Raw genomic sequence first — 72,089 nt, 5'->3', positions numbered from 1 at the left:
TGCCCTCTGACCCAGTAATTGCTAGCACAGCAATATTCATGTTTATGCCTTTTGGAAATGTACTTGAGAAGCAGGTGCTTATCTGCTAGGTCAGGAGAGAATGAATGAACAATGCTATACCCTGTAAATGTAATGATTCTAAACAATCAACTCTGTTCGAAGTATGAGAACATGTACAGCTGCAGAAGCTTAGAGATAATGTAAACAAAGGATTGTTAGAGAAATGAACTGCTAGCTTTGAGCTTGAATTAACCATAGTACCTTGAATGGTAACATTGCATGTATCTAACCGGTGGTAACCAAGGCCACGTTGTTTTCCTTAGGAAGTTTCTCACAAAAACTGATAAATCAGCAGAAATTCATGAGACTAATTGTTAATAAATGATGATGAAAAGACTTGTGATCTGTTACGTCAGCTTGGTAGGCAATGTCTTATTAGAAAGTGTATAAAAATGAAAGTATTTCCTGTTTCTAGTTAGACAAACTCTGTATTAGCACGTTTTTGTCTCCTTGCTGCAAGAGTAAAGTGCCTTAACCTGAACCTACCGTGTTTTGATCATTTTTAAAGTATATTTTTCCTTTGACAGTTTGGTCCTTCGGACTGGACAGTACCTCTCACTCTAGGCCTAGGTCAGAATGGGGCCCGGTGGCATGTCCCCATATGGAGAAGAGGCCACATTGGCTCTTCTGTTTTGAAAGACCTCTGACTGAATTGTCATTCGAAAGAGGCCAGCCACTGTTTCTGATCTGGGATTGGAGGACGAGTCAATGATCCGGTGGATCAACTCACGGAGGGTCAGGTAAGGAGGAATTTACCTTTTTTTCTGTTTTAGATCAGGGACTAGTTACAGAACTGTTTTTGTCAGGGAGATTTGCATGTGCAGATCAGGGACAAAAAAGATTACTGTCTTGTCATAGATCAGGGAAACAGAATAGGTAGACAGTTATTCTAGATAAACTGTGAAAAGGTGTAAAATCGTGGTACCACGTGATAAGAAGGGTTACGTAACAATTTACAGCTTAGCTAAGGCAACATGGGAAATCAGTGCATGAAAAGTTCCTGAGACCCGCCCCTAACCGAAGACGCAAAATATATGCAATTACAGCGTGCCGATAATGTTAAGTACTATACGAAATGGGTTGATAAATACAAATTTGATGGTAATTTAGATAAATCTTCACTTATTAAACTTGTCAGACAACTTAAAACAGACGCAAAAGGTCAGCTAAAAAAGCAACGGCAATTAGGAGTCCCTCAGGCACACAGGTGGCTTGAGGAAGCAAATCGCAGGGAACAAAAGATTAAAAATTCAAAAGCAATGTTTTTAGACAAAGAAGATAACTTGGTAGGAGCAACAGCCCCCCCCCTCCGCTTCCCTTACCAGAATATGAAGCGAGTGGACAAGCTGATCCACTTCCGCTATACCCAGCTGTTCCTGCAAAATCGAAACCGTTTGTCAGGGATCCTATCGAGACTAGGTCTCGAACACGTAACTTGAGAGGGGATATTGAATTATATGAAATAAATAGAAATTCACAAGCTATGAGTGAAGAAGAAATATGTCCACTCATAGAAGTACCAAATCCACAGGCAGGACAGGCAGGACAGGATCCGACTCTTCTAGTATATAGACCGTGGACACCGGAAGATATCCAGAAAGCCACAGAGGGAATTCCCCATCCGAAAGTTAATTTTAGAAAATTCTTAGAAGACTTACAGGGCATGAGGTTAAGTTATCATTTGAATGGAGAAGAAGTAGAAAAAGTAGTTAGACAAATTGTAGGTCCAGATTGGCACATGATCAGTGGCAACTGGAATCCCCGTGACGCAGAGCTCAGACCACTCCCACATAGTAATGCAGAACTGGACAACAGAGTGAAAGGTCTGATGGACCGAATCTCTGAAAAATGGAAGCCTAGGGCTGATTGGACTTGCATTAATCAGTGCATACAACAGGAAGGTGAAACTGTTGATAGATATTATGCTAGATTATTAGAATGTTTTAATAACCATTGTGGAATGCAAGTACCTGAAGATCAAACACATGATTCCCCATATGAGCAACAGCTAAAGAATGCATTCTTAAAAGGCAGAATTACTCCCATTAGCAGCTTTATTACAAAGCACATGGTAGATCATCGTACAAGTAGGTTACAGTCATTACTTGAATATGCAAGACATGCCGAAAGGCATTTTAATAGCAAAAAGAAAAAGAAAGCTCAAGTATTTGCAGTAGAAGATGGGTCAGAAGTCTTTGTAGTACAAACTGGGAAAAAGGGTAAGAAAAATGCCCAGGGAAACAAACAATCTGATAAACGATCAGAAGATTTTGAAGAAAGAAAGAAAAGGGGTGAATGTTTTAAATGCGGGAAAAAGGGACATTTGGCAAGGGATTGCAGGCTAAATAAGAAGGTAACTACGGAAGATAAGGAGGGTGAGGAATGACTATATGATAGTCAGGAATCATTGGATGAGAATAAGCAGGAAAAGACAAATGCAAGTATGGTAGCAAGGGTAGAGGATGTGACAGAAGGGATAGAGGATGTACATGAATTCATAGATGATGAAGAAAATGAAATTTTAGACTTAGCATTATTGAGCCTAGAGCTCTACTTAGCAGACACAAAACCGGAAGTTACTCTTCTGGTAGAAGGAAGGGAAGTCAAATTTTTGTGTGACTCAGGGGCTTCATGGACCCTGATACATCCTTCCAAACTACCAGAAGATTCAGAGTCACCAGATTACATACTGGTGAAAGCAGCTAATGGACAGCTGTATCGGGAGTCACTCTCCCATGACATAGCAAGGAATGACCCAGAAAAGTAAAATTGTTGTTTCTGCAAAATGGCCAGTAAATCTCTTGGGCAAAGACTTGATGCAGATATTTGACATAGCCGTAGTTCCAACCATGCAGGGTATGGAAGCACAGCGACAAATGGATACTTTTGTAGTGCGACCGGAGGGTGAAACATATTATTGGTACAGCCAAGACTTAGTTACGACTGGTCCAGGGGCAGTAACCGAAGAACTGATGAACGTAGCCATCAGCAAATCCCCCTCCCTTGATACTGACAAACAGCATTTGTTGCATTGTACTCTATATTACTGTACTAGACCAGGACCTGATAAAGAATATGAGCAAGAGTTGTTTAAAAACCAGGCTAATAGGCTAGTATTACGAAACTTGTACAGGGACACAGAAGGAAACAGTGTAATAAGCTGTTCATTGCCCCAGGAATTTTTAGCATTTTACAAATCTAATCGATTGCCACATGTAAGCTTAACTAAAAATAAAAATTTGAAGTGGGCAGACCTAGGAGAAAAAGTCACAAGGTGGAAAAAACAGACAGAGTTAGAACTCTCTGAACAAGGAGTACAGAAGCAGAAATTGAATTGGATAACACAGACACACCCAGCTGTGCACTCACAGGCAAGTGAGGATAGCTGAGTATTACTTTTACTGGAGGAAGAGGAAAAAGTCTTGTGAGACATACCAGAGACTCTCTGGTCAACAGGGAAATCAGATGTAGGACTTATTCGTACAGCAGGACCAGTTACTCTTATGCCAAAATCAGCATTTAGACCTCAAAAAAGACAGTATCCCTTGAGAAAGGATGCAGAGATAGGGATCAAACCTATAACAGCAGCCTTACTTAAGGAAGGAGTCTTAATAGAATCTCCCGATTCACCATGTAATACACCCTTATTTCCTGTTAGGAAAGCAAACGGGGAATGGCGTATGGTCCAAGATTTACAAGCTGTGAATGATGCAGTTATACCTAGGGCACCAACGGTGCCAGATCCACACACCTTGTTGAATGATTTAAAACCTCAACAGAAGTATTTTTCTGTGGTAGATATTAGCAATGCATTTTTCTCGATACCGATACACCCAGACAGCCAACATTGGTTTGCATTTACATTTCAGGGGAAATGGTATACATATACGAGATTACCACAGGGATATTGTGAAAGTCCAACGATATTTGCACAAGAAATGGCAAGTAACCTGGCGGGATTTATCCCACCGAAAGGTAGTCAGATTTTACTTTACGTAGACAACATTCTGCTGGCAGCCCCCACCCAGCAAGAATGCAGAGGAGATACCATAGCATTATTACAATTTTTAGCTACTCAGGGACACAAGGTTAACAAGAACAAACTGCAACTTTGGAGAGAACAGGTTAAATACCTGGGATACGTAATATCCAAAGAGGGCAGAATATTAGATGAAGACAGAAAAACGGCAATATTACAAGCACCTAGACCAACTACCAAGAAGGAAATGATGTCCTTCCTGGGAACTACTAACTTTTGTCGGAGTTGGATACCAAATTATGCTTTGGAATCTGCTCCGCTGACTAATTTGATATTCAAAAAGCCGATGGCAGCACAGGATTTATTACAATGGACACCAGAAGCAGAATCAGCTTTCTGCAAACTGAAACAACTGATAGTATCTTCCTTAGTTTTAGGATTACCAAACTATCATAAGCGATTTTTTCAAACTGTAGACTGTAAGCAAGGATATATGACATCAGTGTTAACACAACAGCATGGGGACAAACAACGCCCCATAGCTTACTGTTCATCACAGCTAGACCCAGTGGAACGATCCTTGCCCCACTGTGTACAAGCAGTAGTCGCAGCTGCAATGGCAGTGCAGGCTTCAGCCTCAGTAGTATTGTTCCACCCTCCCACATTGAGAGTGCCTCATGCAGTCGCGATTATTTTACTGCAAGAAAAAGTAGCATATCTTTCTCCTGCTAGACATCTTTCCTGTATGACTATACTGTTGAGCCAACCTCATATGACAATTGAACGATGCACAACTTTGAATCCGTCAACCTTGCTCCCAACCCCTGCAGATGGCAAACCACACTGCTGCCTGCAGGAGATTGAGCAAAAGACACTACCTAGAAAAGATCTTACAGATGTTCCCTTGGATGATGCCGAGGTGACATACTATGTGGATGGCTCGTGCAGGAGGGGTCCTACAGGACAGAACCTAGTGGGGTATGCAGTAGTATCTGATACTGAGATTTTAGAAGTGAAGTCTTTACCATACAACTTATCTGCACAAGCAGCAGAATTGATTGCCTTAAAGAGAGCATGTGCCTTAGCAAAAGGCAAGAAAGTGAATATTTTTACTGACAGTCAGTATGCTTTTTCAACTGTACAGGTTTTTGCGCAACAGTGGAAAAATAGAGGAATGATAACATCTACTGGTAAACCAATTAACCATGCGCAATTTATTTTAGATTTATTAGACTCTATTCAGTTACCTCAGAAAGTAGCTATTTGCAAATGTGTAGCTCATACCAAGCAACAGGATAGAATTTCAAAAGGTAATGCGAGGGCTGATACAGCTGCAAAACAGGCAGCTTCAGCTTCAGAAGTTTTTCTTTTGAGCGAAGAATTACAACCTTCTGAGATTTTAGATTTAGAAATGTTAAAAACAATGCAGACACTTACTACAAATATAGAAAAACAAAAATGGATAAAACGAGGAGCAATCCTTGAGAAGGGACTGTACATCTCCAAAGAAAAGAAACCAATTTTACCATCTAACTTGTTTAGATATGCAGCTTTGTTGAGCCATGGGCAGAGCCATGTCTCAACAGGGGGGATGGTACAGTTAGTGAATTGAGTGTTTACGACGTATGAATTTACTAATTACACAAAAAATTTTTGTGCAGCATGCCATGTTTGTAACAAGCATCATGGACAAGGGGCATTGAAACCTAAGCAAGGGAGTTTCCCTACACCACCGTATCTGTTTCATACTATTTGTATGGATTTTATAGAATTGAACAAATGTGAAAATAAGAAGTACTGCCTTGTCATTATAGATATGTTTTCCAAATGGGTGGAAGCTTTTCCAACTAAAAATCCAGATGCAGCTACTGTTGCAAAAGTTCTTGTTAAAGAAATTATACCTAGATTTGGCATACCGGAAAAGATTTATAGTGACAATGGCACACATTTTGTAAACCAAACAATACAACAACTTAGTCGCTATTTCGGGATATCGTTGAAAAACTACTGTGCATACCACCCCCAATCTGCAGGATTAGTAGAGAGGCATAATGGGGTGTTGAAGAATAAACTTAGGAAATTAATTAGTGAGACACAAAAGAACTGGGTGCACTGTTTACCTCTGGCACTGTTGAGCATGAGAACTGTTCCAAATGCAAAAGGATTAACTCCTTTTGAAGTTTTGTTTGGGAGGGCATATTATACACCTCAATGGAAACCTCTCATGTCCGCAGAGCAGGAGGCTGACAGTTCACTTGCAGGGTATATGAGGTGATTTTTGAATAACAAACTTTTGCAGTTAAATTCTGTTTCAGATAAAGAGCAAACAAAATCGGAAGCAGCAGTAGCCCCAGGCACCTGGGTCTGGGTGAAGATAGTGAAGAGAAAAAAATTGGAGTTTTCCGAAGTGGGAAGGGCCGTACCAGGTACTACTGTTGACACCCACTGCAGTCAAGATCGTGGAGCGAGCGTCCTGGATTCATTTGACACACTGTAAACTGGTTAAGAACTTTGAACTGGACAAAAACCTTGTTACTATTGTACAAAGAGAACAAAATGACCAGGTATAGAGTGAATAGAGACACTGAACAACCTCAGAAAACTTGCATGATTATTTTGATAGCTATGCTAATAACATTGTTCTTTTTGTTGTGGCCTTTCCTTTTTCCTGCCACAAAAGTTGAACTGATTAAACATGATGAACCAAACATAGACTGGCACCCGAACTTTAACACTTATCAGGCAATTACACGTGTGTATGCTGAGACTTTTAATGTTTCGAACTGCTGGATCTGTACAGCCATACCAACAGCATACGGGGGGTTATTAATGACTGCTATCTCCCTAGGGGTCAATGAGACCTGGGAAAATCTGTTTTTTGACACAGTATCTATTAAAGCATATGATAAGGTAGCACTGTATTTGCCTGTGACACAAAAGGGAATTGTATGTTTCTACAAGAATGACACAGTACAAGTGGGTTGGAGCAAGTGTAATGTGACTGTGCAATATAAATGTTATACTAAAGTAAACAATCTGGGTGGAACTTGTGGTTCAGATTATGATTCATTTCTTAAATCCATGCATAAGACTCTTGATCAAGTGCAACGTAATCCTGTACTTTTTAAACAGTTATCTGTAATAGATAAGAAAATGTTTCATGCAGAGCAGTCATTTCGTAACAAAGTAACTACTAAAGTAGAGGATTGTTATTTTGTGTGTGGTAAAAAAGCATATAAATGGTTACCTGAGAATTGGTCCGGCAGTTGTTTTTTGGGGTACCTGGTCCCGGCCATACGACACACTGCAGTCTTGCCTCAGGGAAATATTCGAAATACCCGAGATGTGACCAGGAAAACTGTTAAAAAGCCTGAGAGTCCAATGGGACAGATCGAGGTGGGCTGGAAAGACCATCATACTGTGGGTACCAAACTTACGCACATGGACTTGAGTGATGCTGTTATATCGTGGGCAGGCATATTACCAGCATATGGCGCAGTTAAATCGATTTGGGAGGTGTGAAAACTGTCTAAACTTCTCGAAGTGATGAGTAATGCAACTTTCTCTGCTCTTGAACTGATAACTGATGAACTGAATGCTATGAGAACTGTAGTGCTCCAGAACCGAATGGCTCTTGACTTCACCCTAGCAGCAAGGGGTGGAACGTGTACTTTAATCAAAGAAGAATGCTGTGTGTTTATACCAGATCATCAGCATGAAATTAATGACCACCTTGAGGTGATTCAGCAAGTGTCGGCCATGACCAAACCAGGCCCAAACCATCTGACGGACTTTTTCCAGAATTTGTTTGGGGGGTGGGGTTCCATCCTTATGAACATCTTGATTGCCATTGGTGTGGGATTACTCCTAATAGGAGTTTGTGTTTGTTGTGGAATCCCCTGCATGAAGAAATTAATCAAAGAATTTATAGATATATCAGTTTCTGAGACTATGTACCAGAGTACTGAATTTGAAGATCTGCTAGAATGTGAAACACTTTCATAAAAGTTTAAACTGAATGACTTTCTTAACTGCAAATCCTGAATGGAAGAGGTTAGGAAAAGAAGCAAACTGTTTATTCTTTTTGAAAATAGAATTAAAAAGTATTAACAGGGGGGAAATGTCAGAAAAATATGTATTAATGTGTGTATGCTTAATGCTAATTAGAAGCTAAATGAGTTAACACGTTTTTCATTCTATTTTATATGCACTGTTTTATATATATAAATTGAGTTTCATATGAGACTGAAAAGATGCTTTTTGAAACTGCAGTGTGCTTTCTGAAACTTGCAAGATGCCCTCTGACCTAGTAATTGCTAGCACAGCAATATTCATGTTTATGCCTTTTGGAAATGTACTTGAGAAGCAGGTGCTTATCTGCTAGGTCAGGAGAGAATGAATGAACAATGCTATATCCTGTAAATGTAATGATTCTAAACAATCAGCTCTGTTCAAAGTATGAGAACATGTACAGCTGCAGAAGCTTAGAGATAATGTAGACAAAGGATTGTTAGAGAAATGAACTGCTAGCTTTGTGCTTGAATTAACCATAGTACCTTGAATGGTAACATTGCATGTATCTAACCGGTGGTAACCAAGGCCACGTTGTTTTCCTTAGGAAGTTTCTCACAAAAATTGATAAATCAGCAGAAATTCATGAGACTAATTGTTAATAAATGATGATGAAAAGACTTGTGATCTGTTACGTCAGCTTGGTAGGCAATGTCTTATTAGAAAGTGTATAAAAATGAAAGTATTTCATGTTTCTAGTTAGACAAACTCTGTATTAGCACATTTTTGTCTCCTTGCTGCAAGAGTAAAGTGCCTTAACCTGAACCTACCGTGTTTTGATCATATTTAAAGTATATTTTTCCTTTGACAAGATGCAAATGAGGTCTGAACTCATTAGAATTGCTGAATCCCAAAAAAATGGATCCATGTAGGGATGTAAACATAGTGCAGGTACTCCGTCAGTGTTTGTGTTTAATGGATGGCATCTGTGAATGACTTACAAAGTGTTACATGTATGCCTGCCAAGGTTGGAAATGCAAGTAAGCAGCACACAGTTCTGTTTTATTAACATCCAACCTACTCTTCATTTGTGTGTAAATTGTGTTTTCTCTGTCAGTTTATTATTATTTTTTGGCCATTGCTTGCATGATTTGGTGCTTAGTGCAACCATGGGCAGTGGAGGAATGGATGGAAGGTTTGGCTGTGCTTTTTTTTTGAGTGGTTGCATGATGGGCAAAAGGGAGATCTTAATAATGACTAGTACATAAGGGAATGTCATGTAACTATTTCAGTGGCAGCATTGCTAAAGTCTTAACAGTTAGTATCAAGTCTGTGGAATATGCCTGCTACTTAAATGACTCTGTGGCAGCAGGTGTTAATGCAGTGATACATTATTTTTTTGGGCCAGATGGTACAGGGTTGGAATGCAGCTGTAATTAATACTTTTAATTACTTTTGCTTTACCGTTGGTGCATGTTGGTGCATGAAGTGCACCATCACGCAATAATGCATTAAAGAAAATAAATGGGGAAGATAGGATAGTGGTGAAATGGGGATGCTAAAGTCTGACAGTATTGAGTCTCTGAAATACACCTGCTACTTAATTGACTCTATGGCAGCAGGTATTAATGCAATCATACATTCCTTTTTGGGGTCAGATGGTACTAGGTTTAAATACAACTGAATTTAACACATTTAAGTACTTTAGTATTACTGTTGCTGTGCGATAGTGTGATACACACCATTACACAATAATGCATTAATGAAAAGAAATGGGAATGACAGAACAGTGCTAAAATGGGGAGCAAGCAGGGGGAAAAACAAATGGAAAGCAATACAGGAATGTGCAGGGGGAGGTAGGAAAGAACCATAGCTATCCATTTCTTCAACAGTAAAAACTAATAATATATGTGGAATATTAGCTGAATTTGGGCTGTCACCTCCAGAAAGAGAGGGGTGAACACAACACAATCATGTTGTATAGCCAATTGGACCAAATCAAGTGTGTCAAGAAGATCCAATAAATATAAATGCCGCTATAAATCCAAAGGTTCACTCGTCAAGAAAGAACCAGCTGACCGATTGTGAATACCATATACGAGTAGGAACCACCACGATAAAAAATATATAATAACTGCTAAATAAAATATCAACTCATTTATTGTATGAAACAAAAGAAAAAAAGACAGATGAGCGCTTTCGCGTACACACTAGTACGCTTCTTCAGATCTTAACATCTACATTTTACTGACCCCTTTTATACAAGAATTCACATTCAAATGCAATGATTAATTAGTCAATTAAACAATTAAATAATTCATTAAGAATGCAGTACAACAATGGGCGTTTTATAGCTGCCTGGTATCACTGTTAGTTCTAGTGGCAAGAAATCTGAACAAATAGATAAACTAATAAATAAATGAAACATCCTTAAATTGCTGTCACTCTAAAAACAAGAACTATATGTTTCATAAGACAGAGAACCAAGACAAATACGTTTAGAAGTACTTGCTTACGGCAAAACAGTATTCATCACTTCTAACACATATTTACCCCCTAATATGTACATATGAAACACATATAAAATAGAAAATATAAGATATAAAAAATGTAAAATATAGAATATATATTGAGATCACTGCATAACATGTATAAGTACCTTATATACCACATTATTTCATATGAAAAATCTCGTTGTGAACTAATAATAAAATCTATTGCTATGTAAAGACATAAAAAAAAAATATATATATATATATATATATATATATATATATATATATATATGTATAAGTATATATGTGTATGTAACCAAATAAATAAATACATAAATAAATACATAAATAAATAATAATGCATCATATAAAACAAACTCATAACTACATGATATATATAATATGCTGCAAAATAAATAAAATAAGGTATATAACAATGTATATATAATATATCTAACTTTACTTATTACTACGTGCTTCAAGTATCGGCTTTATAGTTATAGATTGATTAAGGCCAGATGATAAATGTGCTTGCAATTTAAAAATCCATTGTAATTCCATAGTTTCCAAATAATTCATATTACTGCCCCCTCTTTTTCTAGGGGTTATTAATTGTAAAACTCTAAATCTAAAATCATGTCCCTCATTCAGCATAACATGTCTAGCTAAAGCATTCTGCTGGTTAGACTTCTTGATTTCATATGAATGATTATACATTCTATCCTTAAGTCTTCTCTTTGTCAAACCAACATAGAATGCTTTATATTGTGTACATGTAGCTAAATATATGAGATTGGTACTATTGCAAAGAAGCAAAGAACCTAGGTTCAAAAACATAATCTATATCTGGATGTATAAATACCTGTGAGTCAGTGATCAAACTACACCTATTACACTTCCTACAAGGATATGTGGCCATTCTCACATTATATTCTGGACATTGTTTAACTAAAGGCTGTTCATGTTCTATACAAAGTAACCGCTTCAAATTTTTACTATTTTTGTAAGTGAACTTGGGTATTTCACCTACAATATCCGCAATAAATGGATCTATTGTTAGTATATGCCAATTCTTTCTTATGATCCTTGTTATTTCTTTATTATCATTAGTGAATCTAGTAGTAAAAGTTACTCTCATGTCCTTCATCTCCTCAGTAGCTGATGTGTAGCCCTTGAACCCAACATACCCTTTTCTATCTATATTACTATCTTTGTTAAGTATCAGGTCCATGATTTCTTTCACCATAGCTCTATCATATCCTCTCTCAATGAAAAGATGTTCCATTATATCAGCCTGTTCTTCTAATTCATTGCTCACTTTACATAACCTGGTTAATCTAATAAATTGACCCTTGACTATGTTAGAAAAAATATAACGGGGGTGCATACTACTAAATTGAAGTAAAGTATTTTTCCAACATGGTTTTCTATATATAGATGTTAAAACTTTACCATGTCTATCTATACTTATATTAATGTCTAAGAAACTTATAACTTCACTGGAATAATCCATCGTAAATCTCAAAAAGCTGGTAGTGGACTCTAAATAGAGAACAAATTCCTTTATTTCTACCATGGTTCCCTTCCAAAACATAAGGATATCGTCCACAAACCTCCTATAGAGCAAGATTTTATCATAATATTTGCTGTTAAAAAGATGTTTTTTTTCCCAGTAACAGACCACCAGGTTAGCATACGTATTTGCACATGGGGTGCCCATGGCGACGCCCCATTTCTGCAAATATAACTTGTCTCTGAACATAAAGACATTATTTGAAAGAACAATGTCTAATAGGGCGCATATAAGTATCTGTTGATCCTTTCCAAAAACTGACATCATGGTTCAACAGATCCCTAATGGCTTCAATGCCATATTCATTAGGGATTGATGTAAACAAATTTTTTACATCTAATGTCACTAAAAGACAGGTATCCATTTTCCAATCAATAGAAAACTGTTCAAGCATATCTATTAGTTGGTAAGTGTCCCTTAGTATGGTGGAAATCATTCTGACCATGGGACTTAAGGTCTTATCTATATATACAGATATTGTCTCCATAGCCCACCCCTCTCCAGATACTATAGAGTGCATGGGTAATGGAAATGTCTTCTTATGCACTTTAGGAAGTCCCTTGATACATGGAATAACAGGTTGTTTAACATAAGAATAATCATACAGTTCAGTGTGTCAAGAAGATGTGTGAAAAATGGAGTGCTATGTATGGGATGATTCTTTTTTTTTTTTTTTTTTTGTGGGACAAGTGCCCATTTTTTTTTTTTTTTGGAGAGAGAGAGAGAGAGAGAAATGGTGGGGAAGAGATGTTGGTATGGCTGGATCTGGTAAGTTGAGTAGGTGAGGAAGCAATTGCAGACAGACAAGATAAAGAAGACAAGACACAGGGATGGTAATGTACTCAAGAGGTTGGTGGACACCATGGATGGGGTGAGGGTGGGGACATCCAGGATGTCAAACTGGTTGACAGAGAGAATTAAGTCCTCACCCACAGGACTGTTATCTCTGTCACTTCACTCCACCACTGGCTGGAGCACTTGATGTCTCCTTCTCCTCCTACTGGTTCTACATAAAATGAGGGAGAAACCCCTCCATTCAGCATAGGCATGCACCAACAGTGCAGTGCACAACCCTACACACCATCCCTGGCAGTTCACTGTGGGTGATAATCTCACCACCCCTGTCACTGCTCCTGGAAGGAACCTCTGGCCTATCCTCTGGAGCAAAACTACTGGAGGGGGCAGCTAGTGCAGGGGTAGCAGAGGTGGTGCTGCCAGGTCAGCTCCCATATATGCTGGGTAACAGTGCCAGGCTGGGGGAATGGGAGCAGATGGATATTGTGGGGCAAGCCTACCCCGATGTGCTGTGGAGCATTTTGTGATGTAGTATACATGGACACATTTTGGTGACACATAATAAAAATAAAATAAAATAAATAAAAAAAGAGAGATAATAGTTGGGGTGAGAGAAAAAAAAGAGACAAGTTTAGTAGCTACATATATAACATACACTGCATTAATAGAATTATTTGAGTCTGCTATCTTAACATTTACTGTTAACTTATTACTTTTAAGACTAGCAGCTCCTAACAGATGTACACTATACTACATATTGTAGCAAGTACTCCTTTACATGTGCGTATATTGCACATACATGTGTTCCAATTATCCAGATTACAGTTTCCAGCAGGGCATGTGTGCCACTGGTATAGAGTGTTTACTTTAAACCTTTAAGTTACACATACTTGAAGTATTAACAGTTATTGTATAGTTGAGAAGTATGGTATTTGAATCCAGCACCTCTGACTAAAGTCTAATATTGTACTCTTAGTTTGTGCTACAGACTAATGCATGCACACTTACTTTTTGCACTTAGAATATGCATGTTCAGTTTGATACAATGGTATAAAATACCAAACAAGTTATATTTGTTTGTGCTATAGACTAATGTATGCATGCTTCCTTTTACAGTTGAGCTATGCATATTCAATTTGATACAACTGTATACAATACCAAAAAACATATCTTTAACCTTCAATGCTACAACAATACTAGTCTTCTGCTGCATATATACCACATGTCTCCCTCATCCTTTCCAATCTAGTGGCATGGGTCTTAACATTGCATTCCCTCTCCATGACAGCTGTGGAACAAACATAACTGAACAGAATACCATTATGAATACCAGTTTTGTCTATATTCAGCTTTTAAGCCTTACAAGTACTCTCTGTATTTGATACTTACACATCTGTGGAATGTTTTCTGTCCTAAATTCCTTGATACAAGCATCAAGGGTACCATTTTTCCTCCTCCAGAGGTCATTGTAGTACTGCCTAAATTGTTCACCAGTGCAGGGGATACCAGTGGCACTGGTCACAGCCCGAGCCAAACTATCCCAAGCCTCTGACTTATACTGGGACCCAGTGTATTCCCCTGTGCAGCAACCTGGCACTGTGGTGTTTCACTAGGACTCCAACAAAAATCTTGGACTCCTAGACACCCCATCTCTGAGCACTAATCTCACACCCTGTCCATGAATGGCTGCCATGTTTATCATGGATCAAGTGCAATGGAGAATGATGTTTTTCCACCAATTCCAGTTATTGTGTTTACTGGGAGTGTGAAAACTGTATCAAATTGTTGTGCACCATGCACCATTATGCAGGCATGGTGGGCAATGGTAAGTGGTACGCAACAGTGGCAAGCAATGCAATTTCAAGGTTATTTGATGTACAGAAAATTGTGTTTGTATGTTTGACAAATGTGAAGGTCATGGCAGTCCACAGGGCAGAAATATATTCACAGGAATATACTACACAGTATACCCACAGTCATACATTTGATAATAAGTGTGATAATACATAACTAAATAACACAATATTAGCATCTCAGCCCTCATACATATAATTAATATGTACACTATGTCAAGTGTTATAAGTGAGAGTGACTATAATGGGAAGTGGAACAACAGTAAAAGTGTATGGCATATGCTGTATTTGAACCCAGCACCATGTGCATGACAGTCTTAAACTAACACTTGTTACCACAAGAGACTTGAAGTAACATCTGTTCATGTTTCAGTTCATTGCTGTGAACTGCAATATTAAAACAGTAAAACAAAGGTTGCACACACTGTACTAGAACCAGGACCATCTGTACTTCAGCCCTACACTTTTACCTGCTGCCATAGGCAATAGCCTAGATTGAATGTATCCGGTTTCTATTTTTGGCTGTCTACTTTCTGTGTGGTCTACTTATCCATTTAAAAAAGCGTGAAATACTTGAAATGAGGAAAAGCAATTTATGGCATACACAGTAGAAAATGTTAGTGAACATGAGATATTTCTACATAGGTCTAGATTTCAACTCTCATTCCAATGCACCTTCAGAAAAGATGGATGGGTGCCTTAGCCCTGTTTGCCACAGAAACAGCTTTGCAGCAAAGAACTGAAGTCATTCTTCACACAACCAACTGCAACAGAATGTACACTGATATCAAACCATAAACTGTTATTTGTACATGTAGTGCACTTAGTGATCAAACAACTTGTTATGATTATTGCTTGCAAATATACAGCTCTGTCTTACCTTTCTGTGTTTCTTGGTCATTCATCAGTTATCTGACCAGTACTCTGACACATGCAGTGTGTAAGTCATTCTATATCATTGGCTTTAAAATATGTGAGGATATTAACTGGGAATAATATGATATGCAGTTGTCAGCAACTGAAGGGCACGTTGGCTGGCACAAACAAGCATAGTATGCTCTTTTGGGGGGTAGAGCAAAGGTGAGTTACTGTTATGGCACATACAAGGGTACACTTCTTTTAGGAGGAACAAAGCTGAGTTACTGTTATGGCATAAACAAGCATAGACTGTTCTTTTGGGGTGAGCAAAGGAGAGTTACTGTTATAGCACAAATAGGAATGGACTATTCTTTTGGTGGGGGCAAAGGTACATTACTGCTATGGCACCAATAAGGATTTGTTGCTCTTGTTACTCTCCTTGTTTTGCATCCTGCCTGTTGTTTGATCTTGTGAGGGTTGTGAAGTCAGAAACTGCAATGTGTATCATTACTTTCTAACTTCTCTCTTTAATGATTTTCCATTACAAATGTATGGTGCTAAAGTGAGGACATGCAGTGATCAGTACTTTTGAGAGGTATGACTGTATGAATCTTTGACCTGAAGCCTACTACTTACTAATGGACACATATAAGTCAAATAAGTGTTTGCTGTCACATGTTAAGGTAAGTTCTGTACAAATCCCTCACCTTTTACTTGCTTACTGTACCAAGTGATGAAACACAAGTATATGCCATAATATTATATGCCATAATATTATATGCCATAATATTATAAAACAGAGCTACAAATCAGCACTGCAAACTTTAAACCACCTTCTGTCAATAATGCAGAAATCCTTATCTCCAAACTTCAGGTAAATTCATGCAAATCCATATACCTCATTTGTATTTATATCCCCCCAGGAAATAACATTAATCACATTGAAAATGTCCTTAACTGGCTCTCTATTAATATCCCACAAGAAACTATAGTCCTAGGAGATTTTAATACAGACTGGAACTCCTGTAGTGATGTACATCCTACTACCCACATTAACCTTTATGGCTTTTCACAATATATCAACTCCCTTACTAGAATTAACAAACCTACTAACAAACAAAGTACCTTAGATTGGATTCTCACTAATACTCCTCACCTAACATATAAAGTAGGTACCCTCCCAGATGACCTTAGCGACCACTCACTAACTTATATTATCAGGCACAAAACTAACCTAACTTTTCCCAATACTTTCAGGACAATACGCACCAAAAAGTACTTTAACCCAGAACTCTTCCTAACAGAACTTAGACACTGTAACTGGTCTCCTCTTAAATCACTCCCACTGAACAATGCTGTGGAATACATTAACTCCACATTTTTAAACATCCTTGATCAACATGCCCCAATTCTCTCTGTTAGAAATAAAACTAAGCCTGCCCCCTGGCTCTCTAACACTACTAAGCAAAAAATCCTTCAGAGAAACAAATCTTGGGCTAAATGGCGTAATACTAAAAATCATACAGATCGCCAGACCTTTAGACAACTAAGAAATCTTGTAAAAAAAGCCATCCTCCTAGACAAAAAAGACTACTATTACCAAATACAACAAACTAACCAAAAAACCCCACAAATGTTTTGGAAAAGCATCAACAAACTACTATACCCAGGGCAATCAAGTACACCTAACCCACAAGGCACTAACCATGAGAATCCCTCTCATACTGCCAATGCCTTTAACTCTTTCTTCACACAATCCATCCAAAGTCTTGGTAGTCAACGTTCTCCAGACACCTCAAAACTGCACTCATCTGCAACAATCTTACCTCCACCTTTTCAATTACAACCAGTTTCTACTTCCTTTATCTGCTCCCTACTCCAGAAACTAAAACCTTCCACCCCCTCAGCAGACCAACTCCCAGCAGAATACCTGCAAAAAGGGGCTAACACCTTAGCCTATCCCATCTCCATCCTTATTAACCGTACAATAAGTGAAGGTACCATCCCATCCATCTGTAAGATTTCTCATGTCATCCCACTACACAAAGGTGGGAACTCCTTTGACTTTCTAACTACCGTCCTATAGCCCTACTATCTCCCCTTGCTAAAATAATGGAAGAAATGCATTCATAAACAACTACTTAAACACCTACTTCAAAATAACTTAATGGCCAACTGTCAGCATGGATTCAGACCTTTCCATAGCACCACCACTGCCCTCCTATCCTTCACAGACTGCATTAACAAAAATCGTAATAACAATACCCTTTCCTCTGCAGTCTTTATCGATTTATCTAAAGCATTCGACATGGTCAATCACCAGCTCCTCTTAAACAAACTCAAATCCCTTTCACTTGATCCCCTAGCTATTTACTGGTTTACATCTTACTTAGACAATAGGTAACAGGCTGTACTATGGAACAATAAACTATCTAACCTCCTTCCCATTTCCCTTGGCATTCCTCAGGGCTCAGTACTAGGCCCACTCCTATTTTCCATCTTTATCAATGACCTTCACTCTTCAATTCCTCAAACCACCTGCATTCAATATGCAGATGACTCTACTATTATCTGTTCAGCCACGTCTACAGCTGAATTACAGGTCCTTACCCAAAATGCATTTAATAATCTAGAACAATAGTTTCTAAATCACTGCCTCCTACTAAACCCTAAGAAAACTAAACTTCTACTGTTCACTCCAACATGAAAGTCCACCCAAATAAACTTCTGTCTTACATCTAAGAATGGCACTCTCATATCGCCAGAAACCACCACCAAACCTCTGGGTGTAACAATAGATAGCAACCTTACCTTCGATAGTCATATAAACAGCACAATCAAAACAATCAACAAAAAACTAGGATCAGTCTATAGAATCAAGCCCTTTCTTACTCCTGTAGCCAGGACCGCTATTGCTAGAACTCACTTAATCTCCACTCTTCTCTATGCCTCACCTATCTACACTAACCTCTCCAAGAACAACCTAAATAAACTGGCAACCTCCTACAATAACATTGCCAGATTTGCTACTGCATCTCTTTTTAGAACACATCACTGTCTCAATCTAAAGCAACTTGGCTGGCTTGAATTCCCAAACCAAGTTCTATTTCACCAGCTTACTATATCCCATAAAATCCTTTACCAACCCACCAACACTCCCATCCTCACTAGCATTATTTCCCCTTACAACAATCTTAAGAACCTACGCTCCTCCAAAAAATTACTTATCAATACTTGCATAACCAATAACTTGGCAGGAGACTCACTCTTCTCTAACACTGTTGAAAGCACTGGAATCTTTTACCTACTGAACTCATCTCTCTGTCTTCATTAACTCTTTTTAAACAGAAGCTAAAACTATTCCTTCATACCCACTGGTTTTGCCCCTGCACCAACCCTGACTAACTTTTCCTTCCTTATACTAAAACCAGCTCCTCAACTTTAAGACTTACCCTTAAGAAACTGAAAACTGTCATGACAATTATAATACTTGTATAGATGTATATAGTAACATCTCACTTTTATTTTATTTATTACTTTTCAAGTTATACTTATGATAAATACTGTACTGTGTATTATCTACAGAAGTTTATGTTTGAATGTTGCAACAACTGTATACTAATTATTGTACCTGTCTCGGAGCTTATCTCCTCTCTTGCTTTACTTTTCTTTTTTGTAACTATTCTGGAGCTTTTCTCCCCGGGCCTCTACTGAAAATGGACATGTATCCAGATAGACTAGCCCAGTCAACAAATGTAAAATAAATAAAATAAAATAAATAAACCATATACTCCACATTCAGGAATTACCGTTTAATGCAGCAGTTGCCACAGTGTTACTTCAGGGCTGACTCTGTCTAATGCAAGCAGTACACAGCCAATACATGGATAGGTACAGGATGTGTGAGTTGTCTGGCATCAATGTTAATATATGCATGTGAGTAGGAGGAAGGTTTAAGGCCCCAAGGTGGTGAGTGAGTGTGCTATGTGTTGTCTCTTAGCCAATGCAAGGGCATGCTAAGCATGCCTATGTCTGCCTACACCCACATCAGCTGGTGGTTCCCCGTCTGATTCCTCATCTGCCTGTGACTGTGGTGATCTTGGCATTGGTGGTGTGATGTGTGCCCCTTCCCCTTGCTGATCCTTCTGCAGCTGTTTCTTCAGGATTATGCTGTATAGCATGGCACATCCTGTGAAGATTTCTGTACATGTCTGTGGATTGCACTGCAGGGCTCCCCCTATCTAGGCATTGGAACTATGGCTTCAGGAGCCCAAAGACATGCTCTATGACATTTCTGGTTTGAGCATGTGCCTCATTATGGAGTTCTTCCGTGCTTGTGGGTGCATTTTTGATGGGTGTTATCAGCCACAGTTCCAGTGCATAGCCTGCTTACCCCAGTAAATGACCCTGCAGGATATCCCCCCTAGCAAACGTCTGATACAGTTGGGAGGTGTGCCAGATATGTGAGTTGTGGAACTGCCAGGATTGCCAGCACACATGTTCAAGATGATTCTTTTGGCATTACACAACTTGGTAGTTGGTAGAGTGGTAGCCCTTTCTGTTAATGTAGACTCTACCCTGTTCCTCAGGTGGTGCCTTAATCTATACCACCCAGTACTTCAGGGTAATGTGCTACCCTGTAGAAGTGTTTCATATTTCTGGCCCTCTCCTCAGAGCTATGGGGAAAATATATGTGCTCAATGGCATGTTAGAGCATAGCATCCAGGAATTGGTGTAGGATCCTAGATGCTGATGACCGTAACACCCCCCAGCATGTCCCCTGTTGGTCTCTGAAAGGTACTTGTAGCTAAGATTCTAAAGGCTACACATACCTTAGTTTCCACTGGGATGGGTTCCCCTCTGTTGTGTTTGGCTCTGAGTTGAGGGCGGCAGAGGTTGCAGAGTTCCTGTAGAGAGTTCCTCTCAACCCTGTAGCACTCTACAATTTCCATGTCATGTAGGTTGAGATAAGTTACATGTGGCCTGAAAACTCTCTGCTTTCTTGGTCTAGGCCTATTGGCAGCAGCAGCAGCAGCATTGGTTTCACCCTCTAGCACATACAAATGGATAAAAGCAGCAGGAGCCCCTAACATTTTGTCTGTGTAGACTTTCATTGTCTGTACTCCAAAAGGTTTGACATCTAGAGGAAAAACCAGCATGGAGTCTACATGGATGCTTTATAGCTTGTTGAATAGCTCCACTGTGTTGGATTGCTTGATTAGCATGCAGTTCAGCTGCTTATGCTGTAATTAGCATCTATGAAACACAGAAAAAAAAAACAGATGCAATCCACTAATAATCTACACCATTATAAAAAGCAAATGTGTAGCTAGCCAAACTGATGGTGAGGAGAGCTGTATATGTTTAGAAGATTGCAAAAACACCTTTTCTTTAGGATATTTCTGTGCAGAGGAGTATTGAACATCAGCAGGTATGCTCTCATTTTGACGTGCTGGAATGTATTTTAGAATAGTGTGAAGCAAAGGCTTTTACACTTTTATCTGTATGCATTAGTTAGAAGTGTACTGATGGCATGGAAATGTTTGTCAAGCCATTCTAGAGGTGCACGATTGACAATGTATGGAAATGGAACGTTGTGTGATAAATATGTACAAATGTTTCAGGAACAGGTCCTTTAATAGCACCTTTAGCATTTCAAAGATGTTTTATTAGCAACATGGGTCATTTGCCTCTTCTTTTGTGGGTGCTGTATAATGAATATATACAAATGTTTTAGAGACAGGTCGTTTGATAGCACTTTTAGCATTTCAAAGATGTTTTGTTAGCACAATAGGTCATTTGCTTGTTCTTTTGTGGGGGGGGGGGTGGCTGTGTGATACATATGTACAAATGTTTTAGAGACAGGTCCTTTGATAGCACTTTTAGCATTTCAAAGATGTTTTGTTAGCAGAATGGGTCATTTGCCTGTTCTTTTGTTGGGGGGTGGTGAGCAAAGATGAGTTACTGTTATGTCACAAACATGAATGGACTGTTTTTTTTTGGGGGGGGCAAAGGTGAGTTACTGTTATGGCACAAACAAGGATATGATGCTCTTGTTACTCTCCTTGTTTTACATCCTGCTTGTTTTTAGTATTTCACATCTGTAGACTGTTTTATGTTTCTCCAGTGGGTAATACTGACTGGCCACCTTTTCTGTTTCATACGGAAAAGGTTATTTTGTAGTTATGTAATACTTATCTATATTATACTTTTGTTGTCTTTTAGGACATGTACAAGTATGCCACTCAGGCCTGTCAATCTCCTTCGCCGATGCAGAAAATCAAATAATTATGGGTGGATTTTGGCAACATGGTGCTTTTCTCCTGGAAAGGGGACAGGAAGACATGGCATGCTGGATGCAAATATGGCAGCAAATTGTACAAAATGTGATTGCCATGGGTGGCCATGGCAGAAAATATGAAGAGGTGCACCACAGGGCCACTGACATGATCACTACTGCATGCAGGCGACCAGCTGCAGTGGGCCATGACAAAATGGCTGCTGGGGGATAGTCTGCTAGGCAACATCCCAGTAACCCCCAATTAATAGTTCCTCACCAATATTAGACATCCAGACAGCTCCCAGGAGAGTGCAGGACAGCATGTAGTGGATGTTGGCCCAATATCTTCCGAGACATGAAGCATGTCCCAGGAGGAGCTTCAAGGTAGGCTTTATTTTCTGAACAGTTGAATACTGTTGTATAGTAAAACAATTGAAATGAATAAGTTAATTCTGTGTCATGTGTCTTTTCTGGGGGATTGAAGATTGCTACAGTTATAAGCTTAGGATGGAGTTTTCAGCCATGTTGTCGACATTAGACTTAATACACATATAAAGGAGTAAATGTATTACCCCTGTGTTACTGTTAAGTGTGATGATGTTGCCCTTACCTCTTGCTTAACTTTTTCCAGGACTGTCTGGAGTACAGTGCAGTATATCTTCTGCAGAAGGTAAGCCAAATATTTTTATGTCAGTACTGTTGAGCAACTTAAAGAAATATTGTAGTGTGTGAATTTGATCTCAGGTCTGTTGTGTCTATTGCTGTACTGTCAGCATATATTGCACTATAGTACTGGAGGTATTAATGTATTCCTGTGCTTCTTGCTTTTTATTACAGGTGATCATGACAGCGAGTGGGAGTGTGGGCCTTGTGCCACTTGATGTCAGTGGATCAGCAGACTCTGATGATGATGGTGGCCAAAGTGAGGCACAGTCAGAGGATGCAGAGGTTGAATCTGACACAGAAGTTAATAGACAGCCATCCCCTACATTTCTGTTGGACACAGCCCATAGACCTACACCTATCCAGTCCACAGATATTGGACAGGTGGAGCAAGAGGACATTGATCAAGGAAGTGTGGCTACTGCAGCTTCAGTGTCTGTTGAGTCTGGCCATAGCCAAAGTGTGGATGAGGTGCCACACAGGAAGATTGATAGGGGTGCTCGGAGGGGACCTGCTGCCCCTCCTCCATCTGGTGCAGGTGTCACTTCCCATGTCACTCAATGTATGTTTAGGGCTGTCATGGAGGTACAAGCACATTCCCATAGGTGCTGTAGACAAATGCTTAGCATTGTCGATGTGGCACAGTCTGAAATGTGTAACTACCTCCACCATGTTGATGATTCACTGGATCGGATGAATGACACGGAACAAGGGGTGTCTGTGATGGACCATGGAGTGTCTGTCAGGGAACAAGCAATGTCTGTGATGGAACATCTGCTGGGAGGGGAATGGCATCCTCGAGGGTATAGTGTGATGGAACATCTGCTGGGAGGGGAATGGCATCCTCGAGGGTATAGGTCAGTCACATTATCTGCTGTCAGCCAACGTGGCCATACCCGATCACACTCCTATAGTGGCAGTACGTCCACTGCTCCATCAGTGATTATGCTGTCCACACTTAGACATGGCAGACCATGGGGTCATGGTCCTGGGTGTCCCCATGATGGGAGCTCATCCAGTAGACATCGGTCACATTCAGATAGCAATGCATCTAACCTTGGGTTTTTGAGGTGACAGTGCAACCCCTGGCAGATCTAGTTCTCATGGTCGGGGATGATAATGATGAACTGCCACATCTATCATGCATGGCTCACATCTCTGCAACAGACCAAGACATAGAGCTAGCACAGAGCTTGGCTGTGCCAGTTCAGACACTCACACACCAATTTCACCTGGAAGACACCTATAGAGACACACACACACCAGTTACTCATTTTGTCTCACTGGCCATTTGTTGGTTTATTCCAATGTCTGCCTTCTTCTCTATCTTGTGCACACACACACTCACCAACCTTCAGCCTCTAGGCTTCCTGCCCCCCACACAACACCCTGTGCAAGTGATGATAACTGTGCCATATCCCTGTTTGCTATCTTTTGGACTCAGAGATATAAAAGATGTGTCTAATTCTCAGGGTGCTTAGCTAACTTAGTGCTTAGTATATCTGCATTTGTGTTGTTGAACTGCTCATTGTACCTTTGATTTATATTGACCTTTGAAACTTAGACAGTTGATAACATCAAAATTTCACAACTGTATAGTGAATGCTCTTGTTATGGTTGAGAAGTCGGAAACTGCAATGTGTATCATTATTTCCTAACTTCTCTCTGTAATGACCCCCGCACACACACAATACCCTGTGCAAGTGATGATAACTGTGCCATATCCCTGTTTTCTGTCTTTTAGATTCAGGGATACAAAAGTTGTGTCTGATGCTCAAGATGTGTACCCAACTTTTAGTGCTTAGTATACCGGCTTTTGTGCTGTTGAACTGCTCATTGTACCTTTGACTTATATTGGCTTTGGAAAGTTAGACAGTTGACAGCATCAAAACTTCACAAGTGTATAGCGAATGCTCTTGTAAAGATTGTGAAGTTAGAAATTGCAATGTGTATCATTACTTTCGAACTTCTCTGTTTAATGATTTTCCAGGACAAATGAATAGTGAACATTGTAAGTCATGCCATCACATTCAGATCTTAGGATTGTATGACAGCACTGTAGTCCAACTTCATCAGAACAGTAATACAGTATAATGCTCTCTTTTGCATGTACCTCAACCGACACATGCAGTAGCTGGACAGACCACAGGGCTTTCTCAGCAAGATAACACAGGGCCTACAAACCATGTCATGATGTATGTGGATAAATTAAAAGCCATGTCACTGTAATCTGTCTTGTATAGAATGAGGTGACATCTGCCTGCCCTCCAGACCAGTGTCTGACCATGCCCTGGTGGGATGACTGGATATCCAAAAATATGATATAGCTAATGACATCAGCAGTGTCTGTTGAGAATATGTTAATAACAGTGTACCACATGCTGTGGTAAAAGGCACTCTGTAATGTCAAGCAAGAGCTTGTGTGTGCATACACGCACACACACAGTTGACTGTAGTGAGAATAGAACCCCTAGCTAAGTACACAGACTACAGAACACAGTACATAATGCAAGCACCATGGCACATGTCTGACTTTTGCAAGACTGCAGTTGAACCTATAGTACATGACTTCAACAGGACATGTGTGAGACAAGATGTTGGCAGGCATGCATAGGTTCATAGCTTCCTAGGGTCATATGAGGTTACTACCATAACATCCCTAGGTTCATAGGAGGTTACTAGGCTAATGGCCATAGGTCCTTTTCAAGCCTAGTGAAGTTGTATCATTGTTCTCTTATAGACCAAGATATGTAGTCCATATTTGTGAATCCATGTCAGCACTAGTTGCCCCTGTTTAAGAGTGACATAGGTGAACCCCCCGGATAATTTTACAGTTTCCCATCCAACTGTCCATGTTACACCTAAATAGGGTTATAAATGAGCTCAGTTTCATGTGAATTGGTAGTTTGTTCCATAGCAGTGGCAATCTCTGGGAGACATATCTGTCTCTCCAACATGTCTTATTGATGTCACAGGCTAGGTTGAGGTCCCTACAGTGAGTGAGTGAGTTTTGTCCTATTTGTTTTGTGGAGATGCAATCTTTCCATTAAGGCAGGGTTCCAGAATGCTCTGTAGGCCAGGCACAAGTCACCTCTCAGTAGTCTGTATGATACAGACTAGAGTGACAGGGCCTTCGGTCTCTCCATGTAGGTCATGTGTTGAAGTCCCTGGATTTTCTTGGTGAGAAACCTTTTTGGTCTCTCCAGCTGCTGCTGCAGGTGTCTGGTGAGGCACATGTAAAAATGAGCATTGTACTCTATTACTGGTCTGATGATGGATGAGTACAGTGGACTGATAACATCCTTAGTCTTGGATGCTATGGCCTTACTTATGAGGTGTGCAACATAAAAGACCTTCCTTACCACTGTGGATGCATGATGATTAAAGTTGACATTGCTATCAACCTGCATTCCCAAATCTCTCACCATTGTATTGAACTTAGGGGGTTATTATTAATAGTGTGATTTGTATGTATCTCTCCTTTGCTGAAAGGGATAATAGTGCATGTGTTTTGGATTAAGTTTAAGTCTTTGGCTTTGGCAACAAGCATTTATGTATGTAAGCCCATTTTGTAGTATGTTGACATAATTTGGGGATTCAGTAATTGCACACAATCATCAGCGAACTTGGTGAGCCACAAGCCATTTGTTATCACCTGAATTTCTGAAAAATAGATTCCAAACAGTAGGAGGCCAAGCACAAACACTTGTAGAATACCACTGTTTACAGGTCTGCTGGTAGAGGTGGAATCCCCAAGTATGACTGTATGCTTTCTGTTGGTGAGCCAGTTGGCTACCCATCTAATGACGTATGGGTTAATTCCCAGCTGGGTGAGTTTCTCATGGATACCTGAGTGGGAGATTGTGTCAAAGCCCTTGGCGAAGTTGATACAGACAGTATGTACCGATTTGCCTTCATCATGGGCTTTGGAGACACAATCAAAGAATTCCATTAGGTTTAACAGGCATGATCTGCCCTTAAGGAAGCCAAACTGGGTCTGCTCAAGAGTATGAGGGTCACAAATGTCCTTGTTGATAGGGTTAAAGATCATTCTGTCCATAGCTTTACAGACAAGGCTGGTCAGGGTTATGGGTCTATAGTTCCTGAGGTTGGTTGAGGGACCCCCTTTGTACAGTTGCTGTTTTTCCACTCTGTCGTGACAGTCAGTGCTCAGATTGTGGTTGAAGAATGTACCCAGTGGTTCTGCAAACTCTTGCTTTACACTGTTTAGTAATCAGCCTGGGATGTTATCTGGTCCCATAGAGGCTGTGTTTTTGGCCTTGGCGAACGTGTTATGACCTGTTCTTTAGAGATAATAGGTATAGAATTGGTGACAGGTATGCCTTGGGGTAGAATTGCTGGAGACAGGGGTGTGAAATTTTTGCCAAACCTATCTGTTAACAGGTTGGCAATATCCTCAGGTACAGTATGACTGGTACTGTCCACTATGAATTTGGTGCAAAGCTGGACCTTCCCTTTTACATTACAGGCATAGTTTAAAAAGGCTTTATGATTTTCCTTAACTATGTATGGTAATTTAGTTTCATAATTAGCTTTAAAGAATTTTACAAGATGTCTCATATGCTTGTTCAAGCTTTGGAGGGTGTTGTTCTGCTGAAACTGTTCCCTCTAATTCCTGGGCATCAGTTTATTTCTGATGTTGTATAATCTATTTATGCTAGATGTCTACCAGGGCGGCTTATTTTTTTGTGAGCAAGTTTTGATCCGTTCTGGTACAGCTAAGTTTATACACTTATAAAATTGTTTGTACAAAGCATTTGTGTACACCTATGTCTTTACTGAGGGGGGGGGTGGTCAGGTACGATTGTTACATTGAATGTGACTGATTTTTGGTCAGACCTTACCAGGGAGGGTCTCAGACATGGGGTGGTGCAGCGATCTCCCAGGTTGGTAAGTACTAGGTCAATGATATTCCATGCTGTTGTGGGGGTGCAGACTAAATGTTCCAGAACATTTGTGTTTACAAAGGGCAGGGACCTTAGGGGAAGCATGTTGAGCTCATATATCTATCCCAATCAATGGAAGGGTAGTTAAAGTCACTCATGCCTAGGGTGTTTGGCTGTGTTATGAGTGACTCAAGTATGTCCAGGAAGGCACTATGTTGTTTTCATTGTTCATGTTTGTGGATCTGTAGCTAACAATGAAGTAGGGGGAGGGTCTTTCCTACAGTTAGTTGGACTTGGAGTAACTTTAGGGAGTCGTAGTGCTTAACCACTCCTGAGGTGTATTTGTCTTTCTTGAATATGGATACACCTCTTGCTTTGTTTCTTTCCCATTTATTTTGCAGCCTGAACATGTGGAAGGCATTATAGCCTTTTGTGGCCAGAGTATTCTCTGTGGCCCTAAACCATGTCTCTGTGACTGGACAAACATTAACATCTTCCCAAATAAGTAGTGCCTCCATTCAGTGTAGTTTCTGATTTACACTCCTAGCATTAATCAATGTAACCCTGAGTTTGTCTTTTGAGCATATTTTTACATCAGGAATTTTGTTCTTATTACATTGCCTAAAAAGGCACTATGGGGTAGGCAGGTACCTTGGCCAGTAACCGAAAGGTAAGAAGTGACAGATGAAGACCATCCCTGGCAAACCAGTGTGGCCTGTCGACCATATCATCCCAGGCTGACAAATACTGGATCCCCCTTGACTGACTCCAGTAGCTAAGCCAATTGTTGAAGTCAATAATTATTTTGTTTGTACTGAGGCATCAACCTGGGTGAAGGTAGAATGCTGCTTAGGGTTATGGACATACCTATCTGTGATGGGTCTATATTAGCTAGTTTAAGTGTCAAAAGAGCGAATGCTGTTTCATCGACTGCTAATATATGAACAAACACAATGTTGACCGACCGGAACAGCGATTTTTTTCCCAAGGAAAAAAATTGCTGGGCCATTGTTGGGACATTGCCGTTTCCTCCACTGTGGTGCAATCTCAGAGTTGGTATATTTAAGTGTGGGGGGTGGGGTGGGGGGGGGCACAGCCTCCCACTTTATTTTGTTTGTGGAATTTTTTTTTTGGGATACAGCGATTTTTTTCCCTGGGAAAAAAAACTCTCTGTTCTGTATGTTCAACTTTTTAAGTTTTTGAATATTAGCAGTTGATGAAAGAAGGTTCGGTCTTTTGACACTTCAGCTAGCTAATACAGAACCTCTGGGACAGATAATTTGAGAGCTCAGTCATATCTCTCTTCATATAGCTCAGTGAGGTATGTTTCAAGTCATTCTGCAATTCAGGTTTAATTCAGGACTCCTACGCATCTACACTTCCAGTTAATACAGTTACAACTCTAAACCCCCCTCCCTCCAACAGAGCCAATAGAAGGGGCTGACTACTGATAACTTATTATTATAAAGTTGTCAAATGTAGCTGCTGGCAAGTGTTAATACATACTTCTAAACTCTGATGTAATTAGCTTTTCTAATGCATTGAATTAGAGCTGAATTGCCTTATTTACTTTATACAATTACTGTTTGATAACTATTGCTCTATAATTAGTCTCCCATTTGCTTCTGGCAAGGTCCTTATGGGTTTTCATAACTCTGTTATAATTATTTTATGTGCTGCTGCCAAGCAGAACTGAATTTTAGCTTTATTTGTAACTGCAGCTACTACTTAATATTGACATAAAAAGGGATACACGAGTGCTGCATTATATAATCTTGCATTGCTGATAACAAAGACTTATGTATTACTGCTAACCAGTTTTTATGTCCCTGCACATGACTGTCAATGTTACTATGCATATGTTCTTTATTTTATTATTGTTTTTTTGAAATGCTTAATTTGGATACTGCAAGAATTGTGTCAAGGTTTGATTATTGCTATGTTGAGAAGCTCTATTCTGTTGTATAATCTATTGTGTCTAATCCTCTATCATATCTCTCTTGTCTCCCAAAGATACTCTACTCTTCCCAGGCTTCTAGTGCTAGTCAGCAGGAAGCTAGGAACCCTCTCCAAATATCGGCGGGTCACCTCACTGCTTAATACTTCTACAATCCCTTCTCAAGAAAAACAGAAAAGTATGTCTGCTGAATAAATCAAAAATAAGACTCTCTAGTGCCTGTACCAATTTTTACATGTCATACCCAGGCCTGAGCTAGGACAGCCAGCAGCCAGTGCTTTCCCCTTCTACATAACCTTTCACTAATCTCTTCCCTCCCACCTGAATAGACCCCTTTTTTTTCCTTTTCATTCCCATGTTCTAATCTCTAATCTTCCATTGTTACTACCTCACAATCTAACTAGCTATACTAGACTTGCCCACTAGGTGGCCCTAATTAGAAACCCTTTCCCCCCTTCCCTTTTTTTAAACCCCCCAAACCCCCTTTTTTTTCTTTAACCCCCCCCCTTTTACCCTTCCTTTTTTTTTCCCTTAGAGCTAGCACAGAGCTTGGCTGTGCCAACTCAGACACTCCCACACCAATTTCACCTGGAAGACACCTATAGAGACACACACACACCAGTTACTCATTTTGTCTCACTGGCCATTTGTTGGTTTATTCCAATGTCTGCCTTCTTCTCTATCTTGTGCACACACACACTCACCAACCTTCAGCCTCAAGCTTCCTGCCCCCCACACAACACCCTGTGCAAGTGATGATAACTGTGCCATATCCCTGTTTGCTATCTTTTGGATTCAGAGATATAAAAGATGTGTCTAATTCTCAGGGTGCTTAGCTAACTTAGTGCTTAATATATCTGCATTTGTGTTGTTGAACTGCTCATTGTACCTTTGATTTATATTGGCCTTTGAAAGTTAGACAGTTGATAACATCAAAATTTCACAACTGTATAGTGAATGCTCTTGTTATGGTTGAGAAGTCGGAAACTGCAATGTGTATCATTATTTTCTAACTTCTCTCTGTAATGACCCCCCCCACACACACAACACCCTGTGCAAGTGATGATAACTGTGCCATATCCCTGTTTTCTGTCTTTTAGATTCAGGGATACAAAAGTTGTGTCTGATGCTCAAGATGTGTACCCAACTTTTAGTGCTTAGTATATCGGCTTTTGTGCTGTTGAACTGCTCATTGTACCTTTGACTTATATTGGCTTTGGAAAGTTAGACAGTTGACAGCATCAAAACTTCACAAGTGTATAGCGAATGCTCTTGTAAAGATTGTGAAGTTAGAAATTGCAATGTGTATCATTACTTTCGAACTTCTCTGCTTAATGATTTTCCAGGACAAACGAATAATGAACATTGTAAGTCACGCCATCACATTCAGATCTTAGGATTGTATGACAGCACTGTAGTCCAACTTCATCAGAACAGTAATACAGTATAATGCTCTCTTTTGCATGTACCTCAACAGACACATGCAACAGCTGGACAGACCACAGGGCTTTCTCAGCAAGATAACACAGGGCCTACAAGCCATGTCATGGTGTATATGGATAAATTAAATGCCATATCACTGTAATCTGTCTTGTATAGAATGAGGTGACATCTGCCTGCCCTCCAGGCCAGTGTCTGACCATGCCCTGGTGGGATGACTGGATATCCAAAAATATGATATAGCTAATAACATCAGCAGTGTCTGTTGAGAATATGTTAATAACAGTGTATCACATGCTGTGGTAAAAGGCTCTCTGTAATGTCAAGCAAGAGCTTGTGTGTGCACACATGCACACACACAGTTGACTGTAGTGAGAATAGAACCCCTAGCTAAGTACACAGACTACAGAACACAGTACGTAATGCAAGCACCATGGCACAAGTCTGACTTTTGCAAGACTGCAGTTGAACCTATAGTACATGACATCAACAGGACATGTGTGAGACAAGATGTTGGCAGGCATGCATAGGTTCATAGCTTCCTAGGGTCATATGATGTTACTACCATAACAGCCCTAGGTTCATAGGAGGTTACTAGGCTAATGGCCATAGGTCCTTTTCAAGCCTAGTGAAGTTGTATCATTGTTCTCTTATAGACCAAGATATGTAGTCCATATTTGTGAATCCATGTCAGCACTAGCTGCCCCTGTCTAAGAGTGACACAGGTGAACCCCCCGGGTAATTTTACAATTTCCCATCCAACTGTCCATGTTACACCTAAATAGGGTTATAAATGAGCTCAGTTTCATGTGAATTGGTAGTTTGTTCCATAGCAGTGGCAATCTCTGGGAGACATATCTGTCTCTCCAACATGTCCTGTTGATGTCACAGGCTAGGTTGAGGTCCCTACAGTGAGTGAGTGAGTTTTGTCCTATTTGTTTTGTGGAGATGCAATCTTTCCATTAAGGCAGGGTTCCAGAGTGCTCTATAGGCCAGGCACAAGTCACCTCTCAGTAGTCTGTATGATACAGACTAGAGTGACAGGGCCTTCAGTCTCTCCATGTAGGTCATGTGTTAAAGTCCCTGGATTTTCTTGGTGAGAAACCTCTTTGGTCTCTCCAGCTGCTGCTGCAGGTGTCTGGTGAGGCACATGCAAAAATGAGCATTGTACTCTATTACTGGTCTGATGATGGATGAGTACAGTGGATTGATAACATCCTTAGTCTTGGATGCTATGGCCTTACTTATGAGGTGTGCAGCATAAAAGACCTTCCTTACCACTGTGGATGCATGATGATTAAAGTTGACATTGCTATCAACCTGCATTCCCAAATCTCTCACCATTGTGTTGGAACTTAGTGGGGTTATTATTAATAGTGTAATTTGCAGGTACCTCTCCTTTGCTGAAAGGGATAATAGTGCATGTGTTTTGGGTTAAGTTTTTGTCTTTGGCAACAAGCATTTATGTATGTAAGCCCATTTTGTAGTATGTTGACATAATTTGGGGATTCAGTAATTGCACACAGTCATCAGCGAACTTGGTGAGCCACAAGCCATTTGTTATCACCTGAATTTCTGAAAAATAGATTCCAAACAGTAGGAGGCCCAGCAGAAACACTTGTAGAATACCACTGTTTACAGGTCTGTTGGTAGAGGTGGAATCCCCAAGTATGACTGTATGCTTTCTGTTGGTGAGCCAGTTGGCTACCCATCTAATGACGTATGGGTTAATTCCCAGCTGGGTGAGTTTCTCATGGATACCTGAGTGGGAGATTGTGTCAAAGCCCTTGGCCAAGTTGATACAGACAGTATGTACCGATTTGCCTTCATCATGGGCTTTGGAGACACAATCAAAGAATTCCATTAGGTTTAACAGGCATGATCTGCCCTTGAGGAAGCCAAACTGGGTCTGCTCAAGAGTATGAGGGTCACAAATGTCCTTGTTGATAGGGTTAAAGAAATGTCCTTGTTGATAGGGTTAAAAATCATTCTGTCCATTGCTTTACAGACAAGGCTGGTCAGGGTTATGGGTCTATAGTTCCTGAGGTTGGTTGAGGGACCCCCTTTGTACAGTTGCTGTTTTTCCACTCTGCCGTGACAGTCAGTGCTCAGATTGTGGTTGAAGAATGTACCCAGTGGTTCTGAAAACTCTTGCTTTACACTGTTTAGTAATCAGCCTGGGATGTTATCTGGTCCCATAGAGGCTGTGTTTTTGGCCTTGGCGAACGTGTTATGACCTGTTCTTTAGAGATAATAGGTATAGAATTGATGACAGGTATGCCTTGGGGTAGAATTGCTGGAGACAGGGGTGTGAAATTTTTGCCAAACCTATCTGTTAACAGGTTGGCGATATCCTCAGGTACAGTATGACTGGTACTGTCCACTATGAATTTGGTGCAAAGCTGGACCTTCCCTTTTACATTACAGGCATAGTTTAAAAAGGCTTTATGATTTTCCTTAGCTATGTATGGTAATTTAGTTTCATAATTAGCTTTAAAGAATTTTACAAGATGTCTCATATGCTTGTTCAAGCTTTGAAGGGTGTTGTTCTGCTGAAACTGTTCCCTCTAATTCCTGGGCATCAGTTTCTTTCTGATGTTGTATAATCTATTTATGCTAGATGTCTACCAGGGCGGCTTATTTTTTTGTGAGCAAGTTTTGATCCGTTCTGGTACAGCTAAGTTTATACACTTGTACAATTGTTTGTACAAAGCATTTGTATACACCTATGTCTTTACTGGAGGGGGGTCAGGTACGATTGTTACATTGAATGTGACTGATTTTTGGTCAGACCTTACCAGGGAGGGTCTCAGACATGGGGTGGTGCAGCGATCTCCCAGGTTGGTAAGTACTAGGTCAATGATATTCCATGCTGTTGTGGGGGTGCAGACTAAATGTTCCAGAACATTTGTGTTTACAAAGTACAGGGACCTTAGGGGAAGCATGTTGAGCTCATATATCTATCCCAATCAATGGAAGGGTAGTTAAAGTCACTCATGCCTAGGGTGTTTGGCTGTGTTATGAGTGACTCAAGTACATCCAGGAAGGCACTGTGTTGTTTTCATTGTTCATGTTTGTGGATCTGTAGCTAACAATGACGTAGGGGGAGGGTCTTTCCTACAGTTAGTTGGACTTGGAGTAACTTTAGGGAGTCGTAGTGCTTAACCACTCCTGAGGTGTATTTGTCTTTCTTGAAGATGGATACACCTCTTGCTTTGATTCTTTCACATTTATTTTGCAGCCTGAACATGTGGAAGGCATTATAGCCTTTTGTGGCCAGAGTATTCTCTGTGGCCCTAAACCATGTCTCTGTGACTGGACAAACATCGACATCTTCCCAAATAAGTAGTGCCTCCATTCAGTGTAGTTTCTGATTTACACTCCTAGCATTAATCAATGTAACCCTGAGTTTGTCTTTTGAGCATATTTTTACATCAGGAATTTTGTTCTCATGACATTGCCTAAAAAGGCACTATGGGGTAGGCAGGTACCTTGGCCAGTAACCGAAAGGTAAGAAGTGACAGATGAAGACCATCCCTGGCAAACCAGTGTGGTCTGTCGACCATATTATCCCAGGCTGACAAATACTGGATCCCCCTTGACTGACTCCAGTAGCTAAGCCAATTGTTGAAGTCAATAATTATTTTGTTTGTATTGAGGCATCAACCTGGGTGAAGGTAGAATGCTGCTTAGGGCTATGGACATACCTATCTGTGATGGGTCTATATTAGCTAGTTGAAGTGTCAAAAGAGCAAACGCTCTTTCATCCACTGCTAATCTACGAAAACACACAATGTTGACCGACTGGAACAGCGATTTTTTTCCCTGGGAAAAAAATTGCTGGGCCATTGATGGGACATTGCCATTTCCTCCACTGTGGTGCGATCTCAGAGTTGGTATATTTAAGTGGGGGGGGGTGTGTGGGGGGCACAGCCTCCCACTTTATTTTGTTTGTGGAATTTTTTTTTTTTTTTTGGGATATAGCCATTTTTTTCCCTGGGGGAAAAAACTCTCTGTTCTGTATGTTCAACATTTTAAGTTTTTGAATATTAGCAGTTGAAAGAAGGTTTGGTCTTTTGACACTTCAACTAGCTAATACAGAACCTCTGGGACAGATAATCTGAGAGCTCAGTCGTATCTCTCTTCATATAGCTCAGTGAGGTATGTTTCAAGTCATTAACTTCAACATGGAATACGGCAGAGGTGTACCTGTGCTTGCTGTTGATAGACTTGAGTGCATACATGACCTGACAGGCAGCTGACCGTGACTTTCTCCTTGCACAACCTGGTGAGAGGGACATTTGTGTGTCTCACTATGGATTAGCCTATGACCAAGACATTGGTTTTCAGGTATTTTGTCTTAATGGCTGATACACGGATGTGTTTATTTTTATGTGTAGTGGGTTCCATTGGTACTATATTGTGTGCAGAAGGTTTGCATTTGTGAGGTGTCTGCTCTTTTGGTAAGCTTCTAATGACTGCTTCTGCATATGTGAGGTTATGTGTTGTGCACTTGGTCTGTTAAGGAGGTGAAGTGTGTGTGTTGACAACATGTTTGATATCTGGTTTGTTGTTATCTGAAAGAGAGAGCATTTATTCTAGATTCATTGCATAGTTGCATCTCTCACATACTGTATTTGTAATTTTTATGTTTACATGGTTGTCAGGATGCATGAGGCAATAAAAGCCTAGCTTTGTAAAAACACAACTACCCTTATTAAGCATATTTAGATGGTTGTTGTTAGCAGAGTGATTCTGTGAGGAGCAGCAAATGGATCCCTCTCTGAGGGACATAGGTGCCAGCCCAGAGGTGACTTTACAAATACCCAACCAGTAATGAAGGTTCAGCTTGAACAGGTCATTGAGGAGCACTGCTTCACACACAGTGGGAGCCTATAACAGAAGAGTGTGAGTCACTGGGGGAGATATATCTGTCTCCCCTGCATGTTCTGTTTATGTCACAGGCTAGGTTGAGAACCCTAACTCAAGTTATTCCTGTCCCATTTGATTTGCAGATGTCCAGCATCTCCAGTAGGGCAGGGTCTGAGACTTCTCTGCAGGTCAGGCATAGGTTACCTCTTAGCAACTTGCAGGAAACTGAGTATAGTGACAGGTCTTATAGTCTTTCCATGTATGTGATGTTTAGAGGACCTGCATTCTCCCAGTCACAAACCTCTATGTTTTTCTCCAGTTGCTGCAGTTGTCTGGTGAGGTACAGACAGATGAGTGCCTTGTACTCAATTTGTGGTCTGGTAAGGGTGGAGTGCAACAGAGCTATGACCTTCATGATCTTAGATGTGATGTCCATATGTATGATGTGTGCAATGCAGAATGAGTGTGTCACCACTATGGACACATAGTGATGAAAGTGTACATTGGTATGAACATGTGTCCACAAGTGTCCCAACACTGTGTTTGCACTGAGAGGTGTGCTATGTAAATCATAATTAGCAGGGGTACTTCATTGCCAAAGGGGACAATGAGGCATTGTTTGCTGTAAGGTTAAGTCTGTGAGTTTGGCATCAATCATTTGTCTCTGTCAGCCCCTTCTTTAATATTTTGTCATCAGTGGGAGAATATATATGTGTGTGTGTCCAATTAATAGTAATCTGCAAACATGGTAAACTACAGGTCACCTACTGTTGCCTGCACTTCAGGGAAGTAGTTTCCACACAGTTGATGGCCCATCACAGATCATTGAGGTATTCCACTGGTGAGGGGGCTAGTGGTGGAGGTGCAGTCCCAACTTTGAGAGTGTGTGTTCTGTTGGTGAGCCAGTTGCCTATCCAGCTAGTATTGTATGGCTTATTTCCCAGATAGGACATTTTCACTGAGACATGAATGAGGGATATTGTCAAAGGCCTTGGATAACTGAAAATAGGCAGTCTCTCCTGTTATCTGTCATCCAGGTCTTCGGGGTCAGTATCAAAGAAGTCCAAGAGGTTCAGTAGGCAGGATCTATCCTTGACAAACAGAACATGGGTTGACTCAATTGTGTTGAAGGTCAACTATGTCCCTGTGGATAAAGTCCATGCTGATCCTTTCCCTAGCCTTGCAGATAAGGCTTGTTAGGCTTATGGGTCAATAGTTGTAGTTCTGCATGTTACCAGATTGATGTGCATTGCATATGACACAGCATTTGATATTACTTTCTGTAGTGTAGGTGATACATGTGTGGCAAAAGTACTGAGACACCATGGTTGCAGTCCTTGGGGAAGGGGCAACACATGGCTATATTGTAAATATGTGACATACTGTGAGATAAGGCCTTCATTTTTTTAATTTTCCACATATAATGTCACTTCATAATGGACAATAAACAGCCGTAATACTTAATAATTTGTAGTTTTCCATTGTGCAACAATTAACAACATATATACCCATGTAAGTTGCAGTGCGCAAATGTGAGCAGCATTGTTCAAGTCTGACAGTTACTATTGAATCTATGAAACACACATGCTACTTAACTGACTCTGTGGAAGCATGTGTTAATGCATTGATCATTTCCTTTTGGGGGCCAGATGGTACTGGGGTTGAATTCTTCTCTCTTCCTCTTCTTTTTTTTCCTTTTTCCATGTTTGTTCACTGCACCACTCAATTCAAACATGGGAAATGGGGGGAAATGAATGTCATGTTTGGCTGTTTATCTGGTGTGGATGAAGTGCAGCAGTGCACAAACTGGAGCCCAGGAGCAGACAGGACCCAGATAGCCAAACATAGAAACTGGATGCATTCAATTAATACTGTTGGGCATCACTCAAACCCACTAAGCAATGCTGCATGGCAGTTAGCAAGACCTTAAGAACGAATAGTAAAATAGGCAATGTTATGCAACTAATCTTGTGGCAACAGGTGTAAGTGTAGGACTGGAGTACAGATTGTCCTGGGTTCTAGTACAGAGCTGCAACCTTTGTTTTACTGTTGTGACATTGCAGTTTATAGCAATAAACTGCAACACAGACACGTTTCCTTAACCTTGTTGTGGCTGTGATGCCCGTGCATCAGTAATCAAGGATCCTCAATCCTCACCACTAGCACCAAAGGGGCATGCACATTGGGAAGGATAACAAGTACGCACACAGTAAAGTACAATTTCCCATAAGAGCACACAGAGATCACAGTCATTCTGGGGCTGGGTTCTCCCTTTCTATCCAGATCCCCAATAAGACTCCCCACTGGCACAGCTATACAGTATAGATCTCAGCCTAGTGGTCAAGCAAACCTCCAGCACCCTCTTGGTCCAACCAGTGCTTTGTGTCCCTGCCCAAGTAGCTGACACACACACACTTTTAGATATGAGTTATATACAAACACACAGACACTCCTGGGAAGGCTGGCAGAGGTTCTCCAGCTATGCCCCTTCCCTCCAGACTATAAGGTAGAAATCACTGTCACCAACTACTAATATCAGCTACTATAAGGCCCTTCCCAAAGGGTGACCAATTCCACTGTGGAATATTCCTGTTATCCAAATAGTAAGTGTAACCCAGGACTAGGGCTATTGGAATGGCTTATACAGCATCACCAAATGCATGCAATGTACTCTACAGCTTAAATTATCTCTACACAAAACAGCCACAGTTGAAAGGTTTAAAAATATTTAATAATAAATAATAACACAAGGCAATACTTATTACTTCAACACAATGACATTACAGAGTTCAGCAATCACAGGAAAACTTTAAAACAGTATCATAGGATAGTCTGAGAAATATAGAAAACAGCTAGTCTAATCTGGCTAAATTCCTATCTAACTCTAAGAGAAATCACAGCTCTAAATACTACTTTACTTACAAGACAGAGTGCTGGTGTCTTGTTAACAGGTTCAGACAAAATCCAAAATGGTCTAATTTTTCTCTCTGTGAAAGTCTTAAATTGATAACATGGTACTGCTGAGTCATTTCAGCTTACATCCTTCTTAACAGTTCTGATTTAATTTCCCAGGCTAACAGAAACTCAAAATTTACATTTCTTTTTGTAATCTGCACCTGCAGAAAGCCACAACAATAAAAGACATTTTACATGTAAAATTTAGTAATTAACTCTTGTCCTAAGACAATAGAAAGAATTCCTTAGTCTAGACATCCTGTATCCAAGCTTGAGGTCAGTCATACAATGCTTGACATATCAGCTTTCTTCCAGCAGAGTGCACTGCGGTTACATTTTTGAAGCTCAGTACAACATATAGTTTAATCATAACATATAGTTCTCTTTACATTTGTAGAACAAGCCTATGGATTACATTAATATTTACAATGACATAGAATTATTAACAAAATTCTATCTAGCTAGGCTGGCAGCCATAGCAGTGGCAACAGGTGTAAGTGTAGAACTGCCATACACATGGTTCTGGGTTTGAATACAGCATATTCCAGCAGGAGTAGGAGCAGAGTGCATTGATTCCTGACTCTTTCTGGTTGAAGAGTGAGTGTCTGTGCTTAACATACCTGATTGGTCTGGTTGCTATTTGAGGCATCTACTAGAAAAAGGCTACAAGCCTGCAGACCCTTGCATCATCTGGGACAAGACTGTGGATCACCAAAAAGGCCGTAGCCTGCTTCTCTTCTTAGTAATGTTGCTAACATTTTGCTTCTGGTGAGAGAAGAAGCAAATGAGCATTATATCTCAACAGAGTGAAGCTGTGCTGGGACCAGCATTACTAGTAGCCAGGCAGTAGGCATTTATGCAATTCCCCTCTTTTCATCATTCTTGACAAGCTAATTTGTTTTTCAGTAAGTACTGCTTGATTTCTTCCTAACTTCAGAATGTCTGCCTAAATACTTCATCCTTAAATTTTCAGAGTCAACGTATTAGTTTCCCCTGAAGTGTTTGGCAGTGCTCTGTACAGACTCAGACACCTTGAGTGAAAATTTTCCTGTAAAAGAAATATGTAAGGAAACAGCTCCAGTACTTAGTAATAATGACCATCCCTCCTGGCATGTCTAAAGGTCAGTTCCCTGTGCTTTCTTCTATGAACCTGGTGAACTTGGGCATTCTGAGGCAGTATAGCAACTGCCTCATGTACACAGACAACCCTCTCCTCTTAGTCCAAACACTCAAACTTGTGAGAGATGCACTTATATATCTGAATTGGAAGCCATGCACTCTCAAGCCAAGAATGGAATAGCTGGTCAAGCGGAGAAAGTCAACACCTGCACCACACGCAAGACACAGCCCTCCAGAACACCCACCATCACAGCTCTCACATAAAAACACAAACCACACACCCACCTTCGCAGAGGCTCTCAATAGAAATCTACCCAAACAACAGAGACCTCCAAAGCAGAAAAGCACTCGACCACCACAACACAGCACAAACCACAAGACACATAGCTCACCTACACAGTGTGCCCCTCAATCTAAGCCCCTAAGGCAAAACAGCTTGCCCAATATGCTAATCATAGGTGACTTGATAGTGACGCACAATAATGTCCCTCTCAGTAGGTTGAATAAGGAGAAGGTAACAGTCAGCTATCTATCAGTGCCAGAATCTGACACGTAACACATGCACTCAGGTCACTCACAACAAGTACAAGTATGACTCTGTCACTGTCCATGTGGGTGTGAGTGACCTGAGATGCACTTCCCTGGACTACATGAAAACAGACATGGAGGAGCTCTCGGATTATGTGGCCCAGGCAGGTATGACCCTAACCCTGAGCAGCATCCTACCATCACCCAGAATGATACTGCAGTAGAAGTAGAAAATGATTGACTTCAACAATTGGCTAAGTTTCTGGTATCATTCTAAGGGAATCCAGTATCTGTCTGCTTGGGATGACATGATTGACAGACCTTGATGCTTTGCCAGAGATGGCCTGCATCTGTCGCCCCAGGATTTCTGGATACTGGCTAAGGCTCTTGACACCCCTATAGTGCCATTTTTAGGCGATGTTCCAAAGATCAAATTACCACCGTAACAGCTATAAATAAATGCAATCTGTGGGTCATGCTGCTCAACACTAGAAGTCTAAATCTCAAGATGCATTTGCTCGAAGCACTCCTCAAAATGGAGAACATCAACATTTGTGCTGTAATGGAGACCTGGTTTAAAACAGCAGAAAGCACCCCTGCACTATCAGGCTATAACTCATTCCACACCTTTCGGCCCCAGAACATGGACCAAATCTCCAAAGGTGGTGGTGTCTCCATATTCATAAAGGATATGCACACCTCCAGACGAGTAGCCCAGCATAATGCATCTGAGATACTTTGGGTACATCTAATATTAGGTAAGACAGTGATTCAGGTTGTAGCCTGCTATACATCCCCAACCATGTCCAAGACTCTCACTCCACATTCCTAAGCACCCTGGAAACTGTTAAAGTCCAACCCAACACTGTCATACTAGGTGCCTTCAACTACCCCTCCATCAAATGTGAAAACTACTCATGCACCAATATACTGGCCCAACGCTTCCTGGAATTCAACAGTTCCAATGCCTTGGACCATCTCATTCTTACCCCCACTAGAGGAAGCAACATCCTTGACCTGGTTATTACTAACATGGGCAATTGTTGCTCTACACCAGTAGTCAATTCCTCCCTGGTTATATCTGACCACAAATTAATCGCCATGGAAATTCACATCTAACCCACACCCCCCACAAAGGTAACCACAATGAAAAACTTCTCCAAAGCTGACTTTTGGTTCCTAAAAACAAAGGTGGCTAACTTCACGGCACCCATGTCAATGGAAAATAGATGCATGACTGCCGAATCATACACTGATGCACTGTACGAACACGTACATAAATGCATGGAACTAGCCATACCCAACAGAACCAAGATGCTCTCCTCCAAAAAAAGGAAGCCAATCTGGTGGTCCCCTGCCATTAATAAACTTTACAACAGAAGGAAGAAACTGCTGCAGAAAAAGGTGAAGTCCCATGACTGGAAAAACACCCTTATTAGCCTCAACAAAAAGTTGAGATCCCTCATCAAAACCTCTAAAGCCAGCTATGAAGGCAGAATTGCGGCAGGCACTAAAAACAGCCACAAAGCCTTCTATAGTTATATCAAGAATCTCCATGGCAATATCCACATTTGCTCTGAGTTAGTGAACAATGGTACCTCCTATATTGAGCCAACAGATATTGCCAGCATACTGGCTGACAGATTCAGTACCAACTTTACCCCCCCTCCAAAGGACCAATCACAACACTGGAGGAATGTTAGGCACCCAGAATTACTGCAGGACAGGTTAAAGCTGCATTGTCTAAGGCCAAGAATACAGCTTCCATGGGACCCAACAATATCCCTGGTTGTGTTCTACATGAACTACAAAGTGAACTGGCTCCACATGTGTGTGCCCTGTTCAATCACAGCCTCACCTCAGGCTTTGTCCCTACCAAATGGCACACTGCTTCAGTCATCCATCTCCATAAAGGGGGAGCAACTACAGACCCTGGGAATTATCACCCCATTATCCCGATGAGTCTGATATGTAAGGCTATGGACTGCATCATCATGGACCTAATTAACAAGGATATAGGGAATCTCTAAACTTTAGATCCCACGCAATTTCGTTTTGTGAAAGGTAGATCATGCCTGCTCAACCTGGTTGACTTCTTTGAGTCAGTCACCAGAGTTGTGGATGAGGGCAAGGTAGTTCATACAGCCTACCTCGATCTGGCTAAGGTCTTTGATACCATTCCCCACTCAGGAATTATTGATAAAGTCACCAAACTTGTCATCAACCCCTATATCACTAGATGGGTTTTAAATTGGCTCACATAATCCACAGTGGGAAAGTAGTGGATTCCAAGTCAAACTGTCGACCAGTCATGAGTGGAGTCCCACAGGGATCGGTCCTGGGTCCTCTCCTGTTTGGCATTGACTTCTCAGAGGTCCAAGCCAACATGGAGGGACTCTGGCTGAACAAGTTCACAGACAGCTGCAAGCTAGGAGCCACTATTAACTCCCCGCGGGATGTAGACATCCTACAGAAAGTCCTCACTGAGACCAATAACTGTTGTCCAAACCATGGCCTTAAGCTTAATGCCAAAAAATGAGTTGTCATCCCCTTTGGGAAAAACTCAGTTCCCACTAATTACCACATTGATGGAAGCTCGCTTAACACTGAAGGCGTTATAAGAGATCTGAGGACACAGCTTGACAGCAGCCTCTCCTTCGATCACCTCATTGCCACTGTGGTCAGAAAGTCCTTCTATGTGGCACATCTCATTACTAAGGGTTTTGCATCCAGGAAGAAAGAGGTCATCATCTCTCTCTACTCTTCCCTCATTAGGCCAATCATCAAGTATAGTGTCCCATTTGGCATGTACCTCACTAGACACATGCAACAGCTGAAAAGGCCACAATAGTACATCACGAAGAGGATCTTAGGCCTTAAACACATGTCCTTCATGGACTGACTCAGAAAACTCCAGCTATTCTCTGTCTCATATTGTCTACTAAGAGGTGATCTCTGCTTGACTTACAAAGCCATGCACGATCCAGCTCTGTTAGAAATGCTACATCTAAAGAAATCCCAATCCTTCCACACCACATGCTCCAGAGACCTCAATCTCATTACCTCAATCAACAGAACATGCTGGAGGAACAGGTTCAGAACCCAGAGACTTCCCATGCTCTGGAATAGACTTCCCATACATGTCAAGCAGAGCACCTCACTGGCCCTCTTCAAGTGAAATCTTGCTGAGTGGATGGGAAATAGAAAGTTCACCCTGGGGATCACTCCAGTGGCTCTACTTGATAGATGCACTGGGAACTAACGTCGGGTGGCACAATGCCAGGGCACTTCTATGGGCTAGGCTTGTAAAGGCTCCAGTGCCATTAGCCTAGTACACACCTACGAACCTATGAACTTTTATTGTTGGTCCACTTCCCACTATAGTCACTCTCACTTATAACACTTGACATAGTGTAGCTGATATTAATATATGTGTTTGAGGGCTGAGACACTAATAGTGTCATTTATTTCTTTATTTACATATTATCACATTTATTATCAAATGTGTGACTGGGGCTATACTATGTATTATTTTCCTGTAAGTATATTTCTGATCTCTGGACAGGCATACCCTTGAAATTTCATTGCTTGCCACTGTTATGCACAGCTTACCATTACAGCAAACATGTTACTTGGCAGTGCACACACCCAAGCACCGTGTTTGCTCGATGGTGCTCGATGTGCAATATTTTCAAACAGTGTGCACACTGTCAGTAAATGTGATAACTGGAATTGGTGGGAAACCATCAGTCTCCATTGCTCTTGATCCATGGAAGACATGCAGGCATTTGTGTAGAGGGTGTGAGATTTAGGGCTCAGAGATGGGGTGTCAAGAAGTCCATGATTTTTGCTGGAGTTCTAGTGAATGCCATTTGGCTGCAGGGGGACTATTCTGGGTCCCAGTATAAGTCATAGGCTTGAGATAGTTTGGTTTGGGCTGTGACCAGTGCCACTGGTGACCAGTGTAGGCACCACTTTAGTGACCAATGTCAGAGGAAGGGAGGGTACACTCGATGCTTGGATTGAGGAATTTAGGATGGAGGACATCCCACAGATGTGTTAAGTATCAACTACAGAGAGTACTTGTAAGGCTTAAAAGCTGAATATAGGCAAAACTGGTATTCATAATGGTATTCTGTTCTGTTCTGATTTTCCACAGCTGCCATGGAGACAGAGTGCAATGTTAGGACCCATGCCACTAGATTGGTGAGGATGAGGAAGGCATGTAGTATCTATGTAGCAGAAGAGTAGTATTATTGTAACATTTAAAGTTAAAGATGACTTTTTTGGTATTTTATGCAGTTGTATCAAATTGAGCATGCATATCTTAACTGTAAAAGCAAGTATGCATGTATTAGTCTATAGCACAAGCAAAGATATTTTGTTTAGTATTTTATACAGATTGTGTCAAACTGAACATGCATATTCCAACTGTAAAAGCAAGTATGCATGCATTTGTTTGTAGCACAAACCAAGAGTACACTATTAGACTTTAGTCAGAGGTGGTGGGTTCAGATACCACACTTCCCAACTGTACAATAACTGTTAATTCTTCAATTATGTGAAACTTAAAGGTTTAAAGTAAAAGTTCTATGCCAGTGGCACACATGCCCTGCTGTAAACTGTAATCTGTATAATTGGAACACGCATATGTGCAATATATGCACATGTAAAGGAGTACTTGCTGCAGTCTGTAGTATAGTGTGCATCTGTTAGGAGCTGGTAGTATTAAAAGTAATACGTCATCTGTTGCGGGGTGGTACTCTTATGAGTAAAGATAAATAATAGAATCAAATAATTGTATTAATGTACTGTATTTTACATGTGAAGGTACTAATCTTCTCTCTTTTTTCTGTCACCCTAACCTTTATCTTTTTTTTATTACATGTTGTCAAAATGTGTCCATGTCATCAGTGTGTACCATATCATGAAATGCTCCACAGCACAGAGTGCCTCACAGGATCCATTTGCCCCCACTCCATGGGCCCTGGTACTGTTGCCAAGCATGTCTTGGAGCTGATCTGGCAGCACCACCTCCACTGCCCATGCACTACCTGCCCCCTCAGGTAGTTCTATCCCAGAGAATAGGCCAATGGTTCCCTCCAGGAGCAGTGGCAGGGGTGATTTTATCACCCATGCTGAACTGCCAGGGATGGTGTGTAGGGTTGTGCACTGCACTGTTGGTGCACACCTACGCTGGATGGAGGGGCTGCTCTCCCTCATTTTACATTGGACCAGTAAGAGGAGAAGGAGACATTGAGTGCTGCAGCCAGTGGTGGAGTGAGGTGACAGGGACGACAGTCCTGTTGGCGAGAAGTCGATTCTCACTGTCAGCCAGCTTGAGGTCCATGGGTCCTGGATGTCCCCACCCTCACCCCATCCATGGTATCTACTGACCTCTTGTGTTCATCACCATTCCTGTGTCTTACCTTGTTTGTCTTGACTGTCTGCAATTGTTTCCTCACCTGTCCAACTTACCAGACCCAGACATACCTATGTACCTTCCCCAACATTTTTCTCTCTCTCTCTCTCTCCAAAAAAAAGGGGACACCTGTCTTACAAAAAAAATAAATAAATCATCCCATAGTTAGCTATCCAAGCATGTCTTCTTGACACTTAATTTGATCCAACTGGCTATACAAGATGATTGTGTTGTGGCCAGGTCACCCCTCACTGGCGGTGGCAGTCCAAATTCAGTTAATATTCTGCAGATATTAGTTTTTACTGTTGAAGAAATGGATAGCTGTGGTTCTTTCCTACCTCCGTCCTGCACATTCCTGTATTGCTTTCCATTTGTTCTTCCCCCCTGCTTGCTCACTATTTCATCACTGTCCCATCTTCCCCATTTATTTTCATTAAAGCATTATTGCTTGATGGTTCACATCGTGCACCAACCCACAGCAACAGTAATACTAAAGTACTTAAATTATATAGATTCAGTTGTATTCGAACCCAGTACCATCCGATCCCAAAAAGGAAAGTATTAGTGCATTAACATATTACGCTACAGAGTCAGTTAAGTAGTAGGTGCATTTCACAGATTCAATACTGTCTAGCATCCCCATTTTACCACTGTCCTATCTTCCCCATTTCTTTTCTTTAATGCACTATTGCGCAATGGTGTGTGTCATGCTCCAACATGCATCAATGGTAAAGCAAAAGTAGTTTAAAGTATTAGATACTGCTGTATTCCAACCCAGTACCATCTGACCCCAAAAAGGAGCATGTCACTGCATTAACACCTGCTGCCACAGAGTCAGTTAAGCAGCAGGTGTATTCCACAGACTCAGTACTAGCTGTCAGAATTTAGCAATGCAGCTCACATTTGAGGAGTGCTTAGCAATGCACAAACAGTTGTATCTCGCATGCGTATACACTTTGCTAACCATCGTGCAAACCCACTGCTCCTTGCGCTATGGAAGTGTATATATAATGTTGTGTTTCAGCTGTTTACTGTCCACTTCCTTTGTATGACACAAAAGCACATGTAGAAACATTGCAAACTGAGGGCCCTATCTAACTGTATGTCATATATTTAAAATGCATCCATGTATTGGCACCCCCCAAATAGTACAACCCTGGGTCTCAGTACTTTTTCCACACATATATCAACCCCACTACAAGATACAATATCAAATGCTGTGTGCTATGCAATGCACATCATTCTGGTAACATGCAGATCTACAACTACTGACCCATATGCCTAAAAAGCCTTATCTGCACAACTACTGCAAGAATCAGCATGGACCATATCCACCAGGGCAGAGACCTTCAACACACTTGACCCTACCCATTTTGAGTTTGGCAAGGGTAGATCTTGCTTATTGACCTTTGTGGACCTCTTGGATACTGATCTCAAAACCCTGGATGAGGGATAACTGGACATACCACCTGTGTTGAGTTATCCAAGGAATTTGACACTATCCCCCATTCACATTCCACAGTGAAGATCTCCCATCTGGGAATTAGGCCATACAGTACTAGATGGAGCCAGCTGGCTGAACAACTGAACACACACTCTCAAAGTTGGGGACTGCACCTCCACCACTAGCCCACTCACCTGTACAGTACCACAAAGATCTGTGCAGGGCTCTCAACTGTTTGGAAAACACTTCCTTGAAGCACAGGCCACAGTAGATGGCCTGTGGTTTACCAGGTTTACAGATGATTGTTAACTGGATGCACTCATATAGAGTCCCCCAATGATTGTAGCATATTACAGTGGGGGTAATACAGACTGATGATTGATGACAAACTCACGGACTGAACTTTAAGCATACAATGACTGTTTGTCACCTTTGTCAATGAAGTACCCCTACTAATTATGATTTACATAGCACCCCCTAAGCTCAAACACAGTGTTCTGAGATTTGAACACATATTGATAGCAGTCTACACTTTCATCACTATGTGCTGCCTAAAGTGGTGACACACACACAATCTGCATTGCACATATCATACATATAAATATCACATCCAAAACCAGGGTAGTCATACCTCTGCTGTAATCTACCCATATCACACCAAGAATGGAGTACAATGCTCACATCTCTCTGTACCATAATAGGCACCTGCAGCAATTGGAGAAAACACAGAGCTGTGCCTAGGAGACTCCCAGGCCTTCAAACATGACATACATGGAATGACTTGCACACCTGTCACTGCACTAAGTATCATGCAGGCTGCTAATAGGTGACATATGGTTGCCTTTTAGAGCAGTCTCAGACACTACCCTTTTGTAAGTGATGGACATCTGCAATTCAAATGGGACTACTATAATTTGCCCCAGGGTTCTCAACCTAGCCTGTGACATAAACAGAACATGCTACAGAGACAGATATATGCACGATTCATACTCCTGTAATAGGCTCCCACTGCTTGTGAAGCAGTGCTCCTCAATGACTCTGTTCAAGCACAACCCTGACTACTGGCTGGGTGATTGTAAAGTCACTGCTGGGCTGGGACCTATGTCCCTCATGGACAGGGCCAGTTGGTGCTGCTTACAAGCACATTCTGCTAAAAATGTTCATCTAACTAAGCTCAATAATGGAACTTGTGTTTTTACACAGCTAGGCTTCTAAAGACCCTAGTGGTATTAGGCTAGTAGCCTCATATGAACCTATAAAGCTGTGTTCCTATGCAGGTCTCACAACCTGTTATGAACCAAATGACCATCTGATGTTATCTAATATATGTTCACCTGCATTCTTGTGTAAAATGGACTTTTGCCATGGCACTTGTGTAATGTACTGTGCTCTGTAGTCTATATACTTAGATAGGTAGGAGCTCTGTTCTCACTGCAATCGACTGTGTATGTGAGTGAGTGTGCATATATGTGTGTGTGTGTGTGTGTGTGTGTGTATGTGTGTGTGTGTGTGTGTGTGTGTGTGTGTGTGTGTGTGTGTGTGTGTGTGTGTGTGTGTGTGTGTGTGTGTGTGTGTGTGTGTGTGTGCATGTGTGTGTGTGTGTGTGGATGTGAGCTGCTGCTTGACATTACAGAGGGCATTTTATACCAGCATGTGGGACGCTGCTACCTTATCTTCAACAGACACTGTTGATGTCATCAGCTATAAAGTGTTGTCTGACACACCAAGTCAGACTTGAGCTATGGCACTTGCATAAAGTACTGTGTTCTTTAATTTGTGTACTTAGATAGGTAGGGTTTCTATTCTGACTGCAGTCACTGCTGATGTCATCAGCTATATCAAATTTTGGATATGCAGTACTCCCACCAGGGCAGGGTCAGGCAGAAGTCACTTCATTGTATACAATAAAGTTTACAGTGACCTAGCTTTCAAGCTATCTACATACATCATGGCTTGGTGTGTAGGCACTGTGTTATCTTAATGAGAAAGCCCTGTGGTCTCCATCTGCTACACGTGTCTGGTGAGGTACATGTAAAAAAGAGCATTATACTCTATTAGTGCTGTAATGGGGTTTGACTAGAGTGGTGTTATACAATCCTAAGATATCAGTATGATAGCATGACTTGAGATGTGCACATATGCTTTCAATAGCAGTGTAGACATTCAATGGTCAAAGTTCAGGTTGTATTCCCAATGCTTGCATCATTAGGTTTCTACATTGCAGGGCTGCTGTCAATGCTCTGAGTAACATGGAACTCCACTTTTCAGATGGAAAACATTACTAACACACATTTATGTATTTATTTGTAGAGTATGTGCCTTTGTCACCAATCGGTTGAGTGTGTTAGCTCCTCCTGTACTATGTTATCACCATAGGTGGACTCAATGATTGCACACAATATGCAAGAATCAGCAAACTTGGTAAGGCAAAGGCCATATACTTTAGCCTGAACTGTCAGGAAATACAATACAAACAGTGAAGGGCCAAAGTACAGATACCTAGGGTATGCCAATGGTGACAGCTCTACTGGTACAGGATGATTCACCAACTTTCACATGATGTGTTCTGTCAGTGAGCCGGTTGTTTACCCATCAACTGACATAAGGTTTAACCCCCAGCTTGGGGTTTTTTATTCAATGATACCTGCATGTGTGATTGTGTCAAAACCCTAGGCCAGATTACAATAGGCAGTATGTACTGTCTTGCATTTATCCAGGCCTATCACATGGAATCAATATGCTGTGACAACATCCACAGATCAGCTATGGCATGACACAGCACATACACCTTCCTTATATTGTTGAATTCACAGTTCAACACACCCTCCACATGGCCTATGTTCCTGTACAAGGGTGTACATCAACATGCATCCACCTGAGTTGGGGGACAGCACCAGATGCATGCATGTATAGAGACATCCTGACTGTCCTCAACTGTGAGGTAGACTAACATGTCATCATGGGCATCCCGTACATGTACACTAGTAATATTCCAGGTGTGTGCAACTAACCTATCAGAGTTGTTACTGCTACATCAGGTCTGTTACAGCTGATAGATGTCCTCAGAGAGGTCATTGAGGGTACGCATGATGACAACAGTATTGTGTGGAACTTGAACAGGTCGAGGCGTTTGATAAAAGTCCACACTGAGATATTCGATCAGCACTGTCACATGTGGCCATAAACAGCTATATCACCAAATGGGTAGACCAGTATATGACGTACATAGCATCTCACTATGTTGAAATGTGTGACGTGACATATATCTCAGGTCCAGTGATCAGGTTGGTACATCAGGGGTGTCTACCAGGCTCTTTTCTGTTCATTAGTTCAGTGATGGACATCACAGATGACATACACATGCTATGTCCAAACAGGTGCCTGAAAGACTACAGCTTGTCTGCAATTGACTCCAACTGTGATATTAGACAGTAGACAGGCAGTATCAACACATACCAGAGACTGCTGCCACAGCCATGACAACACCTGCACTGAGGAGACACATGGAGGGATTTGTTGAATCAGGAAACAGACACACTACCCAACTATAATGTGGACATCACACCCTATAATCAGACCTATAGGTATATGACCTGTGTCCTGGGGTAGAGGTAAGTGGCACATGCACCAGCATATGGTCACAGTGCTGACTAATCCCTTGAAGTAACAAAAATACTGGGTATGTGAAGGGGATGCACATCAGAGGCCATAATAACTTCATGTTTCCCAGACTTTATCACACCAATAACTGTGTACAATGCACCTTTCTTCATGTACCCCCCCACACATCTTCCAGTGAAGTGTAACTGAAGTGTACCACCTTTGTCACAGTGTGCTGTCACACAGCTTATTGGCCTTACCTAGTTATTCTTTCTGAGAAATATGCATGACTGTCTGATGATGCAGAACAGTAATACGTTCTTAGGTGTTTACTAGGCTAATGACCAGAAGGCACTTTTTAAGCCTAGCCATGCATCCCAAATCTCTGACAAGTTCTGATATCCTTGATAATTGTAAGCAGGAGCTTAGAAGATGAAACATTTACAAACCAAGGCCTGGGACATGAACCATTTACAGGTTGCCTGTATCCGTTAGAGAAATAGCTGCCAAACCAGGCATGAATTTCCTGTTCCCCATCCAGTTGTCCAAATTGCACTTGAATTGGGTTAGAGAGGAACTTTGCTTCACATGGATGGGGAGCCTGTGCCAGAGACTGGGTAGTCTCTGGGATACATGTCTCTCTAACAAGACCTATTTATTAATTCTGGTACTGTTTGTTTTGTGGATATGCAGGAGGCCCATCAGAGTTGGGTCTGACAATGCCCTGTATGCCAGGCATAGGTAGATCTCCCCTCAAAGGCCTGTAGGAGACAGAATACAGGGATAAGGCCTTGAGGTGGTCTGCACAGGACATTTTACTTATGCCCTGTATTCTTTTAATGAGGAACTTCTGTGGACATTCCAGTTGTTGGATATGCCTGGTTAGGTACATACCAAAGGGGACATTGTACTCAATGATAGGTCTGATGAATGCCAAGTACAGTGGAGCAATGACTTCCATGGACCTAGGTGCCGTACCTTTGTTTATAAGCTGCACAGGTTTGAATGATTCCCTCACTACTGTAGACATGTGATGGTCAAAGGCTAGATTACTGTCTATGTGTGTCCATAACTACTGGGTCATATCTAATGGGTTTGTTGTCAATATGCTAGTTACCAGGGGTGGATGATCTCCTGATGGATACTATTATGCATTTCTTGTCATTTAGTTTTAGTCCATGGCTCTGACACCAGTTGTTTGTTTGTGTCAGCCCTTCCTGGAGAACATTTGTGTCAGTGTAGGATTCATGACAGCTCTTAATTTGCAATAATCTGCAAATGTAGTCAGCCAGAGACCATTAACATTGGCCTTGACTTCAGAGAGGTATTTGCCAAAAAGGAGTGTTCCAAGGAGAAATCCCTGAGGGACTCCACTTGTGACTGACCTCTTTGTAGAGGTGGACTCCACATTTCTAACTTCATGGGTCCTGTCTGTGAGGCAGTTGGCTATCCACTGGGTGATATACAGGTTTGTACCTAACCTCTTGAGTTTGTCAACAATGCCTGATTGGGGTAGTGTGTCAGATATCTTGGCCAGATGAAGGTAGGCAGTGTGAGCCATTCTGCCCTCATCCATCGCTTTGGTGACCTTTTCAAAGAAGTCCACCAGGTTGAGTAGGCATGTCCTGCACTTGATGAAACAAAACTGGGTTGTGTCCAGTGTCTGGAGGTTTGCTGTACCACTATTGATCATTCCCATGATGATTCTTTCTATGGCTTTGCATATAAGAATAGTGAGACTTATGGGTCTGTAAATGGGCCACCTTTGTGCAGAAGGATGACTGTTGCTGTTCTCTATTCATGAGGCACAAAGGCTGTTTGGAGGCTACAGTTAAATAGCAATTCCAGATGGCCTGATAGGTCATATTTCATGCTATTAAGATGGCATCCTGGGATATTGTCTATGCCCATTGATGCACTATTCTTGGCCTTAGAGAGTAGTTACACCAGATGCATGTGTGCTACCTGTTCAGCTTATGTACACACTGCATACATAGGCGTTTGACAAAATTAATGGAATGTATATCATTCATGATAGTGTATATTGTGCCATAGATATATGCTATGCACATAAAGCAACTAGATTGTATTAACCATATTGTCACATATGGGTATAGCAGCATCCCTCGTCACACATCCTGTAGACATTACAGAACCAAGGCAGTGTGTGCATGGTTACCCTCATAGAGTGTGGCTATATCATGATAGTTGTCAAGTGTGCATGTGCAGGCTTATCTGTTATCACTCCACATCAGATATGTTACATCAAAGGCATGGAATTGGTGGTGGTATTCTGATATTGTCCATGATTGTGTTTGGTTCTTGTAATGTTTGCCATGGTCCTTTACCTGTGGCTGCCTTGCTGGCGACCTTTGCTGAGAGCACATTCATATTCATGTATATCATTTTGCACAGCTTCCCAATATGCACCCTACCCCAATTGTATGTCATATCCCTGATAAATGTCCTCTGCATTATTCGTGTAAGAATCCTTATCTCACATAGACATCCTTCCCATTATTATGTCACCTTGTGTGACAGTCACAGACAACATATTTTCACTGTACAGTCCATACTGTACCATATACATATGTGCTTGGTGTTGCTTCTAAAGCAGTCTTCCATTGACATGCCCTCCTCTGCTGTACATACAAGAATTTCACCTTTACTCTTTCCCTGTATTCATTCCTACAATTCATGTGTGTCATTACTCAATACACACACTTCCCCTGGGTGATCATTTTACATGGCAGCCCCATGTCCTGTTACAGATCATTAACACAGCTTCAGTGCAGAATACCAGGAATGGGATATCACAACACTCTGCACTGTAGGTACACTGTCCTGTACTGTGTTTGGACCATATACTTTGCATTCATACCTCTCAACTGTCCACATATTCCCAGGATGTCCAGATGTTTTCCTTAACAAATATGTGGCTTCCTGCCATATCACGGGGATGATCTCTGGATCAATGTGACTCAATATTACATACATATGAGTGCATACCTCTCAACATTACTGATCTGGGCAGAATGTCCAGTTTTTGTCTCATATTTGTGATCTTTTGCTCATAACATTTTTTTTCCTGGCAAACTTTGGTATGCCATTGCAGAGTACAGTCACATTTGAGTTTCAAACTTCATGCTCTTCAGAAAGTTCATGCTAATGTGCAACCTATATATTCCATCAACTTCCTAATATTAAAAATCTGTCCCTATTTCTGACCCTTTATCCTCCATTATTATGGGCACTTTCCACATTTGTCACTCTAAAAGGTTGTGAGTGTTACATTCTAATACATTTCTATGTGACATCCATGCCAAATATGTCCCTACTACTGGTTATTTGTCATATCATTAAGTTGGCCTCTGTGCAGATGTTTTGCACTAACAGAATGACAGCTATTTGTAAAACCCCTGGTGATTACTGTGGCATTCTGTGTAAATCCATGCACCATAGGCGCTCTTCGTTATACAGAACTGTTATCTGTATTTGCTGACAAGGTTTCACTATGTGTAAAGCCCTGGTGATTATTGTGGCATTCCATGCAAATCTGTGCACAGTAGATCCTCTCCTTTACATGGAATTGCTGTCTGTGCTCATTTATGAGGTTACGTGGCCAGCAACAGTGTTGCGAGTTACAAAACATAGCTTAGGCGTGCAGCGCTTCATTAATATGCATCGTGCACTACTGCATGCCACGCACCATCGCACAAACACGTAAATTCTGTGTAGGCTCTGCGCGAAGCCTACATGGAGTTTATGTAATCCTACAATTAATCAATTTCATTATAAAGTGTTTGAATTGGGGTTGAATGTCATTTCCAACCACCAATCTAATGTAACTAAGACTATCTTAGACCTCAAATACTGCACTAGAAAACTGAATTTAAATTACATTTTGAAAGATGCACATGTGAAAAAAGGCATAAGTAAGCCTTCTGTGTATAATCCTGCCTTACTTAATACCTTAAAAACTTTCAAACAATTTTGTGAAAATCATATTAGAAAAGGCTTATACATTAAAGCTAAGAAGACCTTCTATAATTTAAATATGCAAAAAGAAAGCCTCGAATGAATTTAAAAAAATTATAAAAATATTAGGTTCATGAAAGCTGATAAGGTGGGAGGGCCGTTGATGAATGTTGAAACTTGTAATGCTGCTATTGAAGAAATGTTGAATAATGAGGAGGATTATAGTAAAATCAGTTTAAATGTTATTTATAAGAGTTATAAATATATTTATAAATGCTTGTATGAAATGCTGATGAAAGGAGACATCAATGCACAGTTATATAATTTTTGTACATTGAACAGCCAAAAATAGGTGTGCTTTTCGGCATGCCAAAGATACATAAAAATATGGAACATCTTCCATTTAGACCAATTGTATCAGCACCTAACAACTGTACAGAGGGCATTTTTGTAATTTTTCGACAGCGTTTTTAACCCACTAGTATAGAAATTACCCTCCTTTATATGTGATTCATGGAACTTTTTGGATAGTATATGTACTTTTAATATGGAACATAAATGTAAAGGAGGTTCTTATCAAATGATAACTGTAGACATACCCCAGGATTCAGCAAGCTCTGCACGGCATGCAGAAATAGTGCAGGCACTGCTGGAGGCAATATCGCTGCCCTGCGATCCAGGAATAAGCTCCCAGGATGTGCACGAGTGCTTCTGCACAATTCCTGCATGGACACAGCTCCTTTATGTAAATTACCTCATTTGCAGGTGAAAACCATGTAAATGAGGTGAATTTGCAATCCAGGAAGCTGGCAGCCAACCGTGGAGGACTAGTGTCATCTGCAAAAATGTAAATGGTTAGAAACCGAGTACATTTCTGCAAACTACAAAATGGAGCCATGACAGCTCCAAATAAAGGGTGTATATAATGTGGAAAGCATGCCAATGGACAAATATATGGCCATTGGCATGGAAAACAGTTGCAAAAAAAAAAATAACTTTTATTTTTTTAGCCGATTTCGGCTGTTTAAGCGTAGGGCAATGGCATGCAAATGGGCTCGGGTCGAAAATACAAAAAAAAAAACTTGAAATAAGCATTCTATCTAAAATCACAATTTTGCCATTATACTCAGTGGCAGGCAGAAGACAACATGGCCAGCGAATAGTGGTTGCTAAGGGGGAAGGCTCAGTGTCAGACTTGTAACTAGGCATTAGCAGGCAATCCTATGCAAATGAGGGGGAATAATACTGAATCCTAGATCCTCCCTCATGGCTAGCCTGCTCCCAACCGTGTCGGTGCAGGAAGACCATGGTGCAAGCCTAAGAGCTAGCTGACATCATAGAGGGGTGTGTCAGACATACTATAAGCTTATTGGAGCCCTGTGGCTCAGGTTTGCTCTTAGCTTAGCAGAGCTAAGCAAGGTGGTGTGTCTGAGGCTGCCTAGCACTCTTTACATTGCCTAAACTGGTGTGTGTGCCACGCACTGTGTTTTAAAGGGGAAAAAAAATTAAACCTGGAAATAGCAGTTCCGTGCACATCTGAGCACTGTGTTTGCACGGCGCACCCCTAGGGTTAAACAGGAAGGCAATGGGAAGGGAAAATTGCAGTAGGAAGGTAATCAAGGAGAGCTAGCATAGCTGGCAGGTGAAATGTATCAGAATCAGCCAATTACACAGGCAGCAACCCAGCCCAGCACACCACTATAAACTATGCAAACACCTTTCCCTCTGGTTTTTCCCACAAACTCTACACCATCGGTGTACACAAGTGGGGAAATTTTACCAAACAAAAGCAACAAAATGATAGTGGCTGCAACGGCTATCATAAATCAACATGTGGAAGAGGCTGAGGGTGGTGAGGATGAGAATGCTGATGACCAACCCATAGAGGAGAAGGAGAAGACTGTACAGACCCAGGATAACCTACCAGGGGCTACATGAGCTGGAGAACAGTAATACGTTTTAGGTGTTTACTAGGCTAATGACCAGAAGGCACTTTTTAAGCCTAGCCATGCATCCCAAATCTCTGACAAGTTCTGATACCCTTGATAATTGTAAGCAGGAGCTTAGAAGATGAAACATTTACAAACCAAGGCCTGGGACATGAACCATTTACAGGTTGTCTGCGTCCGCTAGAGAAATAGGTGCCAAACCAGGCATGAATTTCCTGTTCCCTATCCGGTTGTCCAAATTGCACTTGAATTGGGTTAGAGAGGAACTTTGCTTCACATGAATGGGGAGCCTGTGCCAGAGACTGGGTAGTCTCTGGGATACATGTCTCTCTAACAAGTCCTATTTATTAATTCTGGTGCTGTTTGTTTTGTGGATATGCAGGAGGCCCATCAGAGTGGGGTCTGACATTGCCCTGTATGCCAGACATAGGTAGATCTCCCCTCAAAGGCCTGTAGGAGACAGAATACAGGGATAAGGCCTTGAGGTGTTCTGCATAGGACATTTTACTTATGCCCTGTATTCTTTTAATGAGGAACTTCTGTGGACATTCCAGTTGTTGGATATGCCTGGTTAGGTACATACCAAAGGGGACATTGTACTCAATGATAGGTCTGATGAATGCCAAGTACAGTGGAGCAAGGACTTCCTTGGACCGTGATGCCGTACCTTTGTTTATAAGCTGCACAGGTTTGAATGATTCCCTCACTACTGTAGACATGTGATGGTCAAAGGCTAGATTACTGTCTATGTGTGTCCATAACTACTGGGTCAAATCTAATGGGTTTGCTGTCAATATGCTAGTTACCAGGGGTGGATGATCTCCTGATGGATACTATTATGCATTTCTTGTCATTTAGTTTTAGTCCATGGCTCTGACACCAGTTGTTTGTTTGTGTCAGCCCTTCCTGGAGAACATTTGTGTCAGTGTAGGATTCATGACAGCTCTTAATTTGCAATAATCTGCAAATGTAGTCAGCCAGAGACCATTAACATTGGCCTTGACTTCAGAGAGGTATTTGCCAAAAAGGAGTGTTCCAAGGAGAAATCCCTGAGGGACTCCACTTGTGACTGACCTCTTTGTAGAGGTGGACTCCCCAATTCTAACTTCATGGGTCCTGTCTGTGAGGCAGTTGGCTATCCACTGGGTGATATACAGGTTTGTACCTAACCTCTTGAGTTTGTCAACAATGCCAGAGTGGGGTAGGGTGTCAGATATCTTGGCCAGATGAAGGTGGGCAGTGTGAACCATTCGGCCCTCATCCATCGCTTTGGTGACCTTTTCAAAGAAGTCCATCAGGTTGAGTAGGCATGTCCTGCGCTTGATGAAACAAAACTGGGTTGTGTCCAGTGTCTGGAGGTTTGCTGTACCACTATTGATCATTCCCATGATGATTCTTTCTATGGCTTTGCATATAAGAATAGTGAGACTTATGGGTCTGTAAATGGGCCACCTTTGTGCAGAAGGATGACTGTTGCTGTTCTCCATTCATGAGGCACAAAGGCTGTTTGGAGACTACAGTTAAATAGCAATTCCAGATGGCCTGATAGGTCATATTTCATGCTATTAAGATGGCATCCTGGGATATTGTCTATGCCCATTGGCATCCTGGGATATTGTCTATGCCCATTGATGCACTGTTCTTGGCCTTAGAGAATAGTTATACCAGATGCATGTGTGCTACCTGTTCAGCTTATGTACACACTGCATACATAGGTGTTTGACAAAATTAATGGAATGTATATCAATCATGATAGTGTATATTGTGCCATAGATATATGCTATGCACACAAAGCAACTAGATTGTATTAACCATACTGTCACATATGGGTATAGAAGCATCCCTCGTCACACATCCTGTAGACATTACAGTACCAAGACAGTGTGTGCATGGTTACCCTCATAGAGTGTGGATATATCATGATAGTTGTCAAGTGTGCATGTGCAGGCTTATCTGTTATCACTCCACATCACATATGTTACGTCAAAGGCATGGGATTGGTGGTGGTATTCTGATATTGTCCATGATTGTGTTTGGTTCTTGTAATGTTTGCCATGGTCCTTTACCTGTGGCTGCCTTGCTGGCGACCTTTGCTGAGAGCACATTCATATTCATATATATCATTTTGTACAGCTTCCCAATATGCACCCTACCCCACTGTATGTCATATCCCTGATAAATGTCCTCTGCATTATTCATGTAAGAATCCTTATCTCACACAGACATCCTTCCCATTATTATGTCACCTTGTGTGACAGTCACAGACAACTTGTTTTCACTGTACAGTCCATGCTGTACCATATACATATGTGCTCGGTGTTGCTTCTAAAGCAGTCTTCCATTGACATGCCCTCCTCTGCTGTACATACAAGAATTTCACCTGTACTCTTTCCCTGTATTCATTCCTACAATTCATGTGTGTCCCTACTCAATACACACACTTCCCCTGGGTGATCATTTTACATGGCAGCCCCATGTCCTGTTACAGATCATTAACCATACCTCTCAACCTGGAAACATCAAAAATCTGGACAAGGCTCATGAAAAATAGGTACAAATCTGTACGCTGATTAATATCTAATTTGCATACATAATTACATAACCCCTCCTACTCCAATGGAATTGTGGGATACCAACTTTCAAAGGCAAACTGAAGAACAGGCAACTAAAATATGGCACCAGAGTCCCCCTGCATGCAGCCATTTCAGTGTCTCATTACCTGGGTATTTCACCCGATTTACCATAAACACTAATGTGTGCATACTGCTTTACTTCTACAATGATTATTTAGATTTTTTTACATTTTGCAGCACAGCAGAAACACAAAAGTGACAGAAACAGCATAACCTTTTTACTTCATTTTGGTCAATTTTTTGGAGGTCTGCTCATCTTGATCAAACACTGAAAAAAAGTTTCAATCCATAATTACTTTTTTGCTTTTCCTAATAAAACAGAAATCTGGATTTAGTGTCATGATGAAACATTATACAATGTATAACAACAAAATGTGGGTGCAAAAACAAACCTGTACTCCTACACAAATGGAATGGACTTAAGAAGTATGGTAACTTGGTGCAAAACATTATATACGTTGTTCTATAGTTTTTGTTCTACCAAGAGAGCCATATAGCAGGATAAATAACTAGAAGTAAATACACCGTGGGCTTTATTGTAAAAAGTAATAATGCATCATCTATTGCATTTGTAATGGATCATGCTTTCTGCAATTACAGAAATATATTCCTTTGTTTATTATTTGTTAAAAGGTAAGAGTGCCTTAGCTCAGCGTTTTACTTCTTGACCTAAAGGTATTTTGTTGTAGTTTCTTGAATAACATTTAAACTGAGTGTAAGCCCTGTTTCAATGAAAGGAGCTTACCATAAAATCCCACTTTTCTTTTTTCTGGGATGAAAAACTTCTGCACCCTATACCCCACTGCATTATAAATCTGAGCTATATACAATACACATAAAGGAAAAGAGTTTAGTATAATCTTACTACACTGTTTCTCCAGTCTGTGTGGACCAGAGATCAATGAACTAGAATTCAGTGTTGTGTTTTTAGTTTGAGGATTTGCTACATTCTGATTTGTATAACTGTCTTACTCCTGATAAAGCACCATATGTAAAATGACTTTATGGACAAGTATCCACCCATACTTGTAAGACTGACTTTATTTGCATCTCATTTTCTTGCAAAGTAACTCTGTCAGCCATTCATATCATTAATTAAACTTTACATTACTGTCAGAGACAAGTAATAACTGTAGTAAAAAGCAAGAAAAAATAGATTGTATGATAGATGTTTTCAGTTTAGCATTAATTAGCTTTTATATCTCGAAAATAAATGCTTTCCTTTTTGTGCCATAACTGTTTAGTCCATGGTCCATGCAGTGTGTTTTCAGAGAGTATCAAGGTGGGATCTAAACTATTAAAAATATAAAGCAGACTGAAAGCTTTTGATAATGTGACAGGTTGTCTTTGAGTTTCACGCACAGTGATCCTGCCTGCAGGAGATCCCTGCCATCCTTTCAGTACTATTTTGAGCTATTATTTACACACACACACACACACACACACACACACACACACACACACACACACACACACACACACACACACACACACACACACACACACACACACACACACACACACACACACTTCCCTGTAGTTTCCTTACCGTTCTTCAGCAACCATTTGTTGCCGTAAATCCAAGTAACCATAACTCCATCAGCAGCAATACAAGTCCATTCCCACTTGCAACTCCAGCAGCAGCAATACAAGTCCGTTCCTGCTCTCAACTCCAGCAGCAATAAATTCAAGCAACCGTTTGTTGCCGACCGTTTCCGCCTGCATTTGAGCAGCCAGGCATGCCGGAAGTGCTTGAGCTCAATTCTGACAGGCTGGTAGGGGGAGCTGACATCATCGCGCAAGCTGGTAGCCCTGAAAGAGCTAACGTCATCGCGTACGCGATGACGTCAGCTCTAATGCCGTGAAAATTTTAAAAAATAATAAAAAAATCAGAAATGAAGGGATGCCACTTGGGAATCGTGACACCCCTTCATTTGAACCCCAAAACTCGGTAAAAACCGAGTAATTCGGCATGGTTGAGAGGTATGTCATTAACACAGCTTCAGTACAGAATACCAGGAATGGGATATCACAATACTCTGCACTATAGGTACACTGTCCTGTATTGTGTTTGGACCATATACTTCGCATTCATACCTCTCAACTGTCCATATATTCCCAGGATGTCCAGATGTTTTCCTTAACAAATATGTGGCTTCCTGCCATATCACAGGGATGATCTCTGGACCAATGTGACTCAATATTACATACATATGAGTGCATACCTCTCAACATTACTGATCTGGGCGGAATGTCCAGTTTTTGTCTCATATTTGTGATCTTTTGCTCATAACATTTTTTTTCCTGGCAAACTTTGGTATGCCATTGCAGAGTACAGTCACATTTGAGTTTCAAACTTCATGCTCTTCAGAAAGTTCATGCTAATGTGCAACCTATATAGTCCATCAACTTCCTAATATTAAAAATCTGTCCCTATTTCTGACCCTTTATCCTCTATTATTATGGGCACTATCCACACTTGTCACTCTAAAAGGTTGTGAGTGTTACATTCTAATACATTTCTATGTGACATCCATGCCAAATATGTCCCTACTACTGGTTATTTGTCATATCATTAAGTTGGCCTCTGTGCAGATGTTTTGCACTAACAGAATGACAGCTGTTTGTAAAACCCCAGGTGATTACTGTGGCATTCTTTGTAAATCCATGCACCATAGGTGCTCTTCCTTATGCAGAACTGCTATCTGTATTTGCTGACAAGGTTTCACTATGTGTAAAGCCCTGGTGATTATTGTGGCATTCCATGCAAATCTGTGCACAGTAGATCCTCTCCTTTACATGGAATTGCTATCTGTGTTCATTTATGAGGTTACATGGCCAGCAACAGTGTTGCCAGTTACAAAACATAGCTTAGGCATCCAGCGCTTCATTAATATGCATCGTGCACTACTGCATGCCATGCACCATCGCACAAACACGTAAATTCTGTGTAGGCTCTGCGCGAAGCCTACATAGAGTTTATATAATCCCACAGTTAATCAATTTCATTATAAAGTGTTTGAATTGGGGTTGAATGTCATTTCCAACCACCAAGCTATGTAACTAAGACTATCTTAGACCTCAAATACTGCACTAGAAAACTGAATTTAAATGACATTTTGAAAGATGTACATGTGAAAAAAAGGCATAAGTAAGCCTTCTGTGTATAATCCTGCCTTACTTAATACCTTAAAAACTTTCAAACAATTTTGTGAAAATCATATTAGAAAAGGCTTACACATTAAAGCTAGGAAGGCCTTCTATAATTTAAATATGCAAAAAAGAAAGCCTTAAATGAATTAAAAAATTATAAAAATATTAGGTTCATGAAAGCTGATAAGGTGGGAGGGCCGTTGATGAATGTTGAAACTTGTAATGCTGCTATTGAAGAAATGTTGAATAATGAGGAGGAATATAGTAAAATCAGTTTAAATGATATTTATAAGAGTTATAAATATATTTATAAATGCTTGTATGAAATGCTGATGAAAGGAGATATCAATGCAGAGTTATATCATTTTTTGTACATTGAACAGCCAAAAATAGGTGTGCTTTTCGGCATGCCAAAGATACATAAAAATATGGAACATTTTCCAATTAGACCAATTGTATCAGCACCTAACAACTGTACAGAGGGCATTTCTGTAATTTTTCGACAGCATTTTTAACCCACTAGTACAGAAATTACCCTCCTTTATATGTGATTCATGGAACTTTTTGGATAGTATATGTACTTTTAATATGGAACATAAATGTAAAGGAGGTTCTTATCAAATGATGACTGTAGACATACCCCAGGATTCAGCAAGCTTTGCACAATGTGCAGAAATAATGCAGGAGCTGCTGGAGGCAATATGGCTGCCCTGCGATCCAGGAATAAGCTCCCGGGATGTGCACGAGGGCTCCTGCACAATTCCTGCATGGACACAGCTCCTGTATGTAAATTACCTCATTTGCAGGTGAAAACCATGTAAAAGAGGTGAATTTGCGATCCAGGAAGCTGGCAGACAGTTATGCAGGACTAGTGTCTTCTGCAGAAATGTAAATGGTTAGTAACCGAGTACATTTCTGCAAACTACAAAATGGAGCCATGACAGCTCCAAATAAAGGGTGTATATAATGTGGAAAGCATGCCAATGGACAAATATATGGCTATTGGCATGGAAAACAGTTGAAAAAAAAAACAACTTCTTTTATTTTTTTTAGCCGATTTCGGCTGTTTGAGCGTAGGGCAATGGCGTGCAAATGGGATTGGGTCGAAAATAAAAAAAAAAAAAAAACTGGAAATAAGCATTCTATCTAAAATCACAATTTTGCCATTATACTCAATGGCAGGCAGACGACAACATGGCCAGCGAATAGTGGTTGCTAAGGGGGAAGGCTCAGTGTCAGACTTGTAACTAGGCATTAGCAGGCAATCCTATGCAAATGAGGGGGAATGATACTGAATCCTAGATCCTCCTCATGGCTAGCCTGCTCCCAACCGTGTCGGTGCAGGAAGACCATGGTGCAAGCCTAAGAGCTAGCTGACATCATAGAGGGGTGTGTCAGGCATACTATAAGCTTATTGGAGCCCTGTGGCTCAGGTTTGCCCTTAGCTTAGCAGAGCTAAGCAAGGTGGTGTGTCTGAGGCTGCCTAACACTCTTTACATTGCCTAAACGGGTGTGTGTGCCATACACTGTGTTTTAAAGGGGAAAAAAAAAATTAAACCAGGAAATAGCAGTTCCGTGCACATCTGAGCACTGTGTTTGCGCGGTGCACCCCTGGGCTTAAACAGGAAGGCAATGGGAAGGGAAAACTGCAGTAGGAAGGTAATCAAGGAGAGCTAGCATAGCTGACAGGCGAAATGTATCAGAATCAGCCAATTACACAGGCAGCAAAAAAGCCCAGCACACCACTATAAACTATGCAAACACCTTTCCCTCTGCTTTTTCCCACAAACTCTACACCATCGGTGTACACAAGTGGGGAAATTTTACCAAACAAAAGCAACAAAATGATAGGGGCTGCAGCAGCTATCATAAATCAACATGTGGAAGAGGCTGAGGGTGGTGAGGATGAGAATGCTGACGACCAACCCATAGAGGAGAAGGAGAAGACTGTACAGACCCAGGGTAACCTACCAGGGGCTACATGAGCTAGAGATAGTGGAGTGCTTTAGGGTGGACAGGGACCTCCTACAGCAAAGTGTTGAGCTGTGCCGGCCCCACCTCACACACAGAACTAACAGAGGGGACCCCATCCTAGTGGATACCAAGGTATGTGAAGGCCTAAGAATACTAGCGACAAATACCTTCCAAAGGCCAGCTAGGGATATCATGGGGATCTCACAGGGATCAGCATCCAAGGTACTCGACCAGTTCCTGGATGCCATGTCAGCACATGCTGGTGAGCATTTATATTTCCACAACAGCCGTGAGGCGTTGACCAGCAATATGCACCTCTTCCACCAAATTGCAGAATACCCTGAGGTAGTGGGTGCTATAGACTGCACACACATACGCATCAAAGTAACACCCAGTGAGCAGGGTAGGGTCTACATTAACCGCAAGGGCTTCCCCTCCATTAACTGCCAGGTCGTGTGTGATGCCCAGGGCATTATAATGAATGTGTGTGCTGGCTGCCCTGGATGTTATCATGACTCCTACATCTGGCATATGACGCAGCTGTACCAGAGATTTGCCAGTGGGGGCATCACTTAGGCCACCTAGTGGGGGATGCTGGTTAAGCATTGGCTGATGACATCCATCAGAAATGCACACACACCTGAACAAGAACTCCATAATGAGGCACATGCACAGACCAGAATCCTAATCGAGCATATATTTGGGATGCCGAAGTCACGGTTCCAGTGCCTAGACACATCCGGTGGAGCCTTGCGGTACTCAACAACTACATGTACCCAAATTGTCATATGTGCCATGCTACACAATATGATCCTGCAGAAACAGCTGCAGCAGGAACAGCAGGGGGCAGAGCCACACAGCCCCCCCACTGCCAAGGCCTGCACAGTCACAGAGTCACTTGGAGGAAGAACAACCTGAGCCTGCCCCAGTAGGCAGAAGGAGACGTGACCAGTATGCCCAGGCTGCGGCAAAGAGGCAAAGCATAGCACATACACTGACACAGTAAAACCCAGGGAATAACACCTCTCTCTGACTCTCACATACAGCAAAAGGGATGCCAGACATGACCCTAGCTGTGCTTAACCATGTATAGAGAGTGTACTATGTGCATCCGACATAGTCAGCCCTCCAGCACCATCCTCAATACTGGCACAGCCACAAGGTACGTCACTCTCCCTATAAATTGCCAAATGGAGTAGTATGTTTTGTTACTTGTATCTATGGTATGTATGTGAGCATGCAAGGGAATAGGGTGGCTGAATGAGATGCCAGCAGATAGTAGACACCTATAGTGGCAGCATGAGATCTGTAACAAATACTGGTGTTTCCACAGTAGCTAGTACTAGACGAGGTGACAAAGCTCACTGCAGAAAATGTGGTGGGCCACATGTGTGTCCATAGGACACACACATGCCAGTCAGGAAGGCTGACATACCCAACAAAAGTCTCAGCTAGCAGGACAGGCATAGACAAACACAAACAAAGGCTGTGCTAAGACCTCTGATTGATGGCTATGGAGAACAGCCCTATTCCAGACCTACACAGACAGACTACAATAGGTCAGGCAGTGGGATGTTAGATCTGAAGGGTAAGAAGTCAGAAAATGAAATGTAGGTCAATCAAACCTAATACCTGTAGTACACTGATATGCCTTTAGTCAGCATGACAGGTTAGAATACAGAATGAAATGGAGTACCTGAAGTACCAGTACAGTCATAGCAAATGTGTACAAGTGTCAGGTGTGCCCCCCAGTCCTATGTAGAAATGTAGTAACAGTCAGATGTGCCCCCCCATCCCATGTAGAAGTGTAGTAGCAGTCAGGTGTCCCACCCCCCATCCTATGTAGAAATGTAGTAACAGTCAGTTGTGACTCCCCCAATCCTATGTAGAAATGTAGTAAGTCAGGTGTGCCCCCAATCCTAAGTAGAAATGAAGTAACATGTATGTGTAGGTATAATAGTGGAGCACAGATTACCTGAGCTGAACAAGGTAGCAGGATAGATTGTAGCTTGTGTACAATATACAGGGCTGCATGTGTTAGGTGTGTGTGTGTGTTGTATATTGTGTGAGAGTGGTCAGATTGTATGCATGGTGAGGTTTGTCCTGGTGGCCATTGGCCAGTACTGTTGATGACAGGGCCAAGTTCTCACAACTGCAGTGCCAAAAACAATGCTTCCCAGAAAAACACATTCCAGCAGTAAGCCATAGTAAATGTTTGGAAGTAATGTGCATCACCATCTGAAAGATGGAAGTGGCATGATTGTGGGCCCAGACATACAAGCAGTACACAGGGGGAAGTACCCCAGACAGGCAGTGTATAATATGTAACTATCAAATGGACACAAGCTTGGAATTGTACATACAGATTAGCAGCACATTACTTGCGGTTGTAGTAGGGAATACCAATGCTGTCTGGCCAAACACTGGCAGACCACAAAGGTCACAGCTATGAAGTATTGAGAAACAGCTGATGTCTCTGCATAAGCCAACATAAGTGGATTGCCCCATTGCATATCTGTGAGTCAGATGGAAATAGTGTCCATAGCACACATGCACCCAGCTCACCCCACCATCACCCACAGGTACCTCTCCAGTCTTATCCCTGCTGTTGGAAATGAGTACAATATGACCCCCACCTCTGTATGGCAATAGCTAAGAATGCAGCATGCAGAACAGGTGTCACGTGCAGGTGTGTCCCCAGCTGTAAATTAATAATGACAGACAGTATTGGCATTAACACTTTGCACACCTACCCTGTCACCCCAGGGGAATATAGTGTGTTGCAGTCTGAGACTGTAGGAGTGACACAATGCAACAGCCTGCTATAGCTGGCCTGCATCACTACCAAATGGCCTACAGTCCTCTGCCAAAGGCCTGTGTCTCACCTGTACTGCCAATGTATGTTATGTGATGGACTCCCAAATAACATAACATTTCACAGAACCCAAATGCAAGGCCATGTGGACAAATCTCAGTAACATGTTCACCATGTCCTACTGCATGAACTGCAGACCAACACCAAATTACTGCTGGGATGAGGTGATAACTATAGGGAACATATCAGATAATGTTTGCATAATGTTTGGAAGAGGATAGAATAATAGAGGGGGGGGGGTAGGAGCATGGGTGGCATGGAGTGTGTGAAGTCCAAAACTCAGCCGTGTGCACATACTATCCCTGTCTGCAAACACAGGAATGGGTGGCTACAAACCTGCTAGTAAACCACAATGTGAAGGGGTAATGTCCAGAATGATGACCCCTGCCTCTGGGTAACCTGTGTAAATCTGTACATCTCTGAGGTATGGCCACAGCAGGATATGGCCATACTGTCACGTTGATGGATGTAAAAGCATGGGATCCTCAGCCACCACTGTACCAAGGTGCTGAACCATTTACACAGACACAACAGCAAGTGTCTGCAGCTTCCCCTCCAGAATGGCATGATTGTGCAAGAATATGTAGGCTGCAGACCACAATACTGGACACAGCTGCATTCACCCTGTGTTCCCCAGGACAGCACTACAAGCAAATATGTATACCTGACAGTATTTGATGACATAAATCATCACAGTGTAAAACAGTAAGTATGTCTGAATATCTCCGCTAACACCAAGACCATATAGCAGAAGCAGCACAGACACAATTACCTACAGTAACCCACTATCCTTTGCCCATTTTGATCCCCATACTGCCAACCAATCTACAGATATCCCACAGAAACAGGTTTCTAGCTGTATGTGTAAAACACAAAAGCCTGCACTGGAGTACAATCTACCTGGAATGGATTCACACATTTAATACAAAAGGTCATACTGGACATGCTCCCACACTTACAGAAATGAAGCCCATGTCTGGCAACAACAGTGGACTATATATATCTGACAGTTGCAGATGTTAGTGCACACACTCCTCAGTACACACCAGTCATGCTTTGCAGACACATTGGATAGGAATACACACATATATCCAAGGACAACACACTATAATAGGCCAAAATTGCACATACATAGATGTGTGGTAGAGAGTGACAGACAGTGACAAACAGCCTCCCATCATCAGGCCTGTCCCATTCAGCACACATCCAATTGGCTAAAACCCCATGATGTGCAAATGTCAATCACTGTAGATATTTGCCTCTCGTATCCCTCAGCACTATAGTGTCTGTGGTGTTTGTGCTAACTGTGTAACATGACTGTACAAGTCAGTAGTCATCTAGCAGTTGTATACACATACATGTGGAATATAAACCTATGTGTGCCTGAGTGTTGTGTGTCTGCCTCTAGATGAATGGGTTATGGCCCATGCACAGACACTGCACTCCCCATTGCCCTAGTATGGCAAGCCTGCTGATGCCTTCACCTTGAAATGCACCTTTGAGGAAGCAGTAACCCAGTAATCTCTGTGGTGCATCCTATGACTGTATAATACTGTAGTGTGATGTACTAGTTAGGTAGGAGTTCTAATCCCAGACATGGCAACTGTGTGCAAGTGTGTGTGTGTTTGTGTAGGGATCAATGCTTTTGAGGCCATGCACGCTCACTACATTTTCAAATGCCCTACTTTGGCAGGGCTGCTGATGTCATTCACTTTGAAATACACATTTGGGGAAGGAGTAGTCCAGTAATCTCATTGGTGCATCCTATAACTATGTAATGCTGTAGTGTGATGCACTAGTTAGGTAGGAGTTCTATTCCCAGACATGGCAACTGTAGAACTTTGTATGTGTGTTTATCTGTGTAGGGAGCAGTGCTTTTGTGACCATTCACTACAACCTCCATTGCCCTACTTTGGCAAGCCTGCTGATGTCATTCACTTTAAAATGCACCTTTGGGGAAAGAGTAGCCCAGTAATCTCTGTGGTGTGTCCTATAACTGTGTAATGCTGTAGTTAGGTAGGAGTGCTATTCTCAGACATGGCAAGTGTAAACGTTTGTGTAGGTTGTATCAATGCTTTTAAGGCCAGTCACACTCACTACAATTTCAAATGCCCTACTTTGGCAGGGCTGCTGATGTCATTCAGTTTGAAATACACCATTGGGGAAGGAGTAGCCCAGCATGCTCCATGGCATGTGCTATAACTGCATAATGCTGTAGTGTGATATACTAGTTAGGTATGAGTTCTATTCCCAGACATGGCAACTGTGAAACTCTGTGTGTGTGTAGGGATCATTGTTTTTGTGGCCATTCACAGTCACTATGCACACCTAAAAATGGAGAACATCGATAACTGTGCAGTAACAAAGACCTGATCCAAGGCTCCAGAGAGCACCCCTGCAATACCAGGTACAGCTCTCACCACACCTATTGGCCACCAAACCAGGACCAAAACAATAAAGGTGGATGGGTGTCCATATTCACCAAGGATATTCACACCACCAGGTTACTTGCCCAACAGAATGTGTCTAAAATACCCCTGGTGCAACTAACAGTAGGTCACACTGCATTCCAAATTGTATAGTTTGCTACAGATCCTCCACCATGCCCCATGACTCCCACTACAGCTTTTGAAACATACTGTGAAATCTTATGATACAAGCAAACACTCTAATACTGGGTGATTTACACTACCCTGCCATTAACTGGAAAAACTAATTGTGTACCAATACGTGTGCCCAACGGTTCTTGGAAGTCGTAATTCCCAATGCCCTGGGTCAAGTAACCCATAGTCCCACCAGGGGTTCAAATATCCTAGACCTGGTCATTACCAACATGTGAAAGCTATGCTCCACACCTATGGTCACCCCATCGGTAGTCAGGTCTGCCCATGAGCTAATCACCCTTAACATCAACATCCCTCCCCCACACCCCAGTAAGGAAACCTACATAACACACATCTCCAAAGCCAACGTCATGCTACACATCAGATGTGACTAACATCATGACACCCATGCAGATGGGAACTGAAAGGATGACAACTGAATCCTACATGAAGGCACTGTATGAGCACATCCACTCATGCATGAATTGTGCCATCCAATATAGAACCAAGACACTCCCCACCAAGAAAAGGAAGCCAATGTGGTTGCCCCCTGCCATAAACATACTGTACAACAAAAGGAGGAAACTGTTGCAGAAATGGGGGAATTTCCAGGATGCAAAATACTCCCTTACCAGCCACAGGTAGAAGCAGAGGTCTCTCATAACATCCACCAAAGCTAGTTATGAACATAATATAGCCAAAGATGTCAAAGACAACTGCAAGCCGTTCCATAGCTATGTGAGGAATCTAAATGGCAAGGCTCAGATCTGCTCTGAGCTACAACAGGATGGTATTAAATATACTGCTCCCAGGGATATTGCCAATATCCTGGCAGATCAATTCAGTGCCAAATGCACCCCCCTCCCACCCACCCCAAAGGACCCTTCTCAACATGGAAAGATTGCAAGATTCTGATAATGGCCACATAGGTAAAAAACACACTCTCCAGAGCTATGACAACAGCAGCCATGGGACCAGTCAACATCCCGGGCTGTGTACTACATGAGCTACAAACTGAACTGGCACCTCACCTACGTGCCATGTCTAATCATAGCCACACCTCAGGCTTCATGCCCACTGTGTGGTGCACAGCTACAGTTATCCCAGTCCACAATGGGTGATCCACCTTAGATCCTGGGAACTACAGCCCCAGCAGTATGACATGCCTGATCTGCAAGGCCATGGAATGTATTATCATGAAAATTAAAACAAAGACATTAGCAGCCTGCAAACACTGGACCCCCAACCAGGTTGGGTTTGTGAAGGGCCAATTATGTCACCTCAACCTGATTGACAACTGTGAATCTGTTTCCAGAGCTGTGGATGAGGGTAAGGTGGTTCTCACAGCCTATTCAGACCTCGCCAAGGCCTTCAACACCATCCCCCAGTCTGGAATCATAGATAAATGTATCAAGCTGGCTATTAATCACTATGTCACCTGATGGGCTTCCAACTGCTGTACTGACAGAACCCACACTGTAAATGTAGGGGCCACCAACCCTAGCCCCGGACAAGTGACAGTTGGAGTACCTTGGGGTTCAGTCCTGGCACCACCCTTGTTTGGCATTTACTGCTCTGAAGTACAGTCCAACAGTAAGGGAATCTGGCAAACAAAGGTTGCAGATGACTGCACACTGGGAGCCAATATTGAATCCCCACATGATGTGGATATTCTACAGAAGGGCCTTACAGAATGACATGCTTGGTGCTTGAGCCACGGCCTCAAGATCAATGCCAAGAAATTTATAGTTATCCCCTTTGGGAAGGGACATGTACCTGTGAAGTACCACATAGGTGGCAGTACACTAAACACCTAAAGTGTGATAACAGACTTAGGGACACAGGTGGACAGTGGTCTCACGTTTGATAACTACATTGCCACAACAGTTAGGAAACCCACCTATGTGGCACACCTCACCACTAAGGGCTTTTATATCCAGGAAGTGGAGGCCATTGTCCCACTGTTGTCATCTCTCAGTAGACCCAGTACAGACTACAATGGCCCATTACATATGTACCTCACAAGACATCTGCAACAACTAGAAAGGCTGCAGACATACCTCACGAAATGAATCACAGGCCTAAACCAGATGCCCTATGCTGACCATCTGAA

The sequence above is a fragment of the Protopterus annectens genome, chromosome 3.part0 (genome assembly GCF_019279795.1).
Source record: "Protopterus annectens isolate FY-2018-M chromosome 3.part0, PAN1.0, whole genome shotgun sequence".
Classification (NCBI taxonomy): domain Eukaryota; kingdom Metazoa; phylum Chordata; order Ceratodontiformes; family Protopteridae; genus Protopterus; species Protopterus annectens.
The sequence above is the reverse complement of the archived record's forward strand: the minus strand, read 5'-3'. Positions refer to the sequence as shown.